The following is a 69,395-nucleotide window of genomic DNA, read 5'->3' as shown; positions in this document are numbered from 1 at the left end:
CACTTTACCACTATGTAAAAAAAAAAAAAAAAATGCAGCCAGTTCCACGAAGTGAAATCTGTCGAAACAGCGGAGCTGTGGTCGTTCTGTTTCTGCCATTGTCGCATATGTTTCTGCGTAAATTGCCGCTCGCGGAGCAGCGTCCATCGTGAGAAGAGCGCGCGGCGCAAACACCTGCTATTATACACCTTTTCACTGTAGCCTTCCTGGACGCCGCCATAGCGCCAGATAGCTCACCGCTAGCGACATCTTGCGGCGGACCCATCTTGGGCTGTTTGCTCTCCGGTCTTTCCGTCGATACGCGTACATTCGTCTCATCGTACGTCCTCAAGTTCTCGTGTTCGTTTTGTGTAAGCTTTGCGGAGACGTTAGTTCGGTTTGTTTGTGAACCTCTGAGCTTACCTCACTAACAGGACGGTCGGCATCGAGTGCTTTGCAATTTGTGGTGTCTGTGCATGAGTGGTGCGCGCTCCACGGCCGCGGTTACGTTCCGATGGCCGGTGTTTCGTCTAAGGAGCCCGTGGACTTGGGAGGTAAGTTCACTCAACATGTTTCTGATTTAATTCACCGCGTTAATGTTCACAACAACGCTATAGTGACAATTCTCACAGCGAGCACGATGAAGTAGCACTTTTTGCTCGTCAAATGCCACTACAACGCTGCCGTGCCGCTGTCGGAAAATTGTTCACCTAGCTGCAGTAAATGTGGCACCGCACTAGCGCTGCACTTGAAAGCTATCGCTCGCAGTTTCTTCGTGCGAGCAGTTCGCTGTAGCTGTACTGCATTGACGTCGTGCTTGTCCTGCTTTTCAACGTGGTAAAAGTCGGTGGTCCGTTGAAGCTAATCGAGAAACCTCGCTATTGACTCGTCGCGATATGCTGTCGCATGAGGCCGATATGCGCCTACATATTTTTGTTGACATCAAAAATGATTAATTGCGTGGGCGCCAACAATCTGGGTAGAACTACTTAAGCTCAGTCATCACCACCTAGACTTTCCTGGGTGGTGTTGGCTCGGTGCCTAGGGAAGGCATGCGACTGCCTGCAGTCTCGATTGACGGATCGTGAATGCATAGATCCGGATGGAGCAAAATCGCTGTCGGTGTGTCCGTGCGAGAATTATGCAGTAATTGATGGCATATTGTGGACTTATCGTTGTGAGCAGCCGTAGTATCTTAGAAGGCTTAGAAGGTAGGCTGTCGCGCTGCTGAGATCGTACACGCGGGTTCAATTATCGGCCACGCCTACCGCAAGTTGAAGTGGGCGAAATGCGAGAACACACGCGTATCCACAGTTTGGTGGTTAAAATTAATCTGGTGTTCCCGACTAGGTTGTGCCGCATATCATGGTTTTCTCGAATACAATCTCATAATTACATCAGGTGTCATTGCTCTCCTTGACTTAATTATTTTCCACTTTCGGTAAAAATAATTTATTCACGCTAATTGTTACCCATCCGAGGAAACCAATAACCCTTTTGCTAACTTTTTTTTTTTTTTAGGCGGCCGCAGGTATGACCATCCTTGCATGGTGAAGAGATGGCTGGACGACATGCGAGAGTGGCCTGCTGTGAGAGTCCCCGACATAATTTTTTACTTGTTGAATTCCAAGGCATGCGACCTGCAGGCTGGGAAGAATTACAGGTCGCTGGAATCCTACAACTATCTCCAGAGCGGTTGGGTCGGCAAGTTGTTGGTCCACCGCATTGACCAGGCGAATCATCGGCACGGGGTTTAGATCGGTGCGCTTGTCGTCAACAAAATGCGCAGAACATACACGTGATGAAGGCAACGGCACAAAATCTTTTCTGTTGACTGCGGCGACCCACTGTCTTTTCAAATCGGCGTCAGCGGGAAACCGATGCAGCAAATACACGTTGCATCCGCACACCTCTTGCAACACGTTGTGCGTGCCGCAGAGCTCTTTTCTTGCAGCGTTCCTCTTCTTCTGGTTATAACTGCAGCAGTAAACAACGCAGTGATGCCCTGTTAATAAACTGTTCTTGAACGACATTTCAATGTTTCACAAAAACAGCAAAACAGCGCACGCATTGAAGAGCCACCACATAACGTGAACGGGGAACACGCTCCAGCAACAGCCCAGAGGAAGGAGGCGTTGCCCACAAGCCTGCTACTCTCGTCACCAGGCGGCAAAAATCGGCTTGCGGCTCGCTGGTTCGAGAGTGCCGCTGGAAAAGTGTATACCCCGGCGCCTTTCCTTTCCCTCACCGGCGTGCGCTCGGATTGGTCGGCTCCTCTCCTCCCGGCGAGCGGGTCACGTGACCCACTCACGTGACCAATGTGCTGCACTCCCTGAACTAGTGCTGAAAGTTGAGCCGAATCGAAGATACCTTATATACCGTATACACTCATGTAAGGGCCGCACCCGTATAAGGGTCGCACTCCCAACTTGACAGCCCAAAATTTGGAGAACAAAAACTTTCCAACGGTAATGGAATCGTGTTCGGTGCCCCGATGCCGCGCGCGCGCGTCGACGAATTTTCGTGCACTGCGTACTTGCGCGTGCCGCTTCTTGATGGCCAGAGCCGGGGTGTGCACAAGTTGCCGGCTGCGCCTGCACCATTTTGACCGAAATATTCAGTTGCGTGTAAAAGTCGCAACTCGTCAAAATTGCGGAAAAGTGCGGCCTTACACGAGTCTATCAGTATTATCGTTCGCATGTTGTGACGTTGAGTTCAACTAGAGCACGCACGCACAAAAAAAAAGAAAAAAAAGAGACTCGTGTCCTCTCATCTTGGCGCAATACTTGCTGCATCAAAAGACAAATTTACCCGGGCCTCAACTAAAAAAAAATTGCGTAGCTTGCACTAGTGGCGTAAGGCTGAAGAAACAGCGGAGCTGATCGGCACCTAGCACTACCAAGTCATCCCCAGCATTTTCAGGAATTTATCGATTATTGATCGGTTATCAATTACCTAATGATTGGCTATCGCAAGGTATTGGCCACGTATTTGGGCTAGGTTAAGCTCTACCAAGGCATCCCCAGCATTTTCGGGAATTTATTGATTATTGATCGATTATTGATTGTCTATTGATTGGCTATCGATTGGCTATCGATGACTGACTTAGCTTAAGTAGTCCCAACCATGCTTAGCTAGACTTACTCAGGCTCAGCTTCGCTAGTTCACATGGGTCATGGGTATGTGCCATTGCGCTTGGACCCTTTCTGCACAACCACCAGGATCGGCCCACATTTTCTGTTCGCGGTTGACACATTACGCCTGGCTTAAACAGCTCCGCAGTTAAAGGGGCCCGGAACCACTTTTTATCGAAGTGGAGAAATACATTTGAAGTGAAAATAGGCTATTTCAGAAATACTTTGCCGCAAAAAGTACTTCAATGCGTTCAGCAGAAGCGAAGCTATTGGCAATCAAACACGGCACCCGCTGTGCTCCCCTTCCTCCTTCTAATGTCTTGCACTGCGAAGGCTACGGCGGAGTGGGGCGGGGCCACAACGTAGCGTTGTGGCCCCGTCGATTTTGGTGCCTACGACGCATTCCGATTTTGGTGCCTACGACGCACTAAACGTAAGCCAAACGCGATTGTCCACAGCGAGTTAAAGGGACACTAAAGAGAAACAGGAAGTTCAGCTGGAGTAAAAGAGGGACCTTCAGGAATGCATGCAGTTTTTGTTGGGTGCAAAAATATGAGTTATTAGTGGAGAAATTCGTAAACGAAGACCAAATATCTCTTCCTCAATTTCTTTCACCCCAGATTCGGCGCTGAAGCAGTGTCGTCACGAATTTCATTGCTCTCAGCGAATCAGTGGGCGCCATGATACGTCATCACTTGCGTGAACGGCCGAGGCGCTGGCTGCATCATAGGCTGCATGGCCGCTGCGTTTGCGTTCGCTGCAACTTTTGCTTAAGTGTTCTGTGGCCGCGATGGATACCGTTGTTGACGCTGGTCCTTGCAACGAAGAGCTCGCCAGGGAAGCAGGACTGCATTTCAGCGACTTCAGTGAGACGGAGCGCGAAATGATCCTCCGTGCTCGCGCGGCAGGTGTTTCCGCGTACGATGGCGGATGAGCCGCCGGCCGCGCCGACGGAAAGCGAAGCCTCGTTTTCGTCGACGGAAGGCGAGGCGTCCGGTCCGCCAGGTGACGATGTGCCCGATAGAACAAGCGTAGAAAGTTGCGCGCGTACTCGGTAGAGTTTTTTTCGTGTATTTTTTTATTGACATTCAGCACTGACCGAGCTGCCAGTTTGCTACTGCAGGGGCACCAGTAGGGGATTTGATGAAGGCGACATTGAGGGAGCAGCTGGTCTCGAAATGGCTGGCCTGTATGGCACGCCAAGAGACTTTCCGAGGCCAGGTTTGTATACATAATTCGAGGGCGAGAAATGCGGAGAGCACACCATCGGTTTCTCTAGCTCTTTTGCCACTTTATCATCGGCAGAGCACTGAGCCATTGCGAACGCCGGGGCTGATCGCGTGGCACCAAATGAAAAAAAAAATTAAATTATGTGGTTTTACGTGCCAAAACCACGATCTGATTATGAGGAACGCCGTAGTGGGGGACTACGGAAATTTGGACCACCTGGGGTTCTTTAACGTGCACCTAAATCTAAGCACACGGGTATTTTCGCATTTCGCCCCCATCGAAATGCAGCCGCCGTGGCTGGGATTCGATCCCGCGACCTCGTGCTCAGCAGCCCAACACCATAGCCACTGAGCAACCACGGCGGGTGCGGCACCAAATGAAAGGACACAGTCGGGTCAACACTGCCTGCCGCCCGTGAGCAAGCTACCTTGGGCCGTTTATGCAGCCCTCACCACTACACACACGACGCATTTACTGGCTGTTTCCAGCGAAGTGAATGTTTTTCGAACCACGCAACACGCAACCAAACACTGCAACAGTGTAGAGCGGAACAGGCGCGCGCAATGATGCGTGAAGCGAAAACGAAACTATCACTACTAGATGTAGCGCCATGCCATTTTTTTCCTTTTTATTTATTTATTTAATTTTCCGTTAAACTTGTACTTCCTCGCTTGAAACAGCTTAAAAACTTGTTTATGTACGTTTAAGATGTATTTAATTTTACGTTTTATTAACAGCGATAAATCGCTCTCGACCAACCGCGACCGGGCTGCGTTTGTGATCTCCGACGTCCCGAACGTGTAGTGCGGGAAACAAGAAGGGGCGTCAGCACCTATCCTTGTTTTTCGCTATTTTCTCGCTCATCAAACCTGGGTTCGCTGTAAGAATGGCATGACTGTGATCGTGAAAGGATAATCTACCATTAAAGCTCAACTTCCGGTTTCTCTTTAGTGTCCCTTTAACGTAGACGCCACGACTGCCGATTTTGGTGCTTAAGACGCGCTAAACGTAAGCCAAACGCGATTGTCCACAGCGAGCAGCCAGTGGATTCGTGGCGGCACCCCGCGGCGGCCGCGGTGTAGCCGACCGCAGGGACCAATAGCAGCCGCGTATTGGAATGTGCTTTATTACGTAATAAAGCACATTGAAACGAGAGCTTGAGAGAAAGGTGACTTCGCGCTCCGCTTGCGAGAGAAAGAAGCGAAGAGGGAAATGTAGGGAGGTTAACCAGTTATTTTTTTTCTCTCCTTATCTATTCTTCCCCTTCCGCTTGCGAGCTCCACGTACCGCCTACGACAGCAAAACTTAGCTGAGACGTTCACAGCAGAGTATGCTACCCGCGGACTATGTTATTTCACCAAGCCCGAGGGGTGGTTCAGGGCCCTTTAAAAAAAAGGAAAAAAGAAAAAAAGAACGGTTAGAGGCCTCGGCGTAGGCATGCATCCCGAAATTGAAAGGCGCCACGCGGTTATCGCGTGCACACGCGCGTATAGGTTGTCAGTTTCAGGTCGAGCGCCTATGGGCCACGAAAAAATAGCTTTCGTAAGCGCGTTCTCTGACCTGGCTATTTTCGTCCCCGAGTATCCAGCAAGGCGTCATGTTGAAAAAAATAACAATAAAAAATGGAAAAAAAGTACACAGACCCGATTTTGTTCCATTCTGGTTTATTGTGTTGCGGTGGTTCAGCTGCGGTCTGGTTAGATAAAATAACTACAATCCGCGAAGCGATTTGAGACACTGATCACAGACGGTGGCGTCACATCGCGGCAACTCACTGAACTAAGGCGCACCAACTGCTCCCATTGCGGAACGAGCGATTGCACTGGTATCGAAAAAATGTGGTTGATCCCTCTTATATAGGAATCGGTATAGAACACGAAAGTGAAACGTGTCTTCACAGAAGTAGTGTAATGTTTATTGCACATTGATATATAATGTCTATTGGTGTTTTGTGGCTAAAGCGCCCTTAGGCGTTGATGCACCCACGCTGACGCCTGGTGGCACGTCTCCTCCATCACGACTACCAACGTCGATGACCATGAGCAACCGTCGTGCATATGGAAGCTGCACTACGCTGCACACGCTAGCACAACGCGAAAGACGAAGCACGTAACTGACACACTAATACAACGCGCAAGACAAAGCACGTAACTGAATCGTCACCGAGTCAAATCAGCGCGTACAGCGCGTCGTAATTGCAGCCTCCGCGATCAACTTCAGAAACATTTTCAGAGCTAATTGCGGAGGCCACGCTCCGCTGTGCTGAGTACGGTGAACGCCACCTAGGTGGCGTTGGTAGTGCTTCTTGATGCCAGCGTCCCTTCGAATGCTGGCATCGAGGCGTCGTAGTTCTGAGACCACCGAAGCGTTCACTGTCGGTGCGCGTTAGTGTCATAATGCAGTACTTCTCTTTTCTGCTCGTAGGCGGCGGCACCGCCCCGAGCAAGAGCGCGGGTACACGGAGGAGTGTTAGATATATAAGGCGCGTCTGTGTAGCTCTCTGCAAATGCGTTTGTGGCGCAATGGGTTAAACGCTCGGCGATCTATCGTCGCGGACCGAGAGGTCGTGGGTTCGATTTCCAAATTTTGCATGTTTGTGGAACTTTTTCTTCTGGTTTCTTTCTTTGTATTATGTTCTATGACGTATTTCCGTGACGGAAATACGTCAGTGAAGTCTTGGTGGACCCCGGCATAAAACACTTTCGTGTTAAAAATAGAGGAGGCGCTGAGCGGACGAAGCGTTGAAAGTCGCGGTTAGCGCTCGCATCTATACGAAGGCACTTATGTCCGTGGGATCGTGGTGAACTTTGGACAGCTGAGAAGTGCATGACAAGCGTTCAGCGAGAGCTGTAAAGTCTTGAAGGTTCAGTAACTTCGTCAGATATGTTTTATAGTTCAGTGATATATCGATGAGGAAAATTAACGGCAACAAAAATACAACACACACAGGAAGCGAAGACAGCATCTTTTATTCCCGCGTGTGTTGTCTTTTTGTTGCAGTAATTTTACTTATTAGCAATGCAAGAGCAACTAGCCCAACAATTAATTATTCCAGATAGATACCAGTGCTCAAAATGGCATCACCTTTGGCGGTCTCGAGCGCCGGCAGCATACGTCCGTAGTGAGGCAGAGACGGGCAGGTGCTCAAGAAACTGAGTGGCTGTGGAACGAAACTGAGCCACCAGAACTAGTCTCGAAGTCACAAAAACGTTCTTACGTCAGAACTGTTCGTAAGAGCACATGCCAGCAGTCTATCGTGATGTTGGACATTATTAGAGAAGTAGGTCGACTAATGGCAAAGAGCACTTACGAACGATAAGCTTTGTGAATTCGGCCTCTGAAGCCTTTCTTTTTATGGGACCAAGCAGGTACAGCAGCGACAGACTTAAAGTGAATGCGAAAATCGGACCGCGAAGTCGTGCGGTCGAAATAAAGCTCGGGCACGCACTCTGGAGACGAGATGGCATAAGGTGCGAAGCGATTTATGGTGCGTATATAGTCGAAGGAGGCAGACCAGTGTTGAGCGCCAGGAGAAACACGCGAGTGGCGACGCCTGTGACTACGGTCGTCGGCATTCGCTCTGTGTCAAACCGGCCTTGATGGAGTGCAAGGTTACAGAACCTCAACCAGAGCTGTCCAGTCAACAGAAACTTGCGCGGCGAAAGTCTCGAGGTAGGCAGGGGCAAGCGGACAGCTATAGCGGTGCTTGAGTCGGCCGGCATAACGACTGGGAGGCCTGTGCAAAATTGTGGCGCGTGCGGACACGACTAGCTACGGTGTGTATAGTGGCGCGGCCCGCCTCGGGGCCCAGCAGCACGAGGGTGCTGGTGTGGCTTCAGACCGAAGAAGCCGCAGTAGCGACCATCTTGCTTTGAGCCAGCGTGCATGAGCACCTAGCTGCCACCGAGTGCAACAAGGACGGGACGCATATGACAGGATTGAGGCTGCACAAAGGCATAGACGAGTTACGAAAGACCAGGTGTGTGTGTGCACGTACGTATCCATTTGCCGTGACGGACTGCTATGAATGGCTTCGAGGGACGCTATAAAAGAACATAAATGAAAGTTTTTTCATCAACTTTTACTGCTTTGACGAACGTTAGGCACAAATTGTCCTCCAGGTAATGCGGGCTTTGATACATTTGCTGACATCACGCTGAGCTCACCGAGCGGTTCTAACTGCACTATAAAGCGTAAATATTATTCCTTATCGACACAAATATTATTCGCTATCGATGAACGATCATCAAGAATGGGAAATATAGCAAGAATATAACTGCGTGATGCATACAGAAAAGGCAAAAACAGGCTTTAATGAGAATGTTTTTTGAAACAGGTCATTTTTTAAAGTGCAATTCTGTATAGTGGGATACTCAATTTATGGACAGACGGGGGACCAGACTGTCCATATAAACAAGGCACGACTGAATGAAGAACTGAACCACAGCCTTGTTTCCTCAGGTACTCTTTCTCTGTAAGCTGTATGTTTTCTTTTTTTTTTTGTGGAGGTGCTCCCGGAATTAAAACCGAGCAATGATGTTAATTACGCTTTCATTTATCTGAAATAGGTCCTGACAAAGCCTTATAGGAGTGTTCGGTCATAAATATGATTTTTTTTTTTGGTGGGCAGCGCCTCATATTTACGAGGGGACGTCAAAAAGTAAAGGGACTTTTGCAATTTCTCGCACTAGGGTTTGGTAACACTGCTAGCATCCAGCGCTGAATTAGTGTCGTCTGCAACACTTCTATGAAACTTGTCACTCTTATTCCCGCGTTAGTCGTTAGAGTGTAGCAGACCGTTAAACATGGCAGCTCCATTGTCTATCGGCACCAAGGAGGAAATGAGGGCAGTGATTCGCTTTTTGTTTGCGGAAGGTGTTAAACCTGCGGAAATTATTCATCGAATGCAAGCGCAGTATGGTGACAGCTGTTTATCGCGAAGCAAGATCTACGAATGGATAGAGCGTTTCAAACAGGGAAGAACTTCTTTATGACGAGGAAAGATCGGGCTGGCCATCGATGTCAACGACTGAGGACAATTTGAAAGTCGTTGAGGGTATGATGATGGAAAACCGATGAATCACACTGGACGAAATCGACTATACTTTACATATCAGTCATGGTTGAGCGTATTCCATCTTACACGACAGGCCAAATTTTCAGAAAGTGTGTGCAAGGTGGGTCCCGAAAGAATTGTCAGCGCAGCATAAGGCACAATGGTTGGACTTCTCTCGTAAACATTTGACCCATTATCGTCGCGAGGGAGATTGATTTTTACAGCAAATTGTTACTGTAGATGAAACTTGGGTACATCATCACCAACCGGAAAGTAAGGCTGCGAGTATGGTTTGGAAACGCTCATCATCACCAGAAGTTAAGAAATTTAAACGTCAACCATCAGCTGGTAAGATTATGTTAACACTATTCTGGGACATGGAAGGTGTGGTAGCCGTTCATCTCACCCCAAGAGGTGAAACTATGAACAGTGATAACTATTGTGATGTGTTGCGAACTAAACTGAAACCTGCAATCAGATACAAACTTCGTGGAAAACTGCAAAAAAGTGTCATCCTGCAGCAAGATAAAGCTCAGCCACATTCTGCCAAACGGATGGCCAAAACAATAAAGCAGTTGAGATTCGAATTGCTGGAACACCCGCCATACAGTCCAGACCCAAGCGATTTTCATATGTTTGGACCATTGAAGGAAGCGCTCAGAGGAAGAAGATTGCAAAATTGGTTACAGGTGCAACCAAAAAAATTTTTTTTTCTGACGAAAAAAAAAAAAAACTTGTGTAACGTTGGGCAAAGTGTGTTGAAGTGCAGGGAGGTTATGTAGAATAATCTATGTTTAAGTTTTCTATCATTAGAGTAAATGTACCTTTTCTCAAAAGCCCCTTTACTTTTTCACTTCCCGTACAAACACATTTAACGAGATTTAAGACGAGATAACGTAGGGCACTATGTATAGACTTTGTCGGCGTACAATAACCTGAAGGATTCTTAATCGGAACACGAAGCACGCCTTCATTTTTTATTCATCAATGGTTTGTTTCGTGTTTAAAATCTTTATATTTGGACGATATTTTGTCCGCGTGCCACAACGACTAGAACGACACTCCGAGTTTGGTCGCTTTGTTTCAGAAAACTTGATGAGAAAGGATGCGGGGCTGCGAGAAGCTGAAGATAATAATAATAAAAAAACAGCATACTTTTCCCCGTTATTTATTTTATGAACGAGTGCGACCTGTAATGTTCAGCTACCAATATTGTTAGTATTGTGTTGCAAGTGAGGATTGCTTATTCCTTTTTTTTAATGCACATGTGGTAGGCTCAGTGTTCTATACAGGAATGCGGAAGCGTTTACTTTCGCCAGAGAAGAGGAAATAACAAAAAAAAAAATCGTAGGTTCATTTTATTCTTTTTATTCCTCCTCCAGGTAAACGTCCCTGCGGTGTTGCTTTTTTTGTGGGAAGGCGAATTTTTCTTGGTGTTCGTGCTTCAGTTTTCTCCGGTTGAGAGCTGTGAAACTGGGGAGCAGCCCACCTTCTTGAGACAGTTGTTATTGACAACTTGGAGAAAACGGTGGGGCGAGCGTAGTCTAAGACGCCGTGCCGTAGTCAGTTCCTCCGGCCTTGCTCACTGTGTTTTTGATGTGATCCTCGGTGAGCTCTCCGATGTCCTCGACCTGGAGCTCAACGGCGAAGTTCTGAAGTGAGAACGAGGGAGACGAAAATGTCACTAGGTAAGTGGCCCTACACTGCGCTTTTGCTGGTGCGAATAAAGTACACTCAACACAGACGTGCACACTGCAGTACATACTAATAGCAATACTACGGAATAACTTAAAAGAGCGCAAAAAAAAAAAAAGACCGGCAGGACAGGGAACTGTGCAGATGCTCTGTATTGTCTTGTTGCCTGCCTTGTCGTTTTTTTTTTTTGAGGGGGGGGGGGGGGTTAAATTTATTCCGTAGACTGAACCAACTTGCCCAACTACACGTCTTTTGTTAGTACTAATAAACGTCATTCACAAGCTCTCAATGATAGACGATACATATATAGACGCTTAATCCCGCACTCGCTGAAGTAGTTACTAACATAATGTTAGTAATTGACTTTCACATGTTTCTAGGTGCTTAGTAGAGCGCAGTTTCTAGGTTCTTAGTATAAGAAACTGCAGCTTTACTATTTTGGCCAGGTTGAAGTAACTACGTCAGCATGCTAGTTGCGTAAACGAGGATACGCATGGCAAGAACTAGTAGCATGTGCTAGTGCCAGTACACTGCGTACGTTTTTGTCAGGGGGATGATCCAAAAGTAGTAGTAATTTTGCTGCTCTGCCTCGACGGAGGGCATTACGCTGCTGCGCCGGTAAAGGGCGCCTCTAGTACGAATAATGATCTAAATATTGCAGTTTTATTGACGAAGGTAACGGCATTCAATCGCATCGTGTGGTTTTATATTGTTACATTGACGCTGCCTCGCGTTGGCCGTCAGGCGCGAGTTGAAAGAACGATGAATACGTCTGAAGTTTTTTCCGACTGCGAAAGAGGCCAGTAGAGAGCTGCCGAGTGCTACAACAAGCACTTGAAGATAGCCAAACTTACAACTTGTTCAGTCTATTCTAGACCAGCAGAATTTCTGTGGAGGATTAACGCTTTAAACACCCTTTAACCGGGATTATTGATGCTAGCATAACATTAAATCATCAAACACTCGTGAACATCGCCGACATTTTTCTTTTAATCTTTCAGAAGACTGATACATTATATGGGACCTGCTGCGGAACGCTAACGGATGAGCTATGTGCCACATCACAGCGAGATTTGCGCCCTGTCTCCTCACGACTGAACGAAATAAAAGAAAAAAAAACATTGTGGGCATGTGTGCACGAATGAAATGAACAAAGCAGCGTACGCACAGATTCACACATTAAATGACATGCTCAAACACACATATTCGCACGAAAACACCAGCGACATGCCCAATTAAAGAAACACACACACGGCCTATTACAGCGAATGCTAAATACCACAAACATAACATTACAAAGGCACATAATGTGAACAAATGCTGCTATCTTTGCCAACAAATAGTTCAAGGTTAGCTGGTAAATTTGGGGGCTGCAGCTTTTTATTGTGGTGTTGACGTGTTATCTTGCAATGAAGAGATACCTATGTGAGCTCAACTTTCTTCATGTCATGACATATCTGTGATGATGATGATCATGATGATGATGATCGTTAATGGCATCCCTTTTGAATTGGAGTCCGACCAATAACCACCTAGCCTGTGTGAGCTACTTCCCTGTTACCATGTCTTTATCAATAGCATTCTACCTGTGCCTACTTTATCTCGCAAAATTACTTATATCTGTGACAATCCCGTCCCCATCTCTTCCATGCTTTTTTTTTCTTCCCCATTACTCGTATCGTCTCTTACTGACATCTACCTTTGACCAGTCAACGCTTCCATCAGTTCCGAACTACAGCGCTTATGGAAAGTGTTCAACCCCAACGGCTCTGGCTGCAATCTCCGGATTTTTTTTCGGCAGCAGGCACACGTATCATCCTGTTGCAAAATTTGCTCCTGTATGTTCTCGTCCCCAGGCTGCCAGCTCTGGCCCCGATATGCAAGTCACTGCCTTTTGTGTTGTGCAAATTTTCTTTTCCGATTTCTTGTTTGCAGAATTTTGTTAAGCTCCAAGGTCTTTTTGTTTCCATTCCTTGCAACCAATTTGCATTCTCTGTTTCTCTCACTTTCTTTTTGATAACTTCGGCTTGCCTACTTGTACTTCTAATTAAGCTGCACTTGGTTGCCAACTTTCTTGACCTCTTCCTCCATTCCGTGTCCACGTTCTTGAGGCGCAGATATATGTACGCTTTAGCCGCCCCCTTCTTATCATACATGTTCCTTAGTTTTTTCCTCAGAACTAATATTCATCTACGCTTCCGTGACTTCAAAGAGGCTCAACCAATTCCACCATGCACTGATTCATTTCTGGTTTTACCGCGGGCACAGAATGCCTGTTGGCACACCGCCCTTTCGTTATCTTCTAACCCCGGCAAGATCTTTGATTTTAAGCCACAGAACGGGCGTTTGTAAGGGTTAGCGCTGACAGCATTACCACTTTCCTAATTGCTCCTACCACCTCATATTTATTGTAGCCCCAAAGGGCATTATGTTTAATTTTAGCCGCGTTGCTATATAGTTCTCTATATGTTTTCCTAAGCAGCTCAACGAAATCGGCATCATATCCTCCTACTTGAGAATATTCTATAGTAACTTCCTGTCTACGGTGTCGCAAGCTTCCTAAATAGCTATAAACACCATTCACAATGGCCTACCTGGAGCCAATGAAATCTTTATACATACTAAGTTCATCTTATTAAAGGTAACTGATCGGACCACCTAGTTAAGTTTACCAATTCAGCATCCACATCGATTATGGGCCTTCCGTTTCTACTAAATGCTTATTAAGTCAGTAACGGATGGAAATAGTTAGCTGATGAAGCAGTTCATAACTTTTTGTGGCCTTTTATCCTAAGTACGTAGGTCGCGTCCCCAATTCTCGGCCGCAGCGGACGCTGTCTAATGAAGACGAAAAAAAAAAAAAAAGAGAACGTTTGTTAATATGTGTGTGCACTTAAAAGAGCCCCAGCAGGTGGTCAACTTTAATCCGAAGCTCTCCACTACGGCTTCCATGATAGTTAAAATGCAGCCATCGACAACCGGAAGAGCGTTTTTGCAAACCATTAACAGTATACCATTACCGTTACTGCTTAAGATAGGTGAGATCAGCTGTGTACGCTTTATATGTAAACTGTGCCGCGTATACGCATATAGCGTTTGCCAGGGGCGCTAATTTTAACGCTTTACAGGAGCTTTCGAAGTATACAATAACTCGCAAACAGACCAGAGACATGCTATTCTGGCCGATCCATTCTTCTTTCTGCTCGTTGAAACCTCTCTCTCGCATGCCGGTATCTTGACATGAACGGAATGCCGGCAAGCGAATGATGGAGCTTGCTTTCGAATGCTTCTCTTGACGAAAAAGCCGAGCTGCGGCTCACAGGCCGAGACCAGAAATATGAGCGCAGTATATACGAGCGCTTGCGGTTTATGTTCTGTACTCGCTGGGAGCACGCGAACTGCTTTTATCACGAGCCCTGGCGGCACCGTGATCCGTTCCCGGAATGTTGCCTATCGCTTGCCTACAAGTATGGCTTTTTGGGCTAGTTGGTTAGATACATCAGAGGTGGTCATAGCGCTAGAAAACACGGACAAGAACGATAGAACAGGACGAGTTGAAACAAAACAAAACAAAACAAAACAAAACAAAACAGTTGAAAGTTAGCGCTCGTCCTGTTCTCTCGTTCTTGTCCGTGTCTTCTAGCGCTATGACCACCTCTGATGTATCGCTTGCCGCCTGCCCTGACAGGAGCAGTAATGTGATACTGTGTTGAATAGCTGCTTGCTGCAGTAGGAGGTGCAACTGGAAACTCTAAAAAAAAAAAAAGTGTCAGGAGAATTTTCTGAGAAGAGACGGTGCAATGCATGATATGAAAACAGCGCCGATAGAAGTGGCAGTATGATTTGCCAAAACTGAAAAAAAAAAGAAAAAGAAAAACGCGCGCACACCCAAATTTAATAAGGAGGCAGGATTAATCGCCGTTTGAGAGCTGGCCGTGATATGGACTACATGCGTCTGCCATCTCAAAACAGACTAAAACATTACCGCAGTAAAATTTTTAATGCGCATTTGGCAGCTAGAACTACGCTTTGCCGAACTATTATTTATCTTTCCTTTATGTTTTTCGTTTAGCTAATACAGTCAGTTCAAAGCAGTGGAATAGACTGACTTCTTCACTGCGAGCACTCTGGCAAAATGCAACTATTTCCTAGTTATTATTCTAATCCTTACATTATTCTTTGAACGGATTTTAGACAGAGGTCGAGCCAACGCTTTTATTCGGCACTTCACCGACAGAGCCCGCGGAAGAACATAAGGTTGTAGCATCATCATTATGGCCATACATCATCATCATCATGCTTCATAATTGCAGCCGCGTATCTCGGTAGATCACGAACAACAAAACGTGCTCTCATTCTCGATCGTGGTAGCAGCAGCCGCAGCTCCGCTTGCTGCTTCGCCTTCGGCCTTCCTTCGATAAACTTGAAAACGACGGCACGTCTCTCCGGTCGCCGTCACGTCGTCCTTACAAGGTCAATGATAATAATGATTATATACAATAAAAAATGAAGAACATAAACAGCGCTTACAATATGGCATTGTGACGTATAGCCTTTGGAATAACGACATTAAGAGCCTTGTTGAGGGTCGGTGAAAGCTTTAGAGTTTGAAGTGTTTGTCATATCCTTATCGACTGCAGTTAAAATACTGTACGGCTGATAGACCGCGCGCCAGGATCAGAAGGCTTTAAATCTTTCATGCTCGAGTATATATATATATATATATATATATATATATATATATAACTCACGAAAATAATGAAAATGCTGCAGCAAGTATTAGCGCCCATGCTGAACATTTTTCAGTCATCTTGTCTGCAGTCGTATTACGCAGTCTATCGCCTATCGATCTATCGCCAAAGAATTGTGACACGACCCAACCGCCGGTGCCACCCAGCACCGACAGCCGTCGTCTGGCGAACGCCGCGTCTACGTTCTTGACGCTAACGAACTGTACGCGTTTTTCACGATAGCTTGCTTCAGCTAGGCGCCTTTGACGACAAGGAGCTGCGGAGCCTTCTGGCGACGAACGCGTCACGTTCATCACCGCGTGCCGTTGAATGGATTAGCGCACTGGGGGAATCTTGGCCGCCTAAAATTCTGCCAGTGTGCCGAAACCATCTCGCAGAGTGTTTTCTTTTTTTTTCTATTTTTTTTTTACGCTGCGGTAAGGTGTGTGAAGGACACATGGCGGGCTTTACTATGGTGTGAGTTGCTGGACAGGCGTACGCTGGTAGCCACAGTGCGCATCTGCAAGCTGATATAAATAAATAAATAAATAAATAAATAAATAAATAAATAAATAAATAAATAAATAAATAAATAAATAAATAAATAAATAAATAAATACTACTACTAATAATAATAAACTACGAGACGTTCAATTCTTGAGAGCGAGCGAGATATACAGAGGACAGTTGAGCGAATACCTACGTTTTTGATTAATTCGTTTATGCAAGCACACTACAACGCGTTTATGTGATCCGCAATGTGTTGACAGCGTAGATACCTTCTCATCCTTCTATTTTTTCTTATCCTTCTTATCTTTCTTACACCTTCCCAATGTGCATAGGGTAGTCAACCGGGTGATACCTTGGTTAACCTCCCTGCCCCTCCTTCTTGTCTCTCTCTCTCTCCGTAGACACCATATTATGTCTAGAGACTGCTCATTCACTGACATTTCGTCTGACAGACGTTTGAGGTAAATTATTCACTAAACGAGGGATTGTCTTGCTGCACGCTCATAAGAAACCTACATTTTCAATGTCGTGCATAGCGGTCCAGTTCTTGCAACGCCAGACTCTCATCCTGCCCAAAGCACGCGCAAAGCGGTGCAAACCAATTATGATCCATGCGCAAGGGTGGTGGTGGTGGAAAACATTTATTGAAGGCTATTTACAGGAGAGAGTGGGTACCGACCTAAGGGCCAGCCCCTTACAACTTCTAGGAGAGGTCCCTATTCTGGGACCCCTGGGGCTTCCGCGGCAGCTCGGGCCCTAGCCACGAGAGCCTTTGGCTCTCTAAGGTAGAGTAGCCGAGCAGGTCAGCCTCCCAGCTCTCTCGGGTGGGTGAGGGGAAAGGGGGATAGGCGGAGTTAGAGGAGCATGCCCACACCATGTAGTACACATCCGAGAACGCGCACCCACAATGTGGGCACTCCCCGTTAAAAACCTGATTAAAAATTTGCAGCACTGGCGGGCACAGTACCGTGTTAGTGTATAAGCGAAGGAGTCAACTCTCCTCGTTTTTGGTTAGCCCTTTCGCGAGGGGATGAAAGCGGCTATGCTGGGTTTGATATAATTGAACAATGTCTTTGTAAATGATAGCCGGGTTAGGTTCTGCACCTCAGGCGATGAGTGTCGAGGCGATGGCCGGTGGTTGAGCGCGCGGGCTGAGGCGTTTGCAGTCTCGTTTCCCTCTTAAACTGCATGTGCGGGGGTCCAGATAACGACACGTGTGTCCAGGCGATCCCGGTACTCGCATCTATGTAAAATTTTGGCGGCGCGTTGAGAGATGCGTCCTTTTTTTTAGATTTGGGCAGGCTCCCCGGGAGTCGGTGATGGTAACTCGGGAGTCTGGGTCTGCAGCGGCGAGTGCTATGGCGACCTCCTCCGCGTGTGTGATGTTTGAGGCACGGAAAGTGAGTCCCTGAACGTGCGTGTTTTGATGGATTACTGCGGCCGTATACCATTCTCCATAGTGTCGGCCAGCAGCATCTGTGTAGAAGACTCCGTAGCGAGTGCCGTAGTGGTCGTTAAGGGCCGTCGCGCGCGCGGTTCGACGGCCCTCGTGAGTCCCCTTTGTCATGTTTTGTGGTAGAGGTTGGACCTGTAGCGCGTGGGGCAAGGGAGCGTGCTTCAAGCGTGCATCACCTCGTGCGATAATACGCAGGACTACGAACATTCCCGGACAGGCACCGGCCGGCGTCCTTCGAGGATCAAGTCTTGTCTACAGGCTAACGTGAGGTACTTAAGAGGAAACTTTAAACTCGGCGCCTCCTCTCTAAATGAATGGGAAAAGAAAAATAGTTTTTCTCGGCAACCACTGCACCAAATTTGTTGAGCTATGTTGCACTTAAAAGAAAAAGTTAGTCTAGTGACTGTTATTTGCAAATTGGCAAAAAATAAGTTGGCAAAGATCGCAAATTTTCAGAAAAAGAAACTATCAAGTTTAGAACTCTAACTCAGCAATTAAAAAAAATCACCGCCCATTACCGTACTCCCTAATGAGAAATTTGAGCGCAGCGCTATTCGTGTTTTCATTTCGCGATACACTGGCTGGCGCGGACAATCTGTCTCGTGCGGCACGTTGCAAATGGAGCGAAGTGTGGCGCGACTGCCTCGCTAATCTGGAGATCGCGAGAGCCAGCGCGTGGGCGATTTACAGCAGCCGCCGCCGACAGACCAGACGAGGCGCGCTACTCTGGCGCCATCTCGTAACCATCGTCACCGCACCACCTTTTCTTCTCACGCTTTCCCCCTCATGGTTCCACTACACCCTCCTCTCCGCTTTCCTCCTCGCGCCCCTTCGCTCTCGCCGCTTTTTTTTTTAATCCCCCGCTGCACTGCGCGTTCGCGCTCATCTTTCGCTGTGCTCGTTCGCTCGGTTACAAGTGACGACGCCAACGCCGACGCTCGTCGCAGGAACGGGCGCCTAAGAGCGGCGCTCTAAAACAATATCACTATTCCGTAAACTGCACATAATAGTTCATCTAAAGCGGACAAAATTGATATATTATACATGGCTCTCAAGTAAACGACTAATATGCGAGTAGAACTTTTGCAAGACCCTTGTAAACAATGTAACCGATTCACGTAAGATATAAATCGACATATCAAATTTGTCCACTTTGTCCACGGATGCAGTTTACAGACCTGCGATATCTCTTGTACGGATTCGTAAACTTCGTGTTTCTATTTTTTCAAGCTTAACAGTTTAAAAAAAATTCCTTTCAATATCTTCAGGCCCTAAATTGAAATTCCGCTTCCAACAGTCACTAGAATTTAACTTTCTCTGTCAAATGCAAGAATTTCCTTAAATTCGGCCCAGTAGTTATCTCAGAAAACCGTTTCTGCGTTTTACATGTATTTGAACAGGCGGCACCGGAGTTGGGCCCTAGGTAAAGCTTCCTCTTAACTCACCACGGAGCTTCTCATGTGCGACGTAATGCTAACGCATTTCGCTCGCGTTTCGGTCGCATTTACTGTTAAATCGCCACAGATTTTTTTTTGTTAGTTCGAACAGATAAAAAGAAAGATCGCCTATGACAGCGCTGTTCCGTTTTTGAAGGTGCATTTCAGGAAGAGGCAGAAATTACCTGCATAAGAAATCGGATTGCCGAGGTGGCTAAATAAAAATATTCACTGATTAACTTGCTAATTATTCACTTTAGAGCAAATGTTGCCATTGTGAAATTGAGGCTTAGCAGTTGTAAAGTCGTGTGTGTTTATCCACAAATCGCAAATACTAGTGCCGCTTTTGAGGTACCCGGTCTTAAAATGGTCTAAAAAATACAATGGCTTCCGAGTTTACAATTTTCCAAAAGCGTGCGTCAAGCTGTCCGGATCAATGCTAACTCGAACGCCAATACTTTTTTTTCCGGCAGATTTTGGAGACAGACTTGGCAAAAATTCCGCTAGACTTAGGATTTCTGCTAAGCAGAAATCTGTGCGCCTGTGGACTTTTGGTTCCCACCATAGATCCCAGCTGGACTTCATTGAAGAGATGAAACTCTATGTGCAGATAGAAGATGCTTCACCCGTTTTATGTAGCAAGGCAAACTTTCGAGAAAAAAAGAACTCGCGACACTGCTGCTCGGCATCAGAGAAAAAGAAGGGAGGAAGGAAAGGCAGGGAGGTTAAGCAGACTTAGTCCAGTTTGCTACCCTACAAGTGGGGAGGGGTGATTGGGGAGTGAAAGAAAGAGAGAGAGAGAGAAGACATGAGTCTTGATCGCACTTTCACATGCACTAAGCCAGGTGCCGGAAATCTAAAGTCGGGCACTCAAGTCTGTCGCCTTGAGGTACTGTAGAAGAGCTGGAATGGCTTTCTGGGCTGATGAGCTGTGAGGTCAGGCTCCCAAAACCTTTGCTTCTGTAAATGGCCGATCGTTTGCAAATGGATCGGCAACAATTAGCAATTGAAACTTGTGTCGTACATTAAATAATAAAAATAATTAGCGATCTTCTTTATTAGCGATTTGTTGCGCAAGTTAGGCCCGCTTCTTCGGGTGATCCATCTGAACAGGCCAAGTTGCGTTGCATACTCCATGCGAAAAAAAACAAATCGCTGTAGTAACAAGAAAAAAGAGAGAGAAAAAAAAACCCGAGGAATTCTTGCATAGCTTAGAACGATACATTATTTACCACTACACTACACATGACAGTTGTCAAGAATGGTGGTCGAAACCGAAATAAGCAAACGCATTACAACAATATACACGGTGATCAAAGTTAAGTTGACAGCTTTTTTAATTAGGCGTTGAGACGTACGTGAAGACCACCTGTACAGTAGGGTTAATTATGTGGCCAGGGGGACAGAAAGTGAGATGATAATTATCGCCGTTAGCAGTGCAATTAACAAAAATTGAATAATTAACTTTTGACTGGATGCAGTAAGCAGGCACGTTTGTATTGAAAAGTTAGAGGCATTCGTGTTTCTACAGAGTTTCACTTGGCAGAATTCTTCTAGCGTATCCGTGCTTTGAGATATCGAACTGCGAAGTTTAATTGCCGTTCGCATGATTACGCATGCAAGGCAGTGACGACAGGCGCAAAGCCCTTATGTGACGCGCCTTTTGCGTACGGCGTTTGGTCTGACAATGGGAAGCAGGCATATGCAAAAGTGATAACTGCCCCCCCTTTCACTCTCAGCTGGTGTAATCGCAAAGCGAAGAAGTCGGAACCGCTATCAAAACACGGAAACGCGCAGCCTGTAACGATGGTAGCTTCTGTTATACCGAGATAAGATAGGATATTTGCGCCGGTCGTCACTGTCTTGCATGCGTAATCATGCGAACGGCAATTAAACTCCGCAGTTTGTAGTCAGCGCCAGTGCTTGTCTCGTCTCTTCTTTGTGGTTTGTCCTGGGTGTTTGCACTGAAACTTTTTTCACCTTAAAATTAACTTTGATCACCCTGTATATTATATCGGTATGTGCAGATATTAGAAATTTCAAGCACACATCGAATAATCCTTATTCGATCTGTATTCAATTCGAGACCAACTATTCGAAATTCTCGAATATTCGTTTCTGTCCAAACAACAACAGTTATTAGAGTCTCGAGGGAGAGAGATCAATGATAGTGAGGATTGTTCCAGCTGATTATAGTGTAGGAGAGCCGCGGTTGTCGAGCAGAGGTACCAGTTCCCGAGTGAACGCAAGGCACAGGTGAGTACTGCTCAATAATTTCCAGTCATTCAAGAAGAATACCTCGCTTTTAGACAGCCTGTGTACGAAATGGTTGCTTTGATCGAGACGAATAAATTTATTATCACCATATTAGCAATCACTTAAGACAATGTGTGGTGCTGTGCTGACCTATGATTCTCTCCTTCAACGAACACCGTACTCTTTGTGCGTGTGGTGACACGCTGTACCATTGTTTGTTAACTGTCGTTGTCATGGTACGCTAAATAACTGAACGCAAGTGTTTGTAATTTACAAGCACACCAGTGGACCGGCAATCCAGTTGCGTATCGCACTACATGCATGTATCAAATAATTTTAACAAGCCTCATTATTTCACCAAACGAACTCCACGCAAACTTTAAATAATACTTTGTTCAGAAATGAGAAAAAATTCGATATCCCATTCGATATTCTATGGTCATGTTTTACGAATATTTATATTGATTTCGGTTACGAAATGTCATTATTCGAACCTCCCTAATATTATTCTGATGTGATGTGATCAAAATCGTTGCGGAGTGCTCCACAAAGCTGAACATTTCGGACAGGCCCGAGACATCGATCAAGGTTTTGCGTGTTTAATTTTACGTTTTAACGAGTTTTTTTCTTTTTTTTCTTTTTTTTTACCACGGCTTCTCTCACCAATCCAGTGCTGCTTTGGAATGTTGAACCCCATAAATGTATGGATCAACAACGAACGTCATTCTTTATGTTATTTATTTATGAACAGCCGAACGCCTGTACAACGAATGCCTCTACTGCGAAATGAACTGTATAACGAATGATTGATTATGTCCCGGCTGAATTCCTATCTTTCAACCGCCGTGGCTACTTAGTGGCTATGATGTTGGGCTGCTAAGCACGAGGTTGCGGGATCGAATCCCGCCCACGGCGGCCGCATTTCGATGGGGGCAAAATGTGAAAACACCCGTGTACTTAGATTTAAGTGCACGTTAAAGAACCCCAGGTGGTTCATATCATTCCGGAGTCCTCCACTACGGGGTGTCTAATAATCAGATCGTGGGTTTGGCACGTAAAACCCCATAATTTAATTTAATTCCCATCTTTCATATGTATTGCGAACACCTCTAGAACGAAGACCTCTACAACGTATTTGTCTGTACATCGAAGAAATTTAGGCCTCCCCGACCGCTGATTTGTTGCTTGCTTTACAACGAACGCCACGTAGCAGTACCGCCACTGTCTTTTGCAGCAGTCACCAAGGTGCTCGCTGTGCTAGCGATAATAGCAGCACTAGCGACGTACTTGAGTGCTCCGATGTCCTGTTGCACTATTCCACAAATTTCTCAGCTCGTACGCTGTCTGGTCTAGTGCATCAGCGGATGCGACAGCTGGCGAATACGTCGCAGTTGATGACGACGTGATGGCGTCATCGCAAATGACGACCGACGACGTCTTCAACGCCAGCTAGGGTGGAAACTATACGCCAATATCAACGAAGGCAACAGTGATGATCCTGTAAACAAACCAAGGATTTCGATGGCAAGGGAGACGATCACGGCATTCAACGATCTGCAGCTTTATACTTTGCGTAGCTCCGGTGTTTCGCTGCGGAGCATGCCATGAATACAGTGCAATAATGTTGGCTGCAGTCACACACTATGCCAGACAAACTGTGCACAAAAAAAGTTCGCGACTTATTTCAGTAAGGCTCTCTTGAATTCATGTTAAATAAAGGTTTTCTTTTGTTGAGCGTGCTTAGCCAGCTCTAGCGTGAGCGGTATGACGCGCGACCTTTACAACCAAGTGACCTGTATAACGAAGAAATTTGGAGGTCCCGAGCACTTCGTTGTAGGAGCGTTTGACTCTACTTATTTACTTATGAATTTATTATAAGGTTATTTTACGAAATTTGTGTTAATTCTCATTTAATCAATAATTATCGAAGGGCCCTTTGAGGTAGGAGAGAATACTGCAACGGTGAAATGATATAAAAAGGAATAAGATGATAAAGCTTACTTTGACACGTACATTGACATATAAGTTCAAGCCGCTTTTGTGTGCTTGCAACGACAGCTGCTGTTACCTTTCCTCTTACTCCGTATAGCTTCTGTGGAGTGAACTACCAGTAATTTTTTTCTTTATTAGCACGAAAATTTGAAAGCCATATGCATGCTCAGTGGTGGCGTCAGCTTGTACTCTTCGCACAAATGTTAAGAAATACTCGTAGTGACATTGCAAAAATGCACACACAAGATGTGCAGTCATTCAAACAAAGTGTGGGGATTATGGGTGTCACTGAAGAAAAAAAAAACATTTCTTCGTAGTCAAGGCACACGACCAGAAACCTATCGGTCCGTTAAGGTCCACAAACAGAAAGGTTCTGGTTGCATGCCTGGTTTTCAGGTAGAACGCCTAGGCTGCGAAAATTTTCTGCTTTGTCGCCGTACCCGTGGGAAGCATACTTTTGTTCCTGACTCTAATGTTCCCGCAGATAAGTAGCGCGTTATAGTTACCCAACTAACAAGTAAAAGTACCGCCAAGTTGAAGAGCCCAAATACTAGCTATTACAGTTCCAGAGAGTCGGTGGTCGCAAAATTCGTGCACGCACCGGTAACCACGTCGTTGTAACCACAATCGCATACTCAGTTCCACGCACAATATAGGGAATATGCGAAGGCTGGACGTAGGATTTTGCCCGCTATTAGGTTATTATACACAAGATGGCCGACCGCCAACTCTGATCTGAGCACCTTTATGCCCAGGGCAGGCTTGCGTACAGCGAGTATGTAGTAAGGAATAGATATGGTGGCTAGGAATAGCTGCACCAGCTCGTGAGCTGCTGACATGGAGGAAGGAAGCAACTAGAAGCGAGCGTCACGGGATAAAATTGAAGCCGAAAACAGAAGACGGCCCAGCATGTCGCGGTAAGTTCTCTTCCGCCGGCGCGCTATATAACTGCGCTCAGCGCACGCTCCCCCGAAAAGACAACGGGTACGACAGCAGCGTTCGGCTGCAGCTCTGGCGCTTATTAGCAGTGAAGACGATGAATGTATGCGTTGCAATAGACGACTGCAGTTGCGTAAGCATATTTTGAGAAAATGTGCACAACTAGGTTGGCAAAGCATCCCCGAACGAGTGCGCATCGATTAAAACCTACAGGGAACCAAGCACACTGGGCCGAGTGCGCCGAGCGCAGGGTCACGTGTTGGGCCGACCTTTTGATAGAGAAAAACCGAAGGAGATGGCTTCACGGATAATTGGCTTGCGAAGGCTGGCTGCGTGATTTAATGCCCCTTCCTAGTTTATTGCCTTCCTCCATGGCGCCTGCTTCATTCTCACTTCTAGGGCGACGTCCGCCATCTTCTGTAGGTCAAACTATTTTTCCGGAAAAGCGCATTTGCAGAATTGTCGCATATCCCCTGGCCTATTACACGTGGACTGCTAATGTTTTAAGCGAAACTACTGTCGACGAAATCCTTTTTTTTTGCGTTGGTTTTCGCATGCTGTACGAGCACACATGCTTCCTCCGGCTGTCCGACGGTGAGTGCCACATAGAGTGCCATCTACCGTCCGTTTTAATGCAGCCACTACTGGGGCACCTACACGCATATGCCTCATCCAGTCAATGCACTATACCGGGGGAATTTTGTACACATGTGCTGGGCTCATCACGCTTTTGCTTCTGCGCAGTCTCGAGGCAAAACAACGTAAATCAATATACTCCTAAACCATTCGTGACCGCCTTCCGAAATGTATTCTGCAAGTGTGCGTGGTGACTGCATAGATTCTCTTAAAGAGACCCTGAACCACCCCTCTGTCTTGGTGAAATAACATGTTCATAGCATACGCTGCTATGAACATCTCAGCCAAGTTTTGCTGTGGTACGTGGTGCTTTGAGCTCGCAAGCGGAGCGCGAAGTCACCTTTCTCTCAAACGCTTTCTTTTCAAGAGAAGCCATGTTCCTCACTCTCTTCTGGGCGCTTTATTTCGTAATAAAGTGGATTCCCATACGCGGCTGCTATTGGTACCTGCGGTCTGTACGTAGCGTAGATACCGCGGCCGCCGCGGGGTGCCGCCCCGAGTGGCTAAGCGCACTGCGGCTCGCTGAGGACAACCGCGTTTGATTTACGTTTAGAGCGTCGTATGCACCAAAATCGGCACTCGTGGCGTCTACGTTAACACCCAAAATGGAATTTGAACTGCGCGCCACGGTAACATTTAGAAGCCGGAGCGTTGTGGCCACGCCCCACTCCGCCGTAGCCTTCGCAGTGCAAGACATTGAAGAAGGAACGGGAGCACAGCGGAAGTGGTGTTTAATTGCCAATAACTCCGCTTCTGCCGAACAAATTGAAGAACTTTTGCTGCAAAGTATTTCATAAATAGCCTATTTTCACTTCAAATGCCTTTCTCCACTTCGATAAAAGGTGGGCCCTTTAAATTTTTTATGGCTATAATGAAGCGAACGAAAAGGAAGACAGGCTAACTTTTCTAATTTGTCATTTTATAATTTCTGACAGACCGTTTATTTATTTATTTATTTATTTATTTATTTATTTATTTATTTATTTATTTATTTATTTATTTATTTATTTATTTATTTATTTATTTATTTATTTAAAACATACTGCGGGCGCAGTGGCCCTAGCAGAATGGGCAAAGTGTAGAAATGAAAAAAAAAAAAAAAAAACTTATTCAGTTCTCAGGCAGTGTGGGAATCGATGTTATGCGAAACATTTTGCAGGCAGCTGGCTATCGAGCATTGATTGGCTATCCAATCTTGCACAGTTCGTGTATTCACCATGTAGAGTACAGACGGAGCAGATGCGTTTGGACTTCACTTGCACTCGTAAAGTCGAACGAAAGCACCATGTCATTTCAGCTCTGAGTGCAAAATTTTGTTCTCTAATCCTCCAATTGCTCCTCTCACTCTCCTTCATTAAAAAAAAAAATAACTCGATGTAACACATTTCACGTTACCGCTGTGAGCCTTGATCGAAAAAAGCTTGTCTTTTAGGAATACGTTTGAAGTTTGGAACTGATAAACGTCTTCGTCCGGACATAGCTTATAAATGCTTAAGCTTCTTAATAGACTTGGCAGCGGCTCCGGAGAACACATGCAGTAAGACGATGACAATGCACTTTGGGATCGTCTTGCTTTCTCCTTTTGTCCTCCGTATTCTCTGGCGCCGTTTGAAAACCATGACAAACCAACCAGTCCAACAATAGATTCTGAAGCTATTGACTTACCTTGATTATTTCCTTGACCGCGGCCTTGTCACAGCTGATGCGGGCTCGCTGCAGCACCCCGACTGTCTCGGAAAGCCACGTTATGAAGACAAACTTGGACCGTTTGCTCATCTCGTCGCCGGCCTGGATTCGGAGGTAGATGAACGCTCTGTCGTGTTCTGCGATCGACAAGCGCAGCGCGCGTTAGCCATGGCTGATCACCACAGGTTCCGATTTCTTTTTGACTGGCGCAAAATAAAGTGAATCTGTTACTACCCACCAAATGTATACTCAAATCCCCTGTCTGCTTTTCGCATGGACAACCCCGGCGCGTTGTAATCAGTGTTAATCTATAAAGTAGGCATAACTTCGTTATCTTTTGCTGTAATTGCTCATTGACATGCATCTTGTATTATAGGCAGTTGCGATAAACCATTGAAACTTTCACAGTGACTCTGCATGACACATTACAAACGTGGGTATAGCATCAGCAAACAAGTAATTAATAACATCTAGCCTACATGTCATATACCGGGATTAGATGTCCCACTAATGTCCCAATGACATTTAAAGATGGCCTAGCTGGGACATCCGTAGAAGATCTTTCAGTGTTTCATAAGGGAGCTTTTCAGGATCATAATGGTACATCCTTAGGATGTCTTCGTTGCCCCAATAGGGATATCCTTTATACAACCCTAGGATACCTATGTGTCATCTGGGCTAATACTTTGTTATCGCTGTCAGTGTATCGCCTCTCGGGCGAAACTGCGACATTTTTTTTTCTTTTGTGGTCAGATGCGCGGCCGACATGCAAAGAGAGCTTGGGGATATGGATGTATATACAAGTCGGCTCGAAAGAAGTTATTCGAAAAGGAAAAAGAAAATTCATGAGCCATTCCACTCTGTGAAGGTGGATGACCAGCGAAGCTGTTTAGCGCACGACACAGAGGTGACACAGAATTTTGAACAAAGATACGAACATATTTATTGTCCTGATCGGTGGTCATCGTGACGATAAGTAGGCGCACATATTCGCGTATCACCTCAGTTATTAAATTTGTACGTCACGTAAGACGTACGTACCCCCTTAAGCAATGGCTCATACCCCCGTAAACGCGGCCTCCCCATTACGACGACAGAAGAAAAGTGAAATTCTACGCTGGAATGATGAGCGGAAATAGAACCAGCTGTAGAAGAAGACGATGATGACGAACGAGTGAGCAGTGGTACGAGCGCGTTCGCGCGGTTGCGCTGAGGGGCGTCAACCCTTTCCCCTTGGTCGCCTTATCAGGCGCACACTACGTCACACACTATTCATACATTCACAGAGAGACATCGTTTTAGGCACAGATGGCCCTTAAACCGAGCTCTGACACGAGCGCCGATATGCATTTGCTTTTGTCGTTGGCTCTTTCACTCTCACTTTTTACAGGAGAGTTTTTGCGCACGGACGCCCTAAAATCCCGGATCCTAGCCACAGACAGCTTCGCTGTAAAAAAAAAAAAAAAAAAAAAAAAAAAATGAATATAAGCAGACACCGCTTTGATGGGTTTTTCACTCGGACGCTTTTGCGCGGCTGGTGCGATCTTTCCTTTCATTTGCGTTGTATTTGTGCGCCGACATGCACATTAGCCACCTTTGAACAACATTACCCCCGGCACTGCATTAACGTGATCTGAGTTTTTGAACAAAATGTGACCTGGGTCACTTCCTCACAGCTTTCTTGTATGAACTCAGAGTAGCTGCTGGCCTTGTTTTTATTTTCTTTTCTTTTGTATTTTTGAGGGCTGAACGTTGCGAAGATTTTAGACCTGGGATATTACGGAAGCCAATGTATTTTGAAGCGTAAAACGAACGAACGTAGTATGTGGAGTTGTGAATCTTTCACGTGATTCTGTTCTCCGTCACAGAATCGTCTTTTTATTGTGTCGTGGACTGGAAACGTCGTCGCCAAATCTACAAACAGAATATAGCAGCTAGCCCGGTACTCACCGGGCTATCTTGAATTGGATCTCCAGGATGATCACCAGTTTCAAGATATTCATTCCCAAAGTGTGAAACGGGATACATGGGTGTTGCGGCTACTTTTGTGCTTCAATACATAAAAGAGCGTTTTGTAAAAAAATTAAGTGAAACAACAGTGCATTTTTAAGGTGAGTTTGATGACGCATATATCCAAACTTGTGTCATTATGGAAATTGATTCTATATGGATGCGCCTTGCAAGCTCACCGGCTACAATTCCTAAATTTCAATATCTTCGCAAGGCAATTAATAAAGAAGTTAATTAGTAGATTTTGTTAATCACTTGGATATGTTTTTCAATTTATTGTGCAAGTAATGTCTGCCTCTTTGAATAATCCAGTTCAAGGACTAGAATTATGGTATCTGCAACAGGCGATCTTTAAAGATTCCGTAAAACTTAAAAATTATCGCCCCGTATATCCTAATATCGGTCTAGCCCGTGTTTTGTAAGCAGTTAACTTTACAAGGGGATGTTCTGCCGCTGGTTTACCGCGTATAAATCCGAGTTGTCTAAACGCTCGTGCGTTTACCTTGTCGGTGTGGAGGTTCAATTTTAATGACGGCGTTATTGCGACACCTGGATACTTTACCAAGTCTGCCTGTTCCATAAGACTGTTAACTAAACTATACGTGAAATTAAAAAAAAACCTTTTTTATGAGTTACTGTAGTACAATCTGTTTTGCCGATGTTAATTTGCATACCCAATGCGTGGCACCAAGTGACGGTATTTGCTAGATTTTCTCGATTTTCTATTTTTCTGAAAGATTCTGCTCTCACCGCTCTGTGTAAGTTCACTTAATCGCCCGAAGCCCTGCTCTTAATGTCACTACGCATTAACTGGCAACTGCCTTTATGCTGCTTGCGCGAAGCAAAAGCTTATGCTGTGGTGCTTTTTAACTGTTTAAATATAAAGAATTCACTTCCTTCAGTTTCTTCATTTACGACAGCATGAATTGTTTTTGTTGCACTTGGCGGCTCTCATTACCTTAAAAATAAAATAAAATATAAGCTCGCTTCCAGTATTTGCCCCCAGCAAGGATAAAGAATTCTTAAAAATATGCAGTTGTCAGCGGATTTGCTTTCTGGGGCATAGTTCTAGCGTCCCTCGCGCAGTGTGTAGCGGTCCGACTAAAAGTAATGGTAGTGGTCGCGTTTGACAAAAAGCCTAATTACCATCTTGTTGCGAATTTTTGCTGTAGCACATTCAGCTTGATGAGGGCGCACTTAAGACAAAAATTAAAAGGACGTGAGAGGGTAGGCTGCAGTTTCAGAATGAATTAAGCTTCTGCATTTTTTATTTTTGAAATTTAGGTGGTCATCGCGGTGTTCATCAACAAACTTCTTGTCGCTTCTCCTCCGTTCAGAACATTGGAGAGGCGATACGGGTTCGTCTTCGTTCCCCCGCACGGCCGTTAATTTTCCAAATCAAACTTTTCGCTACGCTATACAAATACAAACGTCGATATTAAAGTTTATTCGGTCACCTAGGACAGCAGTTATTGTGATGGCCGGTGGAAAGTTAAAGAAGAAAATATAGTTTAGTGAAACTTTCCGGAGCGGAGGAGGATTCAGAGAGGGCAATAACATGCTGGAAATATTTCAGCATCGAGTTTTGTGCAAACAGATCTCTGAACATTGTGTAAGATGGTTGTAAATGACCACTGTTCTTCTGTCTCTGAATTAAGCATTGTGTAAGGTTGTCATGAATGCCCGCTCTATGGGGCCTTGCGCCCCGTAGCCCGCAGGACCTTACAATAAAGTTATCCCATCCATCCATCCATCCATCCATCATGAAGGAACAGTCTATTTTCCGAGAGCGAGCGCGAGGGTGACGTAACTTCGCGGCGATGCCTTCTCCCCCCACGCAACACCTGGCGCGCCAGTGCAGCAGCAGGTGTTCCCTTTCGACCGCTCTGCTTCGTCAAGGCGCGCACGTGATGAGGCGTCAAAGCCAATGGGAATTTAGGAGCCGTTTCGCTTCTACAGACGCCGTTTTTTTTCGCCCAATGGGCCATTTAATGCTGTCGAATAAAAATAATAACGTTTATTTAGGTGCCAAGACAAGCAACAACCGCGAGGCCTTCGTTCTATCACGCTGGTTTAATGTTTTTCAACGGCGCAATAAAAATGATTATGACACATAAGACACGAATAAATAAACAACCTAAGGAAACAATGGGAAATACTACAGTAGAACAGATCACAGTAGGCTCACAGGCGCGAAGTTGTAGTCATACACGCATTGCAAGACATCTGTCATCACGCACAATATAAGACAACATGAAAACAATGTCGCGTATCTCTAAACATAAGTGGACGACTGGTGCCACTTAAAATGAGTGCTGAGGGCGTGATTGGCCGCCCGAGCCGTCCGGAGTAGAACGCCCCTCCCCCTCCCTCCCTACCCTCCCCCCCCGGAGCGTTGCGCGCGAAGGAAGACGGCGCGCTTCCTTTCCGCTTTCCTCCCTTGCGTGCGTGAGATTGAACCGCGATCAACGGCTCACCCTCGCACGCTTTCACTCACACATACAGCATACGGCGCGCGGCGATGATTTTATCCACCTTGGACTTTATACGGAACCTCACGGCGACGGGCGACGCCGACGGTGACGGCAGAAGTGCGCCTGGGGCCGTATTCTGAAACGTTCCCCTAGGCGAAATTTCTTTTTTCGCTTTCAGGGTGTGCGCTGATTGGCTAGTTGAGCAAAATTGAATGACGTCGGGCTCAACCACCCAATCAGCTCATCCAATTTTGCTAAAACAGCCAATCAGCGCACGCCTGAAAGAGAAAAAAGAAATTTCGCCTAGGGGAACCTTTCAGAATACGGCCCCTGGAGTGTCCATAATAAAGAAAAGGAGCTACGTAAGGTTGGAAAAACGAAAACCGATGTGAAACTCGTTTTGATTTTTTTTAAACAGCGAAACTGTTTAAGCTAGCCGTAAAAAGTATGGTGTTTCAGAGAATGCCAGCCGCGCCGTAGTCATGGCAACCAGTGACGCCGCTGCTGCTAGAACACCTGGCGCAACCTACCACCTGTGTACTGCACATGCGCCGACAGCGAACGCGTTTCCCGCGTTCGCGCCGGGGAAACGCGGGCGGTGTCGGCAGCAACTCGAAGACACTGCGCGCAACCGGTTACCGGCGCCGCGCTGACATCTGCGCATGCGCCGTGATAACGATTCGATCTGCGCATGCGCTGACCTTGACGCGACAGCTATGTAAGCGTGTGCGGGGCGGCGCTCGATCAGTAGAAGCCATGGGACGTACGCCTAAAGATCGTACTCCCGAAGAAGAGGCCGCGCTTCGCGATAAATTCCGGGAAATGCTGGGGATGACTTGGTATAGTGCTTAGCCTAGCCCAAAAGCCAGGACTAGCTAGGTGCACATCAGCATTGCGCCTCCAGTGCAAGCTACGCTATTTTTTTTTTGCGTACGAATACATTGTGCGGTATAGCTCCGCCCCCCGTATCTCTTGCTTTTGTGCCCAGAACTACTGTCCGCGAGTATAGCAGAAGCGCGTGTTATCCCCATACCCTTGGCCGTTTGAACCATAAATGTGGACTGAGGATATGCGAACGGATTGTTCTCTGTAGTATGTTTATTTCGCCTTTTTAGATCATTCCTAGCTCGTCTTCGTAACAGATGCTGTTACTCCGTCGCTAAGGCTATCCTCCTTCTTCGCTAAGGAATTTCTAAGTAATTCCCTTTTTGCGCTCACGTGGCTATGACAATGAAAATATATGTACACAACACGAACCTGATTAGCGTCGTTTAGAGGTATTTTATTCTTAAAAAAAGGAATATGGAAAGATGTGAAAAGTAGATTGTGTAGTGCGTGGCGGGAAAAGAAAAGAGGCTCACCGGCGAGGTTCTTCTTGAGGGTCTCGAAGTCCTCCCCCGTGGACGTGGCCCGGATCACTCCGCCGTCGTACGTGAGCAGGGCCCTGCGGCATAGTCGCACATCCTGCATCGTGGACAGCTACGCTCGGACACTTCTCCCTTGTGTCTTTATAGATATTTCAACTCCGCCAACTTTTGGGCTGTTAATACGACAGCTCTCCAATTGTACTAATAGTAGTCGATGGGGTATAACATAAAAAAAGAGCTCGTATTCACAAAAGCTTCTCACGCACGAATTATTCGTAAGAGAACATTTTAGCCAACACGGAGGCTAGAAATATTATTAGTGAAGGCAGTCGGCCAATGGAAAAGAACACTTACGAAAGAAAGCTTGGTGAATTCGGCCCCAGTTGCACGAATTTGTTTGACATTGCCTATGCGTAACTACCACCATTCGCGTGAAGTTTTTGAAATGGTTGCGCGCTAACAGCCAAGATGGCCGGCAACACCCACCAACCGAAACTAAATCTTCTGTGGCACTACGCGCACACATAGACACGTTGGGTATACTTTCTTGGTGTGCACTATATGCCTTGCCGCTTTGTAGCTTGGCTACACTACAATTGTGGCCGCTTGCTCTCTGTCATAATCTTTTATTTTTCTGAACAGTGGAAGCCAGCGCACGGGTTGGTCAGTGGGGATTCTCTAATGACGTCGCCCTGTTCCAATCATTAAAACACTCCACCCGTATACTGTCGAACCCGACTATAGTCATGAGCAATTATTTTGAAAATGATGAGCGGGGTGGAGAGGCTACCGAGTACGCCTGTATTCACCCGCTCCTCCTCTTTTTTTTTTTTTTTTCAGGTGCCGCTGACGAGCTGCTTGGTTCCTTGCCACACTATCAACGCTATGGACAAGGGGTCGAATAATTACGACTCTTTAAGACTTCAGCTGTATTATCGGTCGCTCGAAACCAACCAGCCGCACCGATTAGAGAGCAAGCGCGACTTGATACCAAGACCTAAATTAAGACGCACAAGTGGACTTGCGCAGGACACGCGATATGACGTATACACTGTGGTCTGTTAGAGTAACCGAATGGCTACCAAGGAAGATAATGTAACTCGTGCCCTGCGGTGTTGATCGAACCGAGCGCGCGCTCGGCTTTTGTTTCGCTAATGGCCGACGCCGACAGCGTGCGATACAACCCACACAAGCGAGCTACGGCGCTTGTAACTGCCAGCGGGCACATTCTATGTGTCACTTTCGCATTGGATACTGATGGTGAACAGAAGATGTCATGCTACCATCGAAAACGCACGAATAGCTTGCCTCGTTGATACATGTTACGCTTATACGAACTAACGGAATTATGGAAGGCTTACGTGGGGAACGAAAGTTGCCGAATGCATTTACGCTTTCTTAATATGGAAACTCGCTGCCCGGACAATGGGCAGGATACACAATGCCCATAGACAGCGTCGGGTGGAACTGTACCTCCATTATATTGTGCAGGTGCTTTGCGCACTTAATTTTAGATTTTAAGCAGGTTGGATGAACAGGGCAGTCAGCCCTGCCATAAGCGCTAGCATCTCGTTTTAGGTTTCATGCTTTGCCAAACAGCCGCGTTTTAATTAGCCGCGACGTACCGCACAGAGTGACCGCCGAGAACTCATCGCAACAAGATCTCAGAATAGAAAGCCTCCAATAAACTGAGTCCGCATTAAGAAAAAAGAAAAAAAAAACGCACTAGAATTGTTCGGAAGAGCATTTTCAGCCAATCATTAGCGAAGGTGGCTAGCCAATGGCAAAGAGTACTTGCGAACAACAAGCTTTGTGAATTCGGCTCCTGCCACTTTACCATGCATGTTCAACACCAATAAGTTTTCTATTGACAAAGAAACTTTGAAGGAATCGGGCATTGATGCATTTTCTCTGTCGAGTCAAGAATGCGAACAGCAGAATGAGAGAAACACAGATGTCCAGGGCCCGAATTCACAAAACCTTCATACGCTAAAATTGTTCGTAAGAGAACATTTCAGCCAGTCCTGATGCTGGACATATTATTCGCGAAGGTGGTTGGCCAATTGCAGAGAGTACTTACGAAAGTAAAGCATCGGGAGTTTGGCCCCACATGTTCATCTGGGCCCGTATTTACAAAAACCACCTACGCTAGAACTGTTCGTAAGATAAAGTTACAGTCAATCATTGTGCTGGGCATATTATTAGCGAAGGCTGCTGTCGAATTACAAAGAGCCAGGGGCGCAGCCAGACATGTCCTTCTTTTTTTTTCTGGGGGTCGGGGGGGGGGGGGGGGGGCTTGAACGCTGCATACTAATACAGAAATTTCGGAGTGGGGCCGTGATACACCCAGTGCAGGGTAGCAGACCGGATGCTCGTCTGGTTGACCTCCCTGCCTTTCCTCTCCTTGCTTTCTCTCTCTCAGAGAGGGGCACGGCAGGGGGAGTGGGGGGGGGGGGGGGGGCATGTGCCCGTCGTGCCGCCCGGTGGGCCATCTCCTGCCTACGCCACTCATGCAAAAAGCATCTGCGAACGAGAAGCTTTGTGAATTCGGTTTGATGTTTTACAAGCCGCTAAAGCGCTAGATGCGTTCTTCGTAACATGTATCTTCAGTGTAGCGATTGTCTGAGCGGGCAGCTAGCAGTCATTCTTTGTTATTTAGTGCTTCGCTTTTAGCTACAATTTCGGACTGGCAGGCGCTTGAGTATCTAAACTTCGCGCTTTGCCGCAGTTAATAAACACAACAAAAATACGAACGGAACTTAGTGCAGCAAAGAAGCAATGATTATTTATTAATCAAGTTGCTTCAAGTCTAAATTGGGGGGCTAACCGTCCCGACACAGCACAGTGGGCTATGAGGGACACCCTGCTGGAGGGCTCCGAATCAATTTTGACCACCTGGTATTTTTCAGCGTCCACCCACCACAGTGAGCGAGCATGTTTGCATCCCGACCTCATCAGAATGTGGCCTCCGCAGCCGGAAATCGAACCCAAGACCTCGTGGCTCAATAGCAGAACGCCGCAGCCACTGAGCCACCACGTCAAGTAAGCTCGCTTCCTGAGAATCAGTTAATTCCCCTGCACTATCTGTGTTGGATTGCAGTCCTCTTGAACTTGCACCTAAATACTTGAAGATAATGGCTAGAATGAGGACGCATTTCGAGCTATCCCCGTATCATGCGAAATCTTAATTGTTTCGCATACTGAAATTCGCGGAAAGGGCCCGTAAAGGCAATATTTATTTGCATATGGACGGCGCATAATAGCAGACAGTCAAGGACCCAGATATCAATATCAGCAGGCACCAGCAGGACACTGGTGTTTGACGTATTTGCAAGGCATGAGCAAAAAACGAGGGGCCAGATTCACAAAGCTTTTCTTTCGTAAGTTCGCTTTGCCATTGGCTGGCCGCCTTCGCTAATGATATCTCTGGCGTCCGGATTGGCTAAAATTCTTTCTTACGAAAAATTCTAGCATAAGAAGTTTTTGTGAATTCGGGCCGAGGTTTGTAGGCCTTGTCCAGTCGTAAGTGGTGCGGAATGGTAACCAACCTGTACTGCCAATTTCATGGTTACAGAAAACCTCAGAATATAGGGCGTATACTCGATACAGCAGTGATTGCTGTAACTGTCTTAGTTTGCTCGTCCAACCACATGTATTAGGAAACTTTCTAAGCATATTACTTTTCGTACCGTTCGCGAAATAGGCAAACCTCAAACTGTCGCTAATTTTCCACCCCACATTCTTCTGTGGAGCGCTATATTATGGACTGTCCGCAATATGACCAACAGCGAGTGCGTTTACGTGAAAAGTTGAGGCACTTCGACAGATGTGCTTCTTCTGCAATCAAAGTAATTGGTCCATGGTTATAACCCCCCTAAACAAAGACGTGCTTTGACTCTCCGACAAGATTAACTTGTGGACAGCAACCTAATTAATTTTATTTCATTTTTAAACATTGTGGTGAAGTCTAAATACATTATGTGTTTGCTCTAGAATTACTTGAACAATATGGTATTCTTGTGTGTCTGTGTACGTCTGTACGTTTGTATCGCACAGTGGCGTGGGTTTCAATTACTTGGGCATATGGACGCGTATCTGGTGACCTCTATTTTATGCTTTGTCTCCATTCACATTTTCTTGTGAACTTATTATGTTTGTGTGCTTGTGTGTTTAGTACGTGTATTTGGTACGTGCTTAGCACGCGGCTAGCGATGGCGGCAAAACCAGTGAAAACGGAGCTCAGCAGTTTGGTTTAGTGGACATTTAAGGGTGCTTTTCCAGCGATATTTAAATGATGCTTCTCGACGGTCGTGAAGCAAAGATTGGCAAGGCGTTCAAGTACGTGAACAGATGCCGATTTGCGATAGAGGAGAAGAAACAATAACAAAGAAGATGTTTGCCGTACTTTCAGAATAAGCGTTTCTTGAAGCTTTTAGTGCGAAAGTCGTATTGCGCATTTAGCTTTATGAACATGTTATCCTCAAGGATATATTTTCGAGGGAGTAGGTACGCGATCATTACATGCGCGCAGCTTACAACTTCTAACGCCCTGGAAGGGCGGGGAAAGGGGAAACGGGAGACGCGTCGTTTGTGAAAGCAGTACATAATGCAGCAGCTTCGACGAAAGGAGCTCTCATAAATCAAGAAGTATACCAAGCTTTGGTCGACCCGCGTTGCATATTTAAGTTATTGACTGAAAAACTCATCGCGGGTCCTCCGATTTCAAGAAGATGAACGATAGGGTCGCGCGATTAAGTTAATGTTGCTGTTGCTTATGAATATATTAATATGCAAACACAGAAATAAGTAAGAAAGAAGGCCTTATGCACGTCTACAAGCGTCGTAAAGTTCGGCGGGTGCCGAGCGCTGCTCTTACTTTCTCTACCAGCAGCGGTTCACTGGTGCACTGGTGAAATTGACTGTACTCTTGCGAATGTGTACGGACAGCTGCGATTTGAACACACACACGCACACGCACACGCGCCCCGAGAGAGAGACTGGCGAAAAAGTGAGTAAAGATGAACAGGTCATTCGGCAACTGGGCTCCTCACTCGCGCTGCTTTGTGGACATGCTGCGTCATCTAGTGGCGCCGCCGAGAACTGCGCGCGTGGCCTCCGGGACGAGAAGCGTGGCGCGACGGTGCCTGAGAACGCTGAGAATTGTTCCCTCGCATGTCATTGGCATCCAAGTTGGCACACAAGAGGATCATTGGAGTACAGCACAGACCGAGTGGCGCATACCCAGTGCTCGGCGTCAAAGAGTTTCTTCGAACAGTAGTGTCTACGCAGTCCCGCATCTTACAGTGACCCATGTCGGCGTCAAGTAGGTTCGTTGAAGAGCGGCACATGTATGTACACATTGCCACATACTCAGTGAGCCCAAGTTGTTGGGGTGATGGTTGGTTTCTAACCCTGTTACCTCAGAACATCAGCCCATTCGACCACGGACTACCCAGTGACCCACGTAGGTGGGAAAACGTTTCGATACAAACATAGATATATAGACAGATACATAGCCTCCGGAAAGTGCGTGAAGTACCCTAAAAATACCAACGCATTAGTAAATTACGAAAAAAAAAGCCCTTAAATTCAGCGATGGTGCCATCTTCTGTCGGTCGTTTTTAAGGCACCTCACATTCATGGTGCCGAAGGCTTTTTCCGTCCTTCAGATTAAGCACGGCCCAGGGAATGCGCGTCCATAGCTCTTAATATCGCGCTTCTGACGTCGAAGGCTTCGCTACAGGTGCGTCTTTGCGCACAGGCGCCTATTGTTTTGCACAGACGAACGAGCAGGCACTTTCAGCCGATTTCCCGGCACGTAACTGCTTTTCGCAGTAGATCTAAACTTGAGTCCCCAACCTTGCTGCGCTTTACGCCTTCACCGCACTGCATCGCTTCGATGCAGCGAAGCCCAATAAACGGCAATGCGTGGGATATAAAGTGATCACCCGAGCACTACGATCCAAGTGCGTACGCCACGAGCGTCACGAGCCGCTGCGCTGTGGTGCAGGCGATGATTGGGGTGAAGAAAAATTAATGAACAGGCAAGTTCATCCTTAACTCACTACTCCGCTGTAGACTTTCGCGGTGCCGGAGCCGGAGTTAAGTCTGATGATAAAAAAAAAAGTTTGAAGGCAAGAAAGAAGCAACAAATCGACATCCTGAGATGATGAGGGCATGTGGCTGAATTATGGTCGTGCTCTGTAAATGCGAATTTCACGTGGGTTGCTTTAGGTGATCATAGTTGAGTGCACCAGCCCACATAAGTACAAATAAATGATAAAGAAAGCGGAAAAGAGGTCAACCATTATTAAACCCTTTCGGCTACTCTACGTTATGGAAGGAAGAAAATAAAAGAAGGAGAGCTGACACAAAATTAATTCATGCAAGTGTCACAGCTCCATATGACTGAGCGTTTGCCGTTTCATTAAAGGCTGGTTGAGTTCAAGAACTGCAACTGCGCTTTTGTGGCTTTCTACATCGAAGACGCTCGAGGAGGCCAATGGCAGGAGGTAGACACCAAATCAGCGCAACAGGTGGAGCTGCTGCACGTACCTTTGTATCAACAGTTGCAGTCTTGTTCAATTTCTTTTTCTTCTCTAAAACACAACGTCCCTTGACGGCAACAGTTGCCAAAACGCGCCTACGAAAGAGGAAAACAATGTGGAAAAACAAAGCACGGGACCTGACCTTTACATGGCGCATTTAACTCTAAATGTCTGTAACACCCTCTTCAGGGTATGTAAGGCATCCTTCTTAGAGGTTCACTGATGACAAACACTACATTACTGTTGATAGGTGAAGCATTCCTTAAAGGACAATTTTCATTGCTCCGGGGGAAATTTTTTATTATACTATACAGGATAACATCAAGGCCAAACTTACGTGTTTTTTTCCCTAAATTTCGCACAAACTGAAGCCCCGGCACATGAGTGTGACGTCACGGTTAAGAAAAAGTTTTTTTTTTCCTCGTACATGGGCCATTTGGAGTGCAGAATGTAGAAAGTTCTCAAAACGATCATTGGTTCATTTAGCATGCAATGTATCACTTATTTACCAATAAACTATAGACAGCAAGAGAAACCGTCAAAATCAATGTTGTGATGGTGGGGAGCTGGTGCGCGAACTTAAAATGACGTCGCCACCCGCCTTTTGTTGTGGTGTATTTTGTGGCTTTGTACACGGTTTTCGGTATATTCTATATAAACGCGATTCAGCATAACTTTATTAGTGTCATCTTTAACAGCAGTTTCTGCGATGCCGTTTGTATTTTATGGGACACTAAAGGCAAATATTAAGTCGAGCTAGGTTGAAAGATTACGCTTCTGTGATAACGAATTTTTCATTCGTAATAAAACCAGAGCTTTTGTAAGCGAGAAAATGACGAAAATAGAAAATTGGGGTGGCGTCATCTGTTTTCGACTAAGGTATCTCTTATGTGTGGCGTCAGCCTCTCTGATTCACAGACAGCGGACATGACTCGCCACTGCGAACGGCATCGCTTTTCTCTGTTTACAACAGCCGAGGCGGCAATGTGGGGCAACTGACCACCCTGCCGGTTCCGGCAGCGGAGGCTCAAGTGACCGTAACTGGTAACCTGAACCCAAACAGAGCCACAGAGTGACTGACGCAAGCTGAACACCTAAGCAGTACGCTTCGTATATAGAATTAAATAAAGAGTGCAGAAAGGTCATAACAACGGCATAGAGGGCGGTCACGTGGAGATGACGTCAAGTCATCCGCTTTGGCGCGGGCGGTTCAAATTGAGAAGCAGCAGCGGGACCTTCGACGGCAATTTCCTAGGAAAAAAAAAATGATATAATGGCATGCAGAAAACGATGATAGACTTCTAGACGAAAACTCTGTCGATCCAGCTTGACTTAATACTATCCTTTAGTGTCCGTTTAATCTGAGGTAACGTAATGCATTCAGTGCGCCGAGAACCTGCTACTCTTTCATCAGTAATGACTCATCATTATGGGTGTGCGAACTTTCGAAATTTCGACATCAATACTTCTTTTTGGGCGAGTTGGTACATCTTGAAACTTTGGGTAACAGCGCGAACAGACGACCACAAGAAGGGAGACACTTCACTCCATTCTTTGCATCCAATTCACTGTCTCTGTTTCTCTCACTTTCTTTCTGATGACTACTTGTCTAATTGCACTTTCAGTTACCCTGTACTTTGTGGCCAACTTTCTTGATCTCGTCCTCCATTCTGTGTCCACGCTTTCCAGGTACTATTTGTGCACTTTAACCGCCCATTTATTTTGATCTATGTTCCTGAGTCTTTCTTCAAAACAAATTTTGCTCTGCGCTTCGTTGACTTCAAAAGAGGCCCAACTCATGTCACCCTGCACTGCCTCATTTTTGCCTTTCCCGTGGGCTCCCAAAACCAACCGGAAAACCGATCTTTAGTTAACTTTCAACCCCAACAGTATATCCAACTTTAAGCGCAGAATGGCATTTGCGAACGTTAACGCTGGCACCCTGACTCCTTTTCAGATTCCACGCACCATCTCATATTTTTCATATTGCAGTAATTAGGCGCAATTTTTACACTCTCGCACTCACGCACACATCCACACACTCATCCACACAAGAACACCCCCCACGCACAGCGCTCACTACCAACTGTTTATTCAATGATTGGAAGCCATATTTACAGTGATGTGATTGCTGCTCCAATTGCTCCAAACTGCTACAAAAGGCGAATCCTGCTATATCCTGCTACATTTTCGATAATGTGCTCCAAAGCTGCTCCAAGAGGTGTTTTCTGCTACTTTAAAAAACAGACCTATCTAACAAGCGACATCATTTATCACACGCACTCGTCATGTGTGCACATGGAGGAAGTAAAACATGGGTGCAGGAGTCGGGCTACTACGTGCCTATATGCGCTGGCTCCCGCCATTGCTGAAATGGCGATTAGGAGGTGAGAGCACACAACTTTCTTAATAACGCTTTATGGAAAAGCGTTCTGCTGATACAGCAAAGCCTTTTTGCGATGTGACTTTGGTGTGGTTTTGTCAAGTGGGCACACGACGGCTGAAAATTTTGCTAAACGGGGGCAACTCGTCGCACAGGCTACTGAGCTTGTTTCTCTTCCTTGCACTGCTGCCATTTTGCTGTTTTCTGCTGTTGTAGCTTAGCAAGCGAACATTGCACACTCCTAAAGCTCTTCCATAGTCGAGTTCCCCAAACTCCCATCTCCATGTGCACTTCTACAGTTCCCGCCATTTTATCGCTCAGCCTCCTGCAAAGTGGAAAGCAAAAGCCGAGATTAGAGTGGTTTGTCGTCATACTGTCGTCGTGATGCTGTAGTGGTTGTATTATCGTCATCCCAGCTTCATCATCTAATTTTCGTCACACCATAGCCTTCATACAGTTGTCATTCCATTGCCATGATGCCATTGTCATCACACTGCCGTCGTCATTACTTCGTCATCATGCATGGGATTCGTATGTTTTAGCGCCACAACTTTATGTTGAGCTAAATGATTCTTGGTAAAAATGTGCTTGTTTCCCGTTAACTTGGGCTTCCTCCTTCTGTAAGCTCTCTTGCTTCTCTCAAAGGCAATTTTTCCATTTGGAGTAAGCATTGAGATACTCCAAAAGGTCGCTTTTCTCCCTCAAAGCGCACTTTTGGTTGCTCCAAGAAGCTGCTCCAAAATGGCCTTGGCAAATCACATCACTGTATTTATACAAGAAGACGCATGCTCAAAGCCAAACATATCAAAAATACATGTTAAACTTTTTTAACTGTGCTAACCCAGACGGACAAAGACGAGGCAAACAAGACGTGCGCAGATCTGTCTGCGCACGTCTTGTCTGCCTCGTCTGTGTCCGTGTGGGTTAGCGCAGTTAAAAAAGTTTACCATGCATGTCAACCAACTAGCCCGACTCGGAGCTCTACTTCAGTATCAGAAATAAGCAAGAAACACACTTTAAAGCCTTGCATGAAAAATTCCGTCTAATTACTTCAATATGACGAGTTACCAACTATAGCCAAACAGCAAGCTATACTAACATCTCATATTTATTGTGGCCTTAAAGTGCTCTATGTTTCATTATTGCTGCATTCCGCTTCCCATTTATTTTCAGATTATCTTGGTGGGCGCTTAAGTCTTCCCTTCGTTTATGTATACACCGAGGTGTTTATATTGCTTAACTATGGGCATGACTTACTGTTAAAGTGACACCAGTGGCGCTCATGACCCGGGTTGATCTCCCTTGATTGATGGGCAATGGTTAGGGCACAGACCCCGCAGAAAGTGTTTGGTATGCGGATTCTCTTGTGACATCTCCCCTGCTGAGTGGCGTAGCCGCATTTTATTTTTGTTTTTATTCTACGGGACAGGGCTAATCCCGGGTAACCCAGGTGGTTGCAAAACAGAACGATGCCGGCCGCAGAAATTTCACGAAACTGCAGAGCGAGCGTGTAGAAACCGACGGGCACACTCGTGCTAAAACGCTCTCCATGAATACAACCTGATACTCGGGGAGCATATTCGTCATTCTTGCCTTCGGTGACGTAAATTGGAAGCCGAAGCTCTATGGTGCACACGAGGGCATCGTCTGGATGTCGAAGGATTAAAATAAAACAATGAAAGCAAATAGAACTACGAAAAAAAAAAAAAGAGCGATGAAGAAAGGCAGCCGCTTATTCTTCAGGATTCTACCTCTTCATATGCGACGATGGTAATAAGAGACTGGAAATACGAGCGTAGACGTCTCGGGGGTTCTCTTTCGGCCTTTCTTTTTTCTGTTTTTTTTTTCTTTTCTCTCCTTACTCAGACGTGTCATTAGTTCGGACTTCCGCACTGCGACATGCCAGTGTCTCACGCCGGCTGGTTACATGGACGGCAACAGAATTAAGTGATCATGAGGTTCCCTCCCTTCGTTTCGATTTAACTTTGTCAAAATATGGCTCAAAAAACGGCAGAGTACCTTTCAAACTTAGGCGTTGCACTGCGCCTGTCAATTTCGTTGTTCGATCGAACTAAAAAAAAAAAAAAACCTGTAAATTACAGGTTTTGTATAAAAACGAGGACTAGATAATTATGCCCGATGTACACACACCGTACGTCTTGCAGTTTCAGCGGTCGTTTCCAGACTGCGTTGATCCTGTCCGGTGCTGCCAGTATAGATTAAGTATGAAGCATTGGTGAATTAGTTTGTCTCACATTATGTGTAAACAGCCCTAAACATGGAACACGAAGACTAAAAAGCGCGGTATCTGTCACCGTCTCGCTTTCGTGTTCGGTTCTTTTTACACTTGACGTCTAAATCAGTGCGCACGGAAGCCTATATTTAGCGCTGCATACGCGTCATGCCTTGCTAACGCGGCTGTATGACCAGTATTCACCTCAACCTGGTCCTTTTCACGCATTGCAAGGCGCGACATGGTAACAAAATTTTTTGCTTGCTTTAAGTATAATAATAATAATAATAATAATAATAATAATAATAATAATAATAATAATAATAATAATAATAATAATAATAATAATAATAATAATAATAATAATAATAATAATAATAATATTAATAATATAATAATAATAATAATAATAATAATAATAATAATAATAAACGACATAAAAACAAATATATAGCACATTTCGCATAGGCTGAGCTAGGAGAAGCAAGAAACTAGCCTGCGATAGACTCATGAGATAAGCATCTAGGTTCGAGTTGTGCGATTTTTTTCAACGCCAGGAAGAAAAAGAGCAATGCTTTAGCGGTGGCGTAGCGACGTGTGCATAGCCGCGCGGAGCCTGCGTTTTTTATATCTAGCACCAGCATCGCGCACCACGCGCGGTAGTTCGTCCATGATGATGATGATGATTATGATGATTTATTGGCATCCCCTTTGAAACGGAGCGGGGACAAACAGTCACCTAGCCTGCTTGAGTTGCTCAGGTATGCGATACATGTTTTTCATTCTAGCATTTTTGTATATACATCGCCTTAACCTTATTTCTCTTCCGAAAAAACATCTCTACCTACCCTGTACCGCTACCTATATGTCTCAAATGTGTCTCTTCGTATGAATATCTTCCCTGCTTTTTTTCCACCAATACTCTAAGCGTCCAGCGGCCACCGAGAAGCGCCCCACCATGCTGAGAAAATAGGAAGCCTTGGTACACACGCTGCACGTACGTCCCTGCGGCGTAAGCGTACGTGTGAAGGCTCCCTACTGAAAAAAAAAAAAGTACGAGACCTTGGCCCCTCTACGATGGCCTTCATTTAGCCCCCGAAGTCCCTTCCGAATGCTTCCAACGCGGCTTTTTATCGCGAGTATCGAGATAACTGAGACAGCGCAAAGTTATATGGCCGGCCTCCCGTTTTTCTTCCCGTTAAATATACTTCACACACCGAAGAAAGATAGGGCCTCCCTTTGTCCTAATTTATTTTCACTTTCGTCGAGCAACAGGGAAGTATTCTTCCGGCTGCGCTGTCGCTCCTCGTTTGGAGAGACATCGATTTGAGCCTCGTGCGCGCCCTTCCCTTTCCTCCGACTTTCGCCCAACCCAGCCGCAGCAGGAGCGTAAACGGCGAAGGAAAAAAGGCAATCAAAGAAAGAAAGAAGGAATAAGCACACATTGAGAGAGAAAGGTAGAGTGAGGCGAATTATTTTTAACCATTCAATACACAGGATGAAAAAAAAAAAAAAAAGCCGACATCTTCGCTTTCTGTTCGGTTCGCATATAGATATCCTTGCCTCGAGGCCGTCAGGGTTTTGGTTCTATAGTTTTTATTGATGGTGAGGAAAAAGAAAGTATTGCAGCACAAGGCACCAATCAAGTGAGAAAGGCGGTATTTCTTCTTTTCCTTCGTTAGAGGACCTATAAGCGCACGGCACGCATTAGAAAAAGAAAAGAAAGATTAAACAGAAAGACCGACAATGAGAAAACTAAGACAGGCATCTGTACTGCTGCTACAGCGCCTGTGCGAATATTAGCCGGCCATTCTTAAATATTTATTTTCTCTATCGATTCATGAGCTGGCTGGCTTGCGACGTATCAGCGCAGTCGAGCTATTTCGCTCACATCCACGCATAATTTGAGGCTCTGCTAATGTTTCGCGCCATTACAGCGGCTGAGTACGAAATCTCGGCTCGCTCGAAAGACTGTGGGATCAGGTTGCACAACGAGGCAGCTACTGCCGGAGGTATTTGTAATCGCTGCTGTAACTTTTCTTTTTTCTTTGCGTGCATGCGTGTGTGCTTACGCATGGGTGATTGTATGTCTTGTGTTTTTACCATGACGAGACATAGCTAAGCGTGTTACTATATAGCAAGGAATTCTATAGAAAAACGCGAAACAAATAATTGTATAACCAGGCGCACATATACGCGTATAAAGGTGACAGATGTTGCAGAGTTTGGAGACCGTTCGCGTATCTTTTTAACAAAACCACGCACTCGCCTAGTGGGCCTTGCTACAGTGTGTTAAGTAACACCTTCGTGTAATGTATGCTTGCGCGCTCTGATGAACCTGTGGAATGCGCCTTCATATCTCTCTCGGCGAGACGAATTTTCGGTGCCAGAAACATTACACAGCAATATTGAGTCGAAAACGAAGCGCAAAAGAAGAGAGAGAGGGCGGGGGGAGGGGGAGAGAAAATTTAAAAAAAGCGCGCAAGGAAGCAAATCGTGTTTTTCGCCCATTTTCGAAGTTCCGAAGCGAGCAAGGTGCAGTGCGTGAGATGCAAAATATGCTAATACGTGGAGAACACGTAGTAGCACCCTTCACTGTCGTCTGAACACGACCCAGTGTCGTTTGCATGAGTTGACGTGTCTTAATTCGCTTTTCCGAGAGTATCTTTACAGTACTTTCGCAAGCGGATTCACTCGAGAAATTATGGCACCACGCTTATGTGTTGAAAATACGAGAGCATGGCAGGCCGCATTCCGATGGGGTAAACTTTTACCAAGCTTTTAATGCGCGTCAAAAAAACCCCGGAAACCCCGGTAGGTCACAATTAATCTGGAACCCACTACTACGGCAATTTTTATTTCCACTGCGTTAAATCTCATGAATCATCAAAATATATAAGAAATAATATTTTGCCATGACGCACACTATGACAACTTCAGCCGAAAAAGTCTAGTTTAATGGTGGGTGAAACACATCCTGCGCCTATTTTTAGTGTCTTCGATGATTAAAACGAACGTGTCCGCCGAGATATAAAATATATTGCTGTTCATTGGACAGGAAAACACGCTAGCCGCGAACCTAAAATAGCCTGGCCTAATCTATGTAACCTATGATAGGAGAAAGAATATGGCATATTATACAGTGTTCACGGTGTTTGTTCGCGCGTATTTGAACTAACTGTCGAAAATATCTCGTATCGTATGCGATAAAACTGGCGTTGGATGCATTGTGCTATACGAGCGATACAGGGGCACAGACTCCACCTTCTTGGGTGGAGTCTGTGTATTTCATACAGGGTGTTTCAGCGAACACTTAAAAAATTTTTAAAGCTTGCCTGTGGCAGACAGCAGAATTCTAGTTCATGAGCTGGTCTACTCGAAGAGGCGGACATAACTTGCACAAAAAGTTGAAATGCATAATCGACTAATTGACAAAAATCACTAATTAAGGTTTTAGATAATTACGGCATATACGGCCCATATTGCAATTTACAAATTCTAGCCGTGGCGTACGCAAGGCGGATCCACTTGGAACGAATTCCCAGGATGACACCAGTTTCGAGATATTATTTCCCGAACTTTGCGGAGGAATGCATTGGCGTTCCAGTTACTTTTGTTCTTCAATGCATAAAACGACGCTTTCTTAAGAAAGTAACTGGAACGCCAAAATTTTCAAAGAGTTCGCTCAAACGCCCGGTATATACAGCTCTTGCAGTTTGAACGCTGGATTAGTTGCTAGTATGACCCGACCAGCTGTAAACGCGCACAGGTGTGGGATAATTTTAAAGTGACGCTTTCTTTCGACATTGCTTTTCTGACACTTTACGCAATAAGAAAACATGCACACAAATGCTTAATTAGCTAATTGTTGGAGCGACGCGTCCAAATAGGCTCATTAATGTATGGATCTTACGGCTTCAGCGCTTTAAGCCACCTCTTAATTCGAAAGTGGTGTTTTTTTAATTTTTCCGATGTCTATAGTAGGTAGTTTTAATAGAAAGTACAGATGCATCTGTGAGCACCGAGGTCTGTGGTTACGTATAATCTAAGACAAAATAAAGGTGTGAGTAAGCAAGAACCATCCGTTTTCCTCCTTCAGGCCGGCGAGTTTCCTATGTGCCTACCATTGATGATGATGATGATTTAATGGCATCCCCTTTGAAACGGGGCGGTGACAAATAGACACGTAGCCTGCACCGTAATTCACCGTACTTCACATATCGCGCCCTTCTGCGGCAATCGAAAGGAAAGTGAGGGAAAGTTTCTCCATGACCTGCGAGATGGCGCGCGCTCGCAAGTATACCTCCGGCCGTCTCATTCGGTGCGCTCCCCAACAAAAAACTGTTACGCGCCCAGCCGCCCCTGGATGGCACTGTTAGCCGCGGGCTCCAGGACATTGCGTGTGTCCACCCGTTACAAAGGGGCTGGCCGCTACATCATAATCATCATCATCATCCGCTGCACGTAGAAGGAAGACGGCGTGAGATCTCAAAGTGCGCATTGCCTCTTTTTTTCAGCAGTGAAGCTGTTTAAGCTAAAGCCCCTTGATGTTAAGCCAGCCGTGAAACGTGCGCGTTTCACGAAAAGCCAGCCGCGCCGTAGCCATGGCAACCAGCGACGCCGCAGCTGCCTGCCACTGCGTCGCCTAGCAACCACCTCGTGGAGCGTCGCGCGCTTTGCTCGGGAGAGAGAAAGTGAGAGCGAGAGAGAGAAAATTGTAGCAGTATCAACGAGGCAACGCGCAGAGGTGCTGCCGACGCCAACCGTGCTTCTCCGTTTCCCCGCATTAGCGCCGAACGCTCGCGGGTGTCCGTGACTGCAGCAGGGGCCTCTGGTGGCGGCTCGGCCGAGCTTCCACCAGCTGCGCGCTACTGCGCATGCGCCGTGACGTCATCCCGGCGTTTCGTCTGCTGCGTGCCGCCCGTACACTGTGCACAGCTTTCGCCCCACTTCCCCTACGTGTGCTCGGACTGCAAGTGCTTCGCGAGGCGTTCCCCGATGCCACGGACCACGAGGAAATGCTCATACACTTCGTATAGCCATGACCAATTAGGAACCGATCAGCTCCGCTGTATCTTTAGCCTTGCGCCACTAGTGCAAGCTACCCCGATTTTTTTCACGTGTCGAGCAAGATTTTCACATTATACCATATCCCAAGCAATTTTTCACCTCGGCCTCGAACGTTTTGACTTCTCAAGCATGAAGTTCTTTAGTGCCTTCATTTTGCCAGTACTTTTCTATATTCTTATCCATTGATTTTGTAGTAATTATGATTAATAATTTTTTTCTAAAGAAATCATGTGTGGGTTCACACATCATTCATTGTCTCTGAACTTGCAGCTTATTGTAGATGGCAGAGTTTAATTGTTGTAGCCTTGTCTTACTTTGTTTCATTTTTTTGCCTTCTTTCTTTTTTTGCACTTCGTATTGCGGTTATTCAGCAATTGATATGGCAATTGTCACGTTGTACGCCTACTCTGGAGTGTGATGATCATCGTGTAATATTTACTTGTATGTTACCTTGCATACTTTTTTCTGTTTTTAATTTTCATTTCAGTTGTACTTTTTGAATTGACTGTATTGATCTCGCACGCTATTACGTTTTGCGGATAAAGATTTTGTTACGTTGATGCTTTTTTTGCCTTGTTGCATAACGCTTGTTTTACGTTTATGTAACTGTAGCTTTAGCCTTACCCAATACCTTCCTGAAGGCCTGTAATGTAATCATAAATAAGTATTGGTTACTACAATATTAACTGTATTTGTCTGGTTGAGCTCTGCGCCACCAGGTGGCTGCACCGTGCAGGCCGCTCATGTTTACGCATCCGCCCATCTAGTAAAACGCCCAGTCCTCCTGCGTTTACCGGAATACCGGGCAAACTAAAAGTCTCTAATGACACGCAAATGCACGCAACAGAACGCACAGATTTTTCTAATTCGCAATATAACTTTTCTTAAAGCTTGCTGTGCCTCAGCTGAAACGTTCGTTGTGTGTTTGCACTTTCAGTGACACGGCACCTAGCTATAGTGACACAGTGACATTTCACGATATTTGCTTTTGAACTGGCATATTAATTCTGCGAGTTAGGTTCGTTCGTTAACAAAGCCAACACTCGATACGTGGTTCAAAAGGTCGATGAAAGGGGCTATTTGGTGGCTTTTCATACTTTCTACCCGTCTCATGACGAAATCTTGCACAGCTATACCTCTTCTACATACCGCATTTGAAAACAAATAGCCGCCAGCATGCAATTTGCCCCTCGTACACCTTCAGCCATCATTTCCTAATCAGTATACGGGATCATATGGTAGTGCAAAATCCTGTTTTTCTCCCCTCATCCAAGCCGCAGCAACAGTACCGGAGCGCGCGAAAGACTCCTTAACGCATGGAAAGTTCTCGGGTCTGAGTGCCGCGGTGCGTAGAAGGAGCGGGCTACGCCCACCACTGAAATTAAGCTCTCTCCGTGCGAATGGGTTGGTCGGAGAAAAACCTGCCAGCGCGCAAATCTCGGAAACCATAGTTTCTCCTTTGCGTGCGTATCAGGCGTGTCGCCAATGCTGGCGACGCGAACATCGGCTACAACTTGTTTTCGACGGAAAATAATGCCAGGTAGAATAATCTCAGCCCTAAAGCATAATTTTTTGTCATAAGCGAGCAGTAGTGTCAAATCTCTAGCACGAACAGGAGCTTCGATACGAGAAAAGTTCAACTCGGAGCTACCGTCCGGCCGCTGGTATACTGCAAGCCGGCTCATCCATACGCCGCGTAAAGGAGCCTGCTTTCTATAGATATGTGTATGAAATTGGAAGACAAAAAATTATGGAAATCCCAGGTACTGTGGGAGTCGGGAGGCGAAGCTTTGATGAACCAGAAAGGCAAAATGGCGCAATACATAAGCGTTTAGTAAACGCCAGCGCTTGTTTTCTGAAACGCCATCCGCAACGCCTTCAAAGCGAAAGCAGGATATGCTTAGCAGCGCTGTCTGCACTGAACTGTTAATTGGAAGTCGCTAATCGAAGGAGGTTCAATATCACGTGGTTTTATATAAAAAGTATGTGTGGTTTTGAGGTGCCCTATTAGCCAACAATACATATACAAGAATTCCGCCGAGATTTATTGTTTGAGTACGCGTAAAACCGAGATGCGTCCACTGGCACTATGTTGTAGGTCGAAACACCACGCCTATATAAGCCGGTTATTAGATGCATGGTGATAGCTAGCGAGGGCAGTGTTTGTATTGATTGTGCATGTAAGGGTGGATGTGTTTGTATACAAGAGCGCTATTGTGCAGTCTGTGTATGTCTGTTATCTGTAGATTCTGCAGTCTTGCTCTGTTTAGCACGTATTGGATGTTAATGTGTTCGTAACACGCAAATATGCACTGCATGCTCTTGCTATAAATCACCGATTCAGGTGCACGTTGACTAACTTGCTCTAGCAAGGCGCAGATAATATTCGCCCCGCTGCGTCATGGTTTGCCGCGGAACGCTGTTATGGCTCCATCTAGCATGGAGTCGGCGAATGACAGTCGTCGTCTACAAGATTTCGGCGTATATCTTGCGTTTTTTTTTTTCACCTCTTTGTTTGTTACATGATTAGGCATAATGCACACAAGAGGCTTCAGACAAGAGGCTTCACCAACTAGTTCAAACACCAAGTATAACTTGCTATTTCAAGCAAAATTTTGCACGGTTACACATCTAGGAGGCACCTATGACACGGAAGAGGCTTCGGGCAAGAGACTTCACAAACTAGTGTAAACACTGAGTATAACGAGTGAAAGATGCCGTTTAGAGCCAAGGAATCTAGAGATCAAGATGCACCCGAACGTACAAGAAAAAAAAAAATTAAAAAGGTGCGGCATGTACGGCGCTCACAGTGTCACACAACTCTCAGACTGGAGTACAAACAACTCTGTCCTCAGTGCACGTTGAAGATAGACATAATGTTATACAATGCGGACGAATGCGTAGCGTCCGGATGAGTCGAATGCGCAATGACTCCATGCTGCAGCCTAGGAGTTTTTGCTCATTAGACTTTCGCCAGAATGGTGTAACAACACAAGTAGCATGCACCACAAGCATAAGAAGGCTTTAGCATTGCTTTATCTTTTTGTCGTTTCCCTTACTGCCTCTGCGAAGTGCCATCCGCGCACTCACGTCGCGGCATACTTAGCGCTCGCGCAGCTGCCATCGGAATGAGGCGGTGACATGGCGTTGTAACGCTCAAAGAAACAATGCCTCCGCATTCTCGTGCCTAACAATACCTTCGAAAATACGAACGGCATAAGATGAAATGCAATAAAGAGAAACAAACAAGAACATGTTTTATGCGTCGTTAGATGAATATGCAATTAAGCGCTGCGGGTCATTAAACATGGTGCAGACACAGAGCTAGTAATTTTAAGATGAAATCACGTCAATAACACGCACACTGGTGTACGTAAAAACGCCAAAACCTGTTCTTATTTGTTCTATCTTGTTCTGCATTGTTCGGGTTTCAGGTTATCTTGGTAGTGCTGTGCCAAGTATGCATATTGCGGGAAAACAAATGGGCAAGCGTAGGAGTGTAGGGGCAGAATTGACAATTCGTTCCTAAGTGTTATTTGCCATTGACCGGTCGCCTCCGCTAACAATATGTCCAGCATCAGGATTGACTGAAATTTTCTGTTACGAACAATTCTAGCGTCAAAGTGTTTTGCGAATAAAGGTCCTGATAACTTGGTCATAGATTTACCAAGTGTTAACGCCATACGAATTTACGGGAAACACGCATGGGTAAAGAAAGCATTGGAAGTGCATATTACACTTACACCAAAGGTACACCGCTGGTTGTTCTTAATGTCGTCGGGGTGCGTTAGCGTTAGCGGCAACTCGCTAACGGGACATGACGAGAACGACTTACCAGGAGGTGCTGTTGCGGTCGGCCCTGACGTCGTCGTAGGCACCGCGGACAGACTCGGCGTGGACGGACATGTCGATGTGCAGCTTTCGACTGACAGCGTCGAGCTGAGAAGCGCTAATGAAGCTCCGTCTCGTCTATACTGCAAGCTGTTTGCATATCCGCGTAGCACGCCAAGAGCCGTCCTCCCTCGCCCAAGGCGCCGCCCAATTATATGGCATGACTCAAGGCTCAACCGTAGACGTTCCGCAGTTTATAAACGGAGCGTTCGCTGTAAACGACCCGTACGCTCAGCGAGTCAGTTAGCGTCGGCGCAGTGGAGCGCAGAATCACATTGGCACATTAATGGCTGCAGCTCCGCTGTTGGCTGCTGACAGAATGCGATTTGGTTTGTGGTACCCTCCTCTCACCTTTTTTTCTTTCTTTTTTTTCCACACGTTCTCCTTCCCTGCTTCCTCGTGTCATCCTTAGTTATAGGCAAGTGCTGTTTGAATAAGCTGCGTGAGTGTGTCATTAGCAACAAACACGATCCATCACTCGATAATGTGCTTGCTCGTGCTGACATTGCCGTGATGGATCGAAGCAATCCTTCCCATATTCCCATGCGGAAGAGGGGCTTCCGTATAATCAACAAATATAGTGTACCTCATAAGTCAGAGTTCACGCCAAGTTTTAATACTTTAGTGTTCTTAGTTCACGCACTGTCTGGGGGCTATGTAACCGGGTGTGCAAAATTAAGCTTTACGGAATTTTCAAAAATCGCCTCTGGCAGGTCGCATATTTCTTATCGTTGAGCTGTGTTATTCGAAGAGGCGGACATTAGTAGCACGAGGAATCGAAACACATATTCAACTAATTAACAAAAATTGACTATTGAACTACGTAGTTAATTACATTACGACACATATTGCAATTTGCGAATTGTAGCCGGTGAGTTTGCAAGATGCATACACTTGAAATGAATTTCAAGTGGATGCATAAAAGTGTTTTTCTGAGCGTGAAAGAAGTCCGCGAAAAATTAAGTGCTGTGGTTTTACGTGCCAAAACCAGTTCTGAAAGCCCGCGAATACACGCAAAATTGCCACGCGACTGGCCGCTCGAGGCGCTTTGCGTGTATTCGCGGGCATCTTTCATGCTCGGAAAAACACTTTTATGTCGCAGATATTGAGAAACAGAAAGTTGCTCTACAGTTGCTCACGTTGCTCTACAATTTTCTCATTGACACTTTTCCATCTAATTTATAATAATTGAGAAGTAGGTTAATTAATTAAGACTAATATCTAATTAGGCGGAATGCAAAAAATAATCTGAGTATCTCCAAGCGACGGCAAACAACATTGCCTTGGTTCTGTCCAGCTACGTAGCGTTTGCATATTCTTAAAGTTTGGCACAACTTAACCGAAACACCCTGTACGGTGGGCCACTCTTCAACCAACCTCTTTCACGCCGACACGGGTCACTGTATATGCGGGACTGGGTAGGCGCCGCTGTTCGAAGAAACTCTTGGACGCCGACTTGGAGCACTACCCATGTGCCACTCGGTCTGTGCTGGTCTCCAATGAACATCTTGGATGCCAATTGGGTCACTAGGTATATGTGCCAGTAACTGTGTGACGCTCTTGAATGAACGTCCTTGACGCTCACTTGGGTAACTATAGGTACGTGCCACTAGGAATGGGCCACTCTACAACGACGAAAAGATCCCTTGAATTTTTCGGATAGCGAGCGGAAGCGAGCCCACGTAATAAGGGTTCCTCAAGGGCAACAACCTGGCGCATTAGCAGGCTGCGCCACAAATGCACCTGCACGACTATGTGCCGCTTTTCGATGAACTTGAGTCGCTTAGTATGTGCCAATGAGTGTGCGGCAAGCGAGGAAATTATTCTCAGCGTTCGCAGGCACCGGCGCGCCATGCATTTCGGAGGCCACGCGCAGGCTTATGGCGGCGAGTGTTGTTAGGGAAGCGCGAAAGAAGAATCCCGCTGCAGTGCACGCTTCGTACATGACTTGTTTCGATGATGGCAATACGTTGCGTCGCTATATTGATTCAATGCCGACGCATTACTGTCTACCGCAATCGTGAGATGGGTTCAGCCGCGATTGTTTTGGAATATGATGAGTCATGCCAATGAAAAAAAAAAATACTAACCTTTTAAAATAAAGAATGGAGCGCGTGTCTTAGCTGCTATATTGTGGAAACGTCATGCCGTTAAAGTCACATTTGTTAGGTAGCCTTTTTGGCAGTCACAGAAGCCGCACTGGCATCAACGTGCGAAAGACCGGAGGGACCACCTTCACAGCAACGCATCAGTTGTGTGCATCTGACTCTCTCAAGTCTCATTGCTAATTCACGCAAGCGTTGTTCCCGAATAAGCCGCACTTTTGTGTTTCACATTTTGCGCGATTTCATGTGCACATTAATCTCTGCTACTTATGTGACCCCAATTCTAGGCGAGTCTCTGAGAGGCTAGCACGAACGTTGTTCTTCTTGGCGTTTATAGTGAAAAACAGTGCGTATACACAGCGCCTTCAAAGTTCAAAGTTTAAAGTTCAAAGTGCATTGATAAATCTGATAAGAAGGCTATGCTATATATCTACGTATAGGTACTTTATGCACTCTGACGGATACAATTTTTGTGCAAAAGTAGAGTCAGTTATTGCACAATTAACAAAAAATTATTTAACATTATAAATGTTTTTTCCTTGAAATAAAAATAAAAATGAATATTGCCATTGTGGTATAACGTATTGTATAATAAACTTTAAGATAAACGTATTTACACTGAATTTCATGTTGGATTATGCTAGCGCGCTTGGGTTGCGTGATATTCATAATAAAATTTGACAATCGACGGTGCGCTAATTTAGCTCTTAGAGGCGAGACTCTCGACACTAAGATATGTGACCCTCCATATGACACCGCTGATTTCGTATAGCACGCCAGACTATAGCCTTGGGGAGCTGATAATACTTGCGCTCCTATATTCTCGGCTGGCAAAACAAGCAAATACTGACGTATACATTTCCTTTCCAGTTATCTATCTCATATAGGGAGTTCTTTGTGTCGAGACTCCCTCCTTGGAATGCAAAATTAGGGTACTAGTTGTCAAATGTAATGCCTAATATATCAGGACACAAGCTTTCTAGAATAATAAAAGAAATTGACGTTCTTTTGGAAATCCGACTGTCCTCGTTTTTATGTAAACAAATAGCATAATGGAAAACTGAAAAAAAAAGAAAAAAAGGCTGCACATTTTTTTTTTTTGCTAGTTGTGTGTTTCCGGACTGTTGGCACCCTTGTGCGAGCAGCATTTTTATAGCTAATATAGAGTTTTCATTTAAATGATTAGTACTTATATTGCATGGCCGTATATACGATTATATAGGAGCATTGTGCGAACGTGACCGTAAAAGGTATCAATATAAAATGAACGAGCAAAGTGCTTCCAACAGACGAGCCTATTCCCACGTATAAACGAAGAAATGCGGTACGTTGACGAACTCCGGCCTCACCGGATGTGCGCTGGGGCTTTGTGCGCTCTGCACGGACTTGCGTTCACGCATATGCTGTACGCAAGCCAAGCGCTCGATCCGTAAATGGATGCCGTCTGCACGTGTATGGATGCCGTCTGAGCTTCGGCACGACGCTCAAAGAAATGCAAGAAGACGAGTGGCAGACAGAATCTGTTACTCTCACGAGTCTATTTGGCCACCCGAACACACTGCAACGTTAAGTGCCCCGTTTTCGGCTCACAAGGACGCAGGAACGACAGCCTAGCTGAGTATATGCGTAAACGCTTTCTTCCCGCGCCGAACAATATTTGGCGATCTATGTAGTGTCAGTCGTACTCAAACACCTATATGCGACCTTCTTATGATTTTCCGTTTGCCATCTGATTTGTTATGTTACGTGGCTTACCCTTCGACGACAGGCTGAGCACACGTGGATATATCTGTACTTATGACATGAAAAAAAAAAAGGGGGGGGGGGGTCACCTGTCGTTTTTCGAACTTACAGATAACGCCAACGAGCATCGCGGAATTCGAACGGTGAAACAAATGCAGACTGCCAACCGGGACTTGTGCATTTCCCCCGCTCCTTCACTTTCTGCATGCCCCGTACCTCTTCCATCGTTGCCTTGAGGCGTGTTGTTTCTCTAGATGCACGCAGAGGTGAGAGGAAGAGCAGTCGGTGCCGGTCGTATGTGTCAACGTTTATTGAAAACAGGACTGGCGAATACTCACTGTACCTAAGCACTGCCACTCCTGGCATGCAGGTATTTAGCTTCAAAGAACGGGAAAGTGTATTGCAGCTTTATTATTTCAGATTGTGCAAAGAGAACAAGTTGGCAGTTGTTTACAAGTGGATGAGCAACGTGAAAAGAAGAAGAAAAAAAATGTCGTTCTCAGTTTCCGAAAAACAAATATAAATAGCACGCACTTAATGTTGCTTTTAAACGGCTTTCATAGGGATGAGTCGACGTTTCTTCGGCCGTGCCTGGGGTTATCAATGCATAGAGCGTTCTTGTTTGTTTACGTGTAACAGTGCTACTAAGAGTAATCTAATACGACTAAAAGATGACTACATCTCGGAGAATGCCGGTACACATTAGAAGATATGTGTTTTGCCAATATTTTTGTAATGAGCGAAACCATTTTGAATCTCAAGCTGGAACAGGTTGGATAATTCTAGGGCATGGGTGACTACGCCCCTAGATTTTTTTTTGATGTATTTCTGTTCGCAAAAAAAAAAAAAAAGACAGAGCTGTGATTCCCGCAACAAGATAGGTCAGTTTTTCTTAATCGTACCATAAAACCCCTTAAGAACCGTGATTCCTGTTTGAGATTTAGCTATGTGTTGAATAATTGGTTTGTCCCGCAGTTCCTGCTACTCCGGTTGCTTTAAAAATAATGTCTGTAGTAGTTAACAGACAGATGTTACTCTCTTTGGCACATTTTTCAGACGACACAAGTGGGGTACTGGGTGAGGTGAGATTAGAACGAAAACTTGTTTCTGACGAGTCCTGCGTTCGGGCACACAGGTATACAAAGAAATATGAAAAAAAAAAATGAAATAATGAAAAGGAGAGGTAAAAAAGAAAGAAATAAGGTCTATAAGCTTTTAAAGGCAGCTGGTATCAATAAAGTAAAATAATATTGTACTGGGTTGAATGCTCGGCAAAGCTCGATAGCTTGCTTACCTTCCGATATAGAGAGTTCCTACACTATTGTGCACGTCTAGGTGATGAGTGCAGCCAAAGGAAGACACAGTGGTTGCCCCTATTTCTTTGGTTATATTATGTATGCCGTGGAAAAGCTTTCGTATTGCGTGTACATTCACTGCTTTACTGGCAGACCTGGCTTGTTTAACGAAACCGACCACTGTTGTACGTTAGAGACAGCTACGCATTGTTGCTGTTGGTCATGATAAGTGAAAGCAGACAGCTGTGTGTCTACTTACAGCAGGGTAACTTCAATAATGTAAAAATTAAAAAATAACAAGCGAACAGAGAATTGCTCTGAAATATTCGCAGGAGTTCGTGAAGTTACCATGTGTGGGAAAAGGGATACAAATCCAGTGTATATAAGGTGTTCCAGCTAACGTTAGCCAAACGGTTCAACGAAAAAAAAAAGAAAAAAAAAGAAAAAAAGATGAAAAATATTAGCGTATCTAATAATTTTTAGCAAGAGCCACTAGCTCTTGCACTAGTGGCGCAAGGCTAAAGAAACAGCGGAGATGATCGGCACCTAGCACTACCAAGTCACCCCAGCATTTTCAGGAATTTATAGCTTATTGATCGATTATCGATTACCTATTGATTGGCTATCGATTGGCTATCGCAAGGTATTGGCCACGTATTTGGTCTACGCTAAGCACTACCAAGTTATCCCCAGCAGTTTCCGGAATTTATTGATTATCTGTCAATTATCAATTACCCATTGATTGGCTATCGATTGGCTATCGCAACGTATTGGCCACGTATTTGGGCTAGGCTTAAGCACGTTCGCTAGTTCACAGGGGTATGTGTCATTGCGCTTGAACCCTTTCTGCACTACTGTCAGGATCGGCCCACATTTTCTGTTCGCTCTGCACGAACTAACGGTCGGATTAAACAGCCCCGCTGTGAAAAGCATGGCGCAAGATACGATCTTAACACCTACGGTGTTTCGTCGTAAGAAGTATAAAGACCGAACACCATGATTTTTTTTTTCATTGAACAGCTTGGCTAACGTTAGCTGGGACACACTGTATAAATAGCGAAAGTTCAATTTATAAATAATGGCAAGACCCGCCGCGGGGGCTCAGTGGCTATGGCATTCTGTTGCTGATAACGAGGTAGCGGGTTCGAATCCCGGTCGTAGCACTCTCATTCCGGTAGAGGCGTAATAAATAATAATAATAATAATAATAATAATAATAAAACAATTTGGGTGCCCCAAGTCGTCTAAGTGAATTCACTGCGGCGTTTTTTAGGCTCACTGTTATACTTTTGAACAGTAAACCCCATCATACCATCACTCAAACATGTTGGAAAAAAACAACAATACCATAAATGTTATTTAGAGAAGTGTTCCGGCATATGTATAGCTCTACCTCATCAAAGCCGAAGCAAGTGGTATAAGCAGCCGTTTTACCAGATCTGCTACTTGATGTCATACCTTTTTGTTGTGTAGACGCATAATGCCACCCTCAAAAAACAAAAGAAGTGTGCACAACTTTTACAATCGATAGTACTATATTGGAGACTACATGCAGGGGAGTCTATCCCCTCGAAAGCGTACGCCCCGACAAATGCGGACGAACATGTATTGAAATAATCGTTGGTTTTAACGCGACGAAATTTACAGGGAATGTTGGGAATATGTGGTGATGAGTAGACAAGTATGTGTGTAAAGTGGACGCTTTGCGGAAAATTACCAAACTTTTAATAATTGCGCTGGGGGGCTCCTACGGGGCATCTACCAGCGTGTCATTTCAGAACTATCCCACGTATAATGTTGAACTTGGTAGGAATAAAGTCTGCCTTAGCTCAAACACGTTTAAACACTGCTGTATGTTGGGCATGTTGGTACTCTAACTTGGATAACATCTTTAGCGCCAGCGGATGAAGACAGAAGGGAGACGCATTGTGTTGACAACGTCTCCCTTCTGTCGTCGTCGGCTGGTGCTAAAAATGTTATCTATGTTTAAACACCTTAAAAGTCTTTATTGCTTCCCAGCCGCTGTAGAAAATCATAAAATTTGTCCTACTTGGAATTCTCCTTGATGCTTCCAGGGAGATATACGTTTGTCATTTGAGAAATACTAGGCGCAGCGAGATGAAACTGATAGGATGATAGAAGTGTGGGCTATGCGAAATATGCTGAAGAAATTTCAAATTTTTATGTCCATAGGGGGTACTGTGGAAATTTTGGAAAGTGCTGTCGGAGTTGTTGCCGCTGAAAATGTTTTTAAAAAAAATAATAAACGGGTTCTATATCCACTCTTGGTGGTGACCATCACTGGAGGAAAGAGAGAGGGAAACGGGACTTATTTGGTCAGGGCAAGGTAAAATTGCGCTGTCAGCCGTGGAAGCAGTGAAATATAGTTTAGCACTGTTACTCCAAGAGAAAGGGCTCAATATTTCTGCTTGAAGGCTCACACACGCGTACGAGAAACCCCCGTTTAGAATTGCGTTGAAAGCGCAAACCTTTTCTGTGTTCAGAAGTATTAATTTCAGAGCGCTAATTGTACGTGGTCGTGCGTTCGACGTCGTCGGCACAGGCGCTACAGCTGCGGCTCGGCACGGCACGCAGAGGCCGTGAGGTGGGCGCACAATTGCTTCGAGAAAATTCCATTGGCAGCGGAAACGCGTTTTTTCTGGGATTGAGCGAGAAGAATACCGGGGATTCGAGGGGTTCGATTTGTGTTGTTAGTTACAATTGTGCAATACACACCCACACACAGGTAATGAAGCCAGAGAAAGCTTAGGAAAAGCTAATTGTTGCGTTTAATTTAATTGCAGAAATAATAAGGTTAAGGGAAATGAAGGTGAGCGAAAAGGTAACTTGACGCAGGTGGAAGCCGAACCCACAGCTTTCGTATTACGAGTGTGGCAGTTTAGGAATGAAGCTACTTCGTCGGCCATCCTTCCGTCCATTTTCTTGTGTTTTTGTGTGTATGTGTACAAGATCAAGTCCTGAGAAGACACTCGAAGGGTAAAGGTGCTGTACAGCAGCTGCGAGGCGTCGGATGATGATGATGATGATGATTTATTGGCATCTCCTTTGAGACGGAGCGGTGACCAATAGTCACCTCGCCTGCTTGAGTTGATCAGGTGTGCTATACATGCTTTTCATTCTAGCAAATTTGTATACGTCTCCTTTAATGTTTTTTTCCTTCCTCAAAACTTCTGTATCATAACTTGTACCGCTACATATATGCCTGTGATGGATCCCTTCGTATCAATCTCTTCCCTGCTTTTTCCCCACCAATACTCTAAACGTCTCTTATCTCGGATTCTGACCGGTTGATGCTTCCGTCCACTCTAAATCCAAGCGCTTCTGGAAAATGTACGTTACTCCCAGGGCTCACTGGGTGAATACCTTGGCATTCCATTAGGATGTGCTGAGAGGTTTCCTGGTTTTTGCAGCAGCATACACGTACCTCAACTTGTTGCAAATATTTGCTCCTGCAGGTTTTTGTCGTTAGGTAATAAGCTCGAGCCTCAAATAGCAAGGCACTCTCCTTTGTGTTATCGTACAGGTTTTCCCTTCTAATTTCTTTCTTCCCATTCTCGTAAATCTCTATGGTCTTTTTTGTTTCCTTTCTTTGCATCCAATTCGCAAAGAATTTTTCTTTGTGATATGAAAATTCTGTACGGAGAAAATTCGTACAGACTTTCTTTGAAAGTTCTGTTCAAACACTTTTCTTTTTGATGACTTCCGGTTGTCTATTTACATTTTCAGTTGCCCTGTACTTGGGTGCCAGCTTTCTTGACCTCTTTCTCCATTCTGTGTCCGCGCTTTCCAGCTACAGATACTTGTGCACTTTAGCCACCCATTTATTTTCATGCATGTTCCTGAGTCTTTCTTTAAAATTAATTTTGTTCTGCGCTTCTCCGACTTCAAAAGAGGCCCAAACCATGTAACCCTACACGGCCTCATTTGTGGTTTTACTGTGGGCTCCCAAAGCCAACCAGACGATCGATATTTCGTTAATTTCCAACCCCAAGAAGATATCTGATTTGAGCCCAAAATGGCATTTGCGAACGTTAGCGCTGGCACCCTCACTCCTTTCGAGATTCCACGCACCAACTCATATTATTCACATTGCAGTAATTTCCAACACTTCATTACATTTTCGACCTTCCGATACAACTTGTACTTGGTTGTCTCTATATATCTCCCTCAGCAGCTCCACGAAATCGGAATCTATGCCTTCGTGGTTGAGAATATCCCATAACAATTCCCTGTCTACGTTGTCGCAGGCTCTTTCAGTATCTAGAGATGCTACCCATAAAGGTCTATCCTGAGCTACTGAAATCTATATGCACTTAGTTAGTACAAACATATTATGCTCTGAGCGTCTGCCTGGTCTGAAACCATTCTGTAGTTCCACCAGTACATCATTTTCTCCACCCACTTCGACAGTTATAACTTTATGGATTGCATTGCTCTTCTATATAACACCGACTTTAGTGTAACTGGCATCTACAAGCTCGTCCTATTCTTAACACCTTTGCCTTTGTAGATGAAGTTCATATTGCTTTCATGCCATCCAACCGGAAGTTTTTTCGTTTTGTCACTTGCTGTATGGCATTAGTCAGCAGTGCCTTGCTCTTTTGAGCGAGGATTTTGTCCTGCGGCCGTGTTATTAGGGACATTTTGTTCTGCTTTTCTCCAGTAAAAGCTTTACATTCTAAATTTTGATCAATCCGGCTTCTCTGTTGTTACTGGATCTATGTGAGTTTAAAGTAAGCTTTCTTTCGTGCCGAAGCCATCCCTATAATAACGTCTTTGATGTACCGCGTGCATCGCATTATGTCCTTCGAAGATGTTACCGTCTTCATCCCGAAACGAAATATATATGCGCGTATATGATGATGATGGCTAATGGCATCCTCTCTGTATCGTTCGTTTTACTGCAGGCAACTTAAGTGTGTGTCGAAGCGACATGCACTTGCGCTTATTATAGACTTGTAATGCCGGGATGCCGTGGAGTGCACTCATTACCTCCCCTGATAGCTCGCATAATGGGCGTTATCACGTGGCACTGTGATATAACAAGCGGATGGACATATCATAGTACTGTTATTTCAGAAGTTGAAATAGTAAAATATTTTTTTATTCGTGTAAGAATGGCAACCAAGGCTCCCGGGGAGTAAATTGGGTATAAAATATCATAAATAAGTTTTAGCTGGCTAAATGGTTTTTACAAATCATTAATGCGAACATTGTTGAATACAAAATCTTCCCCAGGTTATACAGCTCATTGAACTAACAACGCCACTGCTTCGAGAGAGGTGTTTATGTATATATATATATATATATATATAGTCACATCATAAGAAGCCAACAAACAATGACAGCAAGGACAGCGTAGGGGAAGTAATCTGCAGTTCTTAATTGACTTAAAGAAGTAAACGTGGCATCTTGCACTAGTTGTGCAAGGCTAGAGCAAACAGCGGAGCTGGCGATCGACCTAGCTTCTTCCAGGTTTTACTAGGCTTGGCTAAGGTTTGTTAGGAAATGCTAAGTGCTGCTAGGCACGGTATTCCGAATCGGCTCGCCGCCGACGCGCAGATTCTCGCTTGGCCGCGCGGCGTGCTTCAAGATGAGCGGCATGTTGTTCGGGTGTCCGGATCTTCTTTGGTCGTCCCATGTCAAGGCTACATGTACTCGCCACAGAGTCAAAGAGAGTTCTTGACTCCGTCGCGGCGGCTCCGAGCTTTATCTCCCTGGTGACGTCACGGCCAAGCTGCGCCTCCACACTTGCCGGGGCGTGGCTGGTCGAAACCTGCCGAGCCGCCACCAGAGGCGCCTACTGCAGTCACGGACACCGCGCGCGTTCGGCGCGAATGCGGGGAAACGCGGATGGCGTTGGCAGCAGCTCTGCGCGTTGCCTCGTTGGTGCTGCTACAATTGCTCTCTCTCTCTCTCTCGCTCTCATTTTCTTTTTCTCTCTCCAGAGCATAGCGCGCTTGCTCTCCTTCCCTCTCCTTAACGTCCCATGTCAAGGCAGCATGTGCACGGCACGGAGAGGAGGCGAAGCATGCGCCGCTCCGCGAGGTGGTTGCTAGGCAACGCGCGGTGACGTCATCGCCAGGAACAGTTTTGTTTGCACTACGCGGCGCAACCAAGAGCTTGAACAGCTCCGCTGTTAAAATAAATAAATGGAAATAAAAGTGGATGAAAAAGTCACAGGCCTGCGCGACACAGGCAGCACAGTCACAGCGTAAGCTGGTGGAGTGGCTCAAGAGTAGCTCCAATTTGGGCACCACGCACAACAGGGACTTCGCGGTAGTCTGTTCGCTTCGTTTATACGAAAACGATCTGTAATGTCCGCCCGGCGTCGACGGCGAGCTGCAGCTTGTAATGCTTTCTGCACAGCAGTCTGCTGAGCCCGATCAAGCCTTGCAACTGCAACTTACATGTCGGGCACGCTGCGTTGGCAGGCACCTCAACTAGGTGTCACCACCACACTGGCGGAGGCTCGGCAGCTCGGGCAGCTCGGGATCGCGTTGATTGCGCCCCTCGTCTGTATCGCATCTTGTCGTCTGCGCCTGCGCACGCTGCGTTTGCAGGCGTCTTACCTAGATGGCGCCACCACACTGGTGGAGGCTCAGATCATCTGGCCCTGCACGCTTGCCTTATAGGGCATTTTCCCGCTGCCCGATAGCAAGCGCTTGCGTGGCGCAGTGGTAGTGTCTGGCTCCCACGCAGCGGGCGCGGGTTCGATCTCGGTGGGAATCGGGTACTTTTTTCGCATTTCCGGCGATAGCGGTTACGGCGCCGAACACCGTCGGCGGCGGCATCATCACGAACCGAAACGGCTATCGGAATGAGCCCATAACAGCTTACGCTGTAAAAACAACTGGCGCAGGTGGAATACGGACCCAGGTCTTTGCATCATGCGTGCGACGCTCTTACCAATTGAGCGACCACGGCGCTGTTCTCTCATACACTTTCGGGGGTATATATATATATATATATATATATATATATATATATATATATATATATATACAGGGTGTTTCAGCGAACACTTTCAAACTTTATTTAAGGTTGCCTGTGGCAGATAGCCCAATTCTAGTTAATGAGCTGGTCTACTAGAAGTAGCGGACATCACTTGCACAAAAATTGAAATGCATAATCGACTAATTAACAAAATTTCACTAATTATGTTTTTAATAATTACCTGATGGCCTATATTGCAATTCACAAATTGTAGCCGTGGAGTTCCCGAGGCTGATCCACTTATAATTAATTCTCAGGATGACACCAGTTTCGAGATATTAATTCCCGAACTTTGGGGAGAAATGCATTGGCGTTCCAGTTAATTTTGAGCTTCAATGCATAAAGTGACTGTTAAGAAAGTAACTGGAACGCCAATGCATTTCTCCGCAAAGTTCTGGAATTAATATCTCGAAACTGGTGTCATCCCGAGAATTCGTTCCAAGTGGATCCGCCTTGCGAACTCCACGGCTACAATTTGTAAATTGCAATATGGGCCATCAGGCAATTAGTTAAAAACTTAATTAGGGAATTTCTGTTAATTATGTGATTATGCATTTCAATTTGTTGTGCAAGTAATGTCCGCCTCTTCGAGTAGACCAGCTCATCAACTAGAATTGTGCGATCTGCCACAGGCAACCTTTAAGAATTTTTGAAAGTGTTCGCTGAAACACCCGGTATATGTATATATATAAAGAAAAAAGCACAACTTCGCGGTTATCTTAGGTTTATTTATCCAACAGTTTCGGTCGGTGGTCCGACCTTTTTCAAGGTCAGTCCACTGATCCCTTGAAAAAGGTCGGACCACTGACCGAAACTGTTGGATAAATACACCTAAGATAACCGCGAAGTTGTGCTATTCATTTTTGTAAATACGCTGGGCCCATTGAAAAATCCCGTTACTATATATATATATATATATATATATATATATATATATATATATATATATATATATATACGAGAGAAATATTTGTTTGATGGTTTGCTTTGTCCGCATCGCTTTTCTATATACACCCGGTGATCATGAAGATGCCGGTGCAACTTCATGCAAATTGAGAGGAAGAACGGAAGCCTAAAATTCTTGAGAGAGGCGTCCTTGAATTCGTTTTCTTTAGATTAGTCGGTTACCCCCCTTGTATAATAATGGCCTTAGGTTTGATCTTTCGGTCAAAACGAGCTCCGTTTCAACTACGAAGATTTTAGAAGCCTGCAGAACTTTCCTCCAATGCAGTATACTTCGGCGAAGAAAGGTGGATGTTGATAAAGCTTCGCATAAGTGTATAAACGTTTAAAAACGCTTATGACGGCACATATGCGGTAGTTGCCATTCATTTTGTTTGCATGGTACTTTCCTACATAGATGCAGGTAAATGCAAGGTAAAGGGAAGCACGACAATATCTCAAGTACCACGAAAACAAAAGCAAGCGAAGTGTTTGTTTTTGTGTATGTTTCTTTTTGTGCGGTTTTTTGCCTAGTTGATAAAATTTATTGTTGGTCCTTTGTATGAGTCATTATTCATGTTGTATATGCTTGCTTAGAGCGCCTTAGTTTACTATTCAAAAATAACCATGTATGTATGTATGTATGTATGTATGTATGTATGTATGTATGTATGTATGTATGTATGTATGTATGTATGTATGTATGTATGTATGTATGTATGTATGTACGTATGTATGTATGTATGTATATATATATATATATATATATATATATTTCACGTTAGCGCGATTGCTGCGTTTCCGAGCTTCATTCATGTAATATTTGGCTAAGTTCATGAAATGTTTGAGTAAATTCATGCTTGGTATTTGCTAAATTGCATTTTTTTTTCACGAGATTTATTTTCTGGTAAACTACTGATCACTGATTCGTGAGGTGCTCTCCTTTTCGAACGGCCTTCGCAGCACTGCTGCCACTGTATCGCGCTACCAACTTGTCCGATCTGCGCTGGGCACCCGTTCCGACTCCCGGTCGGTCGCCCCCTCGTAACCTCGGCCGGTCGTGCTCTGCCGGCCGAAGCGGCGCCGCGTGTTCCCGAAGTCTTCGGGAGCCTGCTCGGCGCGTGCGCGCTGTCTGCCCTTGGGCGCAGCAGCCGGTCTGCTGATAACGGCGCGGCCGTGGTCTTAGCGGTGTCCCCGAGAGAACGCGCCGAAAGGACGTGACCTCAATGGTGGGCTGCCGCAGGACCACCCGAGCGTGACTATGAGCCGGGCTCCTGGCTCTTAATGAACGCGGTTGGTGTTCTTGCCGACTCACGACGCGCTTTGTCGACCGCCAGTGGCGCGCGGCGCTTTTCGAAGGCGTCCGCGCTACACGCGCGTGCCGCGTGGAAGCCGGAGATGAACTTGGTCAAGTCCCGCTGTATTGTGAAGGCGTCGCTCACTTCTTTCGGGATTGACGCGCGGTCTTATCCGGAAAACTGATGGCCCTTCAGCGACGCGCTTTCGGTTAAACGATTTCGAATATTTGGTTAGAGGAGCCATTGCTGCGGCTATTGCCTGGAGCGACATAAATGTTTTTTGGTTGGCTTGCGTATATGCCCAATTCATTCTTTCTTGAGTACGATCAACGCGTCCACGATAATGCGGCCGCTGGTTCAACTCCTAGACGAGGCGTCAGCAAAGGCGAGTATAGGTAAGATGACTGCTTGAGTTTACTGCACTGCGTTGGTGAGACGAAACACAATGCAAGGAACGAGAAGTACACATGGCTGCGCAACTGTTTACTGTTTTGTCCGCATGCGTTCATCAGGCATACAAGACGCAACAGAGTTCGAGGAAAAGAGTAGTAAACAGACAAGAAAAATTCTAATGTGATGAGCCCTATCGGTTTGACTGCGACACGCGTGGCTGTGTCCTATTGTCTAGAAATTTCTGCAACGGACTTCTGGCTAGCATCGTATCGCCCAGTGTCATTTTGTTATTGTATCGCCGAGCAGTTTGCGTGGCGAAGGCTATCGATACGTTAATAGATAGAAGCTTGGAATTCGTTCATTGAACATAATTGAAAACTGCCAGCGCGTGTGACTGGATTGCGGCAACGGCTGCACGCTCAACACAGTGTATTGGACATCATGGGCCACCCCGAACCCTGCCGGAAAGACGATTTCACGACACCTGCAGTTTTTACGAACATTTCTAAACGATGCCAGTGTGTTCTAGAAGTATAGCTGTCATCAGCCAGCTGAAAGCTATGGGAAACGTTGGTCATGTCTTGCGTCTCATTCATGTATTCTTCACCCAACGCTTTATTCTAATGCGGATCGGATGAAGTCTGAGTAAACTGAGACGTGTATAACGTGGGATACCACAGAGGATTGTTTTGTCACCACTGCTTTATACATTGCCTTAGCTAGCCTCCCGCGAAGGCTTGGTTATAGCCGAATGTCGGTTTAAAGGATATTAAAGACCACCGAATCAGTTTAAACTGTCCTATCAGAATTAAGTATTTAACTATTTAAACGGAAGAAATGTTGCTTTCTAGCCGAGAAAATATAGGCCAAGTTTGCCCATCATAAATATCGCTCCCAAAGCGAACTAAACAATCTTCTACTAGAGAAAAAGTCGCAGTTTTGCCCGAAAGGCGAAGCATCACGTGCGATAGCAAATTAGCAGAGAGCTATTCGGAGTAGGGATAGTAGTTTTATCGGCTGCATAAAGTTGGACACATTCGCTTACTAACTGAATTAACAAGCGTGGTGTCAGCGCGCACAAGCAAACATGAATAGATCACACTAAAGGACCGCAGACAACGACTGTCAAAACGCTGGCAGCAAGCGCAGCCGCCGCAGCGGGCGAAGGTTCGCGCGGTCTATCGCTTCAACGGAAACTGAGCGGCGAATGCACAGCGCATACAAAGGTCAGATCCGTGTGGAGATAAGAGACGTTGCGGGCGACCGCCATCGCCGGGCAAAGTGCAGAGGAGTTGTGCAGAGGAGAAGTTGTTGGCAGAGGAGAAGCTGCCCCCCCCCCCTCCTTCCCACGCTGCCTTCCCGCTTTCTTGCTTTCGCGAGGGAGATTGAGTGGCAGTTACCCTTACGCCCGGTTTCAAGATGTCTTTTGTGCCGGAGCACAGCGTCATCCCGCCTCCCTCCCTCCCATACCCCCACGGCCTTTCGCGCGACGGTCGCGTTTGCTTTTCGCCGTGCGTTCGCTCTCCGTGATAGCGCGCGTCCCCCGCGCGCTTTCGCTCGCGCATACGGCGCGCTGCGACGATTTTATCGCCCTTGGAATCTATACGGAACCTCACGGCGACGGCGACGGCAATGACGACGGCAGAAATCCGGTTGAAGTGTCCATATAATTGATATCTCAATAAAATACACATATGAGCGAAGAGAGGGCACCAAGACGCACTATATAGCGAAGCGATTTGTCTTGCCATACTCTTTCATCGTTGTTTTTGTCCTCTAGAATATTGTTTAGTCGCAACCAGAACCGACAAACCCCCTTATCAGTTTTACAACATGATACGTCAGTATGACGTCGTGGACTTCAAGGTATCTTCAAGCGATAAGGGGGCTT

The 69,395-nt window shown here is 45.6% G+C and overlaps 1 protein-coding gene across 1 annotated transcript; it reads right to left on the bottom strand.

The window, feature by feature from the left end:
* Window positions 1-10,751: 10,751 nt before the first annotated feature.
* On the bottom strand, window positions 10,752-52,847 carry LOC119432161 (coactosin-like protein). The gene is made up of 4 exons (XM_037699482.2): window positions 52,656-52,847; window positions 32,581-32,663; window positions 26,715-26,872; window positions 10,752-11,051 (listed from the first exon to the last, which is right to left on the bottom strand). The coding sequence occupies exons 1-4, from the start codon at window positions 52,724-52,726 to the stop codon at window positions 10,944-10,946; spliced, it is 420 nt and encodes a 139-aa protein (XP_037555410.1). The 5' UTR covers window positions 52,727-52,847; the 3' UTR covers window positions 10,752-10,943.
* Between the last annotated feature and the right edge of the window lie 16,548 nt (window positions 52,848-69,395).

The sequence above is a fragment of the Dermacentor silvarum genome, chromosome 1 (genome assembly GCF_013339745.2).
Source record: "Dermacentor silvarum isolate Dsil-2018 chromosome 1, BIME_Dsil_1.4, whole genome shotgun sequence".
In the NCBI taxonomy this organism is placed as follows: Eukaryota; Metazoa; Arthropoda; class Arachnida; order Ixodida; family Ixodidae; genus Dermacentor; species Dermacentor silvarum.
This window is presented reverse-complemented; position numbering and strand designations above follow the sequence as displayed.

Bases quoted from the DNA above. Each gene is read 5' to 3' on its own strand.
- LOC119432161 (XM_037699482.2), bottom strand. From the start codon at position 52,726: ATGTCCGTCCACGCCGAGTCTGTCCGCGGTGCCTACGACGACGTCAGG. The intron at 32,664-52,655 runs GTAAGTCGTTCT...ACTATGCCGCAG, and splicing joins GACCGCAACAGCACCTCCTG to GGCCCTGCTCACGTACGACG. The intron at 11,052-26,714 runs GTAAGTCAATAG...TTCTCACTTCAG, and splicing joins CGGTCAAGGAAATAATCAAG to AACTTCGCCGTTGAGCTCCA.